This window comes from Peromyscus eremicus, chromosome 7, assembly GCF_949786415.1.
Source record: "Peromyscus eremicus chromosome 7, PerEre_H2_v1, whole genome shotgun sequence".
Classification (NCBI taxonomy): domain Eukaryota; kingdom Metazoa; phylum Chordata; class Mammalia; order Rodentia; family Cricetidae; genus Peromyscus; species Peromyscus eremicus.
In genome coordinates, this window is record NC_081422.1 from 35450499 (window position 1) to 35522587 (window position 72089).

At 43.3% G+C, this 72089-nt stretch overlaps 1 long non-coding RNA gene and 1 pseudogene across 2 annotated transcripts; both read left to right on the plus strand.

The window, feature by feature from the left end:
* Positions 1 to 10615: 10615 nt before the first annotated feature.
* On the plus strand, positions 10616 to 47721 carry LOC131914893 (uncharacterized). 2 transcript variants are annotated; one of them, XR_009380212.1, is made up of 5 exons: positions 10616 to 11053; positions 37997 to 38355; positions 42187 to 42264; positions 46335 to 46457; positions 46704 to 47721. It is a non-coding gene; the product is annotated as an uncharacterized LOC131914893 (long non-coding RNA). The 2 variants fall into 2 exon arrangements; XR_009380213.1 differs by lacking the exon at positions 37997 to 38355.
* Positions 12593 to 13774, plus strand: LOC131914892 (TGF-beta receptor type-1-like; annotated as a pseudogene).
* Positions 47722 to 72089: the final 24368 nt, after the last annotated feature.

The window sequence follows — 72089 nt, forward strand, 5'->3', positions numbered from 1 at the left end:
CGAATCTAAACTTTGCCAGAAGCCTCTCTCTTGGGCCTGGATCTGAAGAGGATCCTCTTTTGCCTTTCTTTAACTTTGAAAACAATTTTGTTGAGAGAGAGAGAGAGAGAGAGAGAGAGAGACAGAGAGAGAGAGAGAGACAGAGAGAGAGACAGAGACAGAGACAGAGAGACAGAGACAGACAGAGAGACAGAGACAGAGACAGACAGAGGTAGGGACCAGAGAACAAATTGAGAAGGAAGAGAAACACAGGGAGGTGAGAGAGAAATTGCTTCTCACCTTAATATTTAAGTTCAGGAAAGTGAGGAAGCCCGGGGAATCTCAGGATCCTGCCTGCAGAGTGAGAACAGGCGACTTACCAAGTGGTTTCATGCAGCTCCCAGGATGCACCGTGGCTGTTACTGTGGCTTTTTCTGACGTGTGCATTGGGTGTCTAGGAGGCTGAGGATGGGCTTGTCCTACCTCCCCCACTTGCATGAACTTCTCATCCACGAGTATGAACAGGTAGTTGAACCCTCGAGGGTGAAGGGGAGTTTGGAGAGGTGCTTCTCAAGCTTGGCTTTGCGTGGACACCACCCACGAGGTTAAGACGTGCTACTCAGTACATCTGGAGGAGACCTTGCATTTGAATCAGCTCCCACATGATCTGTGCTGCTGGACCACACAGTTATAGACAGAATATGGCTGGGCTAGGGAGTTGGCTCAGATGGTCAAGTGCTTGCCCCACAAATATGGAGAACTGAGTTTGGTCCCCAAGAACACGTGTAAAAAAGGCAGGTGTGGAGAGGTATGGGCGTGTATGTAGTCCCCGTGCCAAAGAGGAGGAAGAGGGAAACAGAAGGATCCCTGGGCTTCCTGGCCAGCCAGTCTAGCCATACTGGGGGAAAAAATGAAGACTGATTGAGAAAGACACTCAATGTCAGCCTCTAGCACCCACACCCACATGCGGTCACCAGCAAACACACAGACACACAGACACAGGCAGACAGACAGACAGACAGACACACACACACATACACACACACACACACACACACACACACACACACACACGCATGCAAACCATTCCTACTTTGAGTCAGTCTGAAGGACGACTGCTTCTTACATGCTGCCAGGCTTTTCTTACCCATAGCTATGTTGAATAATAAAGTGTTAGAGCTGTCCATGGACCCAGGGCTCACTGGTGCCCTGAGCCTGCTCCCTGTGTCCAAGTGAGACTCTGAACTTTTCGCTGTTACCTGTAAGCACTGATCCCAGCTATGAGCCAGTATTTGATCATTATCTCATCCTAGTGAGCGTATTTCATACCTGCCCCATTACTCAGAGACCCGAAATCAAATGGCAGCTTATTTTCCTCGGGACAGAACCTGACCTTGTTCTGAACTAAAAATGAACAAGAAATTAAGCTGGAAGACTAGAATTGAATCAGTCAGGGGATGATTTATTTATTTATGTATTAAATATATATTAATAAAATATTTAACCTGGATGAGCCTCAATTTTACCATTTGTCCATATTATCTCTTTTGAAGGAATAAGAAAACACTCCCCACTCCAGTCTAAACATGAAGATAACATATATGATAGGGCTTTACGAAGCTATAGTATTTTGAGACAAGAGGCATGTACTTTCACTCCAGCAGAATCTGACCAAAGGAGACGTGTGCACCCTGCTCCACAGAAGTCAAAGATGAGTGGGGGAGTCGGGTTGGCCTGGACAGCTTTGAAGATGTTTGGTGGTAGTCTGCTTTTTCTTGTCTGATTATTAGAGTTTACAGTTAACAAGTATTTCTGAAGTCGATGAAACTGGATGGTTGAAAACAGAAGTGTCTTGGAAAGTCTGAACATTTGTTTTCTCTGTAATTGCGCTACCTCTCTGCTTCCACTTCAGGAAGCTGATTGGGTTAAGGTTATGGAACTCCAGGGAGTTGTACATTTCTGAGTTGGCCTGGCTCTGTAGCCAGCTGCGCAGCTGTTCTCTGAGTCAGACCATGATATCCATGAATCTGAAAGCCAGAGGGTCCTCTGAGATGATCCAGTCCAAGAGGTCTCTCTTTCTTTTTAATAGATGAGATGCTGGTGTGGCTAGCCAAGACCACACTGCCTGTCAGTGGAGAGCCAGGGCTGGGTGTTCCTGCCTCTGGCCTATGACCCAGCATCTTCCTTTACATCAGGCTTTGGGAACATAGGGGCAACTCCTAGGGAGGATTCTTCCTTCTAGGCAGTTGATTGGTGCTTGAAAACAAAAGATTATGACTTCAGTGGCCATTCTTAGGACCACCTAGTCATCAAGCTACTGCACCACTTCCCAGAAAAAAGCTGGAGGTATCATCATCAGGAAATCCAGTCACATACTCCAGGAGTGTAGTAGAGATAAGGACAGTGAAGCAGAGGAGTAGGGTCCACAATTCAGCACTATTTTTTTTTGTTTGTTTGTGGGCAGCAACATAAATCATTGTTAAAAGTACTGCTGGCAATAATTAGTACTCATAGAGTAGTAATAATTATGTTAGATCCCTGTCAGGAATGACTTAGCAAGCTTAAGGGGTGTTTGTGTGTGTGTGTGTGTGTGTGTGTGTGTGTGTGTGTACATATCAAGCATTTAGCAGATCAGGACTGCTATAAAAAATTTGACTAAAGAAAGTATGCATCAAAGACAAAAATGTGGTCGGCGAATTCTTAGAGGACTCCCCACTTTCCAGGAATGGTAGCTCTTTTTATAACAGTCAAAAGAAGTTACTTGATCTTGTCTCATGAGCCCTTTATGTGTGGTTCATATCTAGATAGATAGACAGGCATCCCCCCCCATCTTGTTAAATAGAAATTTTATAGTATCAGTGGGTTTTTTTTCCACCCCCATCCCCCAAGACAGGGTTTCTCTGTGTAGCCCTGTACCAGGGACTGGGATATTGTTGTGATAGGCCTGATCATTTTTCTTTTTAGAGGACTATGGGCCTTGGAACTATAGATTAGAAAAGCAGCTGAATGCATTAAGTGCTGCATGGGCCATACTAGTAGGAGCATGGAAGACAGTGGTGCTGAGAGTGATTTGAATGGTATGTGTGGGGGGCTGGCTCAAGAGATTTCAGAGAAGAATTTTAGCAGGTGGTCTAGAGATCATTCTTGTGATGTTTTGGTGAAGAATGTGGCTGCTTTTTGCCCTTGTCTGAAGAACCTGCCTGAGGCTAAAGTGAAGAGATTTGGATTAATTCCATTTGTGGAGAAAATTTCAAGACAGTCTAGTATAGACTCTGTCATGTGGCTATTAGTGTTAACTCTAATGAAGATTTATAATGAAAAGGAGCATGCTGAGTAAGGTAAAATACAAAGTGTACAATTTGAGGAGAAAAGGAGCAACAGGAAGTGGAATGGAGCTAAGTTCTGTGTTCAAGGAGATAAACAGATTAAGAAATGGAATAAAGGATGTGGTGAACCCAGGGTAAGATCCCATCCAGCTAAGTTTCCAACTTGTGAAAAGGAATTAAAGAAAAGCTTAGAGTCAGGTGTGTGGTTGTTACATGCCTTTAATCTTAGCACTCCAGAGGCAGAGGGAAGCATATCTCTTAGTTTGAGACCAACCTGGTCTATAGATTCAGTTTCAGGACAGCCAGGCTTAGGCAGTAAAGGAAACCATGGAAAACAGAACGCTAGTGAAGATGTAATTGAACTAGGGGGCCATGTTCTAGTCTCAGCAAGCAGCAGAACTTGGCAGCTTCAGCCACGTGGTTCTAGCTTTAAGGATAGAAGAAAGGGATTATGGAATCTTCCTCTGAGACTAAGGAAAGCTGCTGAGGCCATGAATGTGTCAAGAGTGTCCTTGAATGGAGGCCTAGAGAGACAATTGTATGAAGCTGTGAAGGTGAGGCCTGGATTGCCTTGGAGAACCCAAGATGTTAAGAGATGCCAGAGCCATGGGATACCTGCTGAGGAAAACTGCTAAGAGGGAGTAGAACCAGCCCAAGACAAAGAAGTGTGTTGCAGTCAACAAAGCTGAGAGGAGTTGGAGATCTGAAGAGTGTTTTGACATCAGACATGGAGATGCAGAGTTTGGAGTTTGCCCAGCTGGTTTTTGGTCTTGCTTTGGCTCATTATTTCCTCCCTATCCTCCCTTTATTCCATTTTATGTTGGAAGTATATGATCTGCATTTTGATTTTGATTTTTTTTAGGGATTACAGTTAAGAGATTGCATGAATCTCAGAAAAGACGTTGAACTTTAGACTTTTAAATAAATTTGAGACTGTTAGAGACTATGGGGCCTTTTAAAGTTGGACTGAATGCATTTTTTTTGCATTATGATATGGCTACAAGTCTATGGGGGCCAGGGAATGGAACGTAGTGATTTGAAAGAAAATGGCCCCTAAAGGGAGTGGCACTATTAGGAGGTGTGGCCTTGTTGGAATAGATGTGGTCTTGTTAGAGGAAGTGTATCACCGTGGGGGTGGGCTTTGAGGTCTCATATGCTCAAGCTATGCCCAGTGACATAGTTGCTTCTGCTTTCTGTAGATCAAGATGTAGAAGTCTCAGCTCCTTCTCTAGTACCATGTCTGCCTGCATGCCGCCACGTTTCCCACCAAGACAATAATGGACTAAACCTTTGAAAATGTAAGCCAGCCCCAATTAAATGTTTTCCTTTATAAGAGTTGCCTTGGTCATGGTGTCACAGCAATAGAAACCCTAATTAAGACATCTTGGCTGGCCTGGAATTCACTCTGTAGATCAGGCTGGCCTCACTCTTCCTGCCTCTGCCTCCAGAGTGAGTGCTGGAATTAAAGGTATATGTCACCACTGCCTAGTACCGGTGGCCTTTTTAAAGTCTGGCTGTTTGAATAAAGCCTGTGGATTATTAGGAATTAGGTATAGGGCTGGGGAGATAGCTCAGTGCGTAAAGTGTTTGCCTTGTGAACAGAAATACCTGAGTTCAGTTCTGAGAGCCCAAGTCAAAAAGCCAGGCATGATGGTACTTTTAATCCCAGGACTGGAGAGATGGAGACAGTGGATCCCTAGAACTCACTGGTCAGCAAATCTAACTCAACTGGTGGGTTCTAGGTGGATCTGTGACCATGTCTCAAAAAGCAATGTGAATAGCACTGGATTGAGTGGTTATTATAACAGGGAGAAATTCAGACTGTGATGTCACTTGGAGGTTGAATTGGCTACTTTTCTGTTGCTGTGATAAAATACTGTGACAAAAAGCACTTACAGGAGAGTTTGTTTCAGTTTATAGTTCCAGAAGAATGGAGTGGGGTGGATGGTGTGGCAGAGAGATGGAGTGGAGTAGATGGTGTGGCAGCAGGAGCTTGAGGCCAGCCTGCCAGAAAGCAGTGATCACATTTCATTCACAACAGGAAACACACACACACACACACACACACACACACACACACACACACACACGGGGGCGGGGGGGGGGAGAGAGAGAGAGAGAGAGAGAGAGAGAGAGAGAGAGAGAGAGAGAGAACAGGAAGTGGAATGAGGCTATTAACCCTCAAAGCCTGTCCTTAGCGACATACTCCCTCAAACAAGGCTCTGCCTCCATAGTCTTCCCAAACAGCACCGCCATCTGGGGATCAAGTGTTCAAACACATGAACTTGTGGAAACATTTCTCCTTCAAACAACTACAGAGGTCAAGAGGTCTTGGGTGCTGGTGCTGATGCTGATGGCATTTGTCGGTAGCCTGAGACAGTGCCACTTGGAATTAAATGGTCTGCAATCTGGAAGATGCCAGTTATACCAGAAGGTTAAGTAAGGACTAAAATGGAGAAGAATTATGCTGGTGAATGGACTCAGGAGCGTTAGCAACCAGGAAAACCAGCCCACATGCCTAAGCTACCCCTCCGAGGTACTTAACCAGGTATGTGGCTTTCTTAGTCTTTCAGTTGTATTTCACAGTGTCTTTGCATGGATACAGCATTCTTCCAGGGGCAGGCAGGTACCCCTTGGGTTGGTTGCAAGCATGATGTGGGCGTGGTAGTTTGGGAGTGTTACTGAAGCAAGAGAATCAACTGGTCTTGTAGGGCCTTGAGGGCCACTGAACTGTTACCTCGTCTCAGCTAGTTTGGCTGACAAGTTATAAGCATAAGAAGCCAATTTTACTCTGGTACCCACCCATGCTGTGGTTTCTTGTCCTGTTAGCAGGAGTATCAGCCAAAAGGCTCTCTTAGGTAGAAATAGCCCCAAAGGGCTACTGAGTGCAGTTGGTTGTTAGGGGCAGTTCGGATATGGGCAGTAACAAAGGCAATGGTGCAGGTGTCAGCCCAGTTTTCTGGAAGACACGGAGACCTTTAGTGCAGTGATTCTCAACCTTCCTTATGCTTCGCCCCTTCATACAGCTCCTCACAGTGACCCGCAGCCATAAAATTATTTCATTGCTACTTCCTAATGGCAATTTTGCTACTGTTATGAATTGTAATGTAAATATCTGACATACAGGATGTCTGATATATGACTCCTGTGAAAGGGCCATTCAACCCCCAAAGGGGTTGTGGCCCACAAGTTGAGAAACACTGCTTTAGCCCCACACAGAAGGAGGGGCCCTGAGGACTTAAGGCATGTGGTAATATCTAAGCAGAAAAGCAGGTAGTTATTTAATTTTTTTTCAATTTTATTTTATGTACATGGTGTTTTGCTTGAATGTCTGTGCACCACATGCATGCCTGGTGCCCACAGAGGCCAGAAGAGGGCCCTGGGGAATTAACAGATGGTTGTGAGCTGCCATGTGAATGCTGGGAATTGAACCCAGTTCCTCTGGAAAAACAATCAATGCTCTTAACCACTGATCCATCTTTCCAGTCTTGGTAGTTGGTCATTTTAGAGAAAGATGTTATTGAAACATGAGGGGAATAAGAAGCCAAGACCATTCAAAGGAAAGGGTGAAGCTGGAGAACTTGATTTGGGGTGGAGAGGGGCTTTTATTTTCCTAGTCCAGGCAGAGCATTTAGGTGTCATTAGGATCCTCTGTCACCATTATAGAGAGGGGATTTTAAGAAATTCAAAGAAGAGGTACAGTTTCACCAAGGAGACAAGTCAGGACTTGTAAAGTCTGGTTTATTGAATTGAATTTTTATTTAGATGTTCATCCGACATTCTAAGTGCACCTCTGGTGAAGCTCATATGTTGCCTTGCAATTGGTGTCTTTTGAGACAGCATTTTTATCTAACAGGTGGCTGAAATCGTAAGATGAAAGGGTGCCTACAGTAGTAGCCTCTTCTCAGTGGCCAGTGGCCCGACTAAGAGGATGCCAAGGAGATGTGAATAAGAGAAACTCGTGTTTATATTTGGCCATGAGAGTGTTGGAAGTGGTCCTGAATCCAGCAAGACAAGGGTCCCAATGGGAATGGGAATGGGTGGAGATTGTGAATTGAGTCCGTTTGAACAGTGTGGCTGGGTAAGTGCCACCAGACCAGTTAAGAGTTCAGGGTAAGCAGAGCCAGTGGTCTTCTGCAGGGGCTGACTGTGTTTTTGAGATTGTGAGTGTTAGTTCCCACCCAGGCAGCAGCCTGCCTGGGTCACCGCAGCAGTTACATCATCACCTGTCGCCATGTACACCCCTTAAAAGTGTCAGCCAGGCGCACTTCTCTGTCTTGCCTTTCTTCTCTCTTGCTCTTCTTGCTTCCTTGTCTGTCTCTCCATCTGTCTGTCTGCCTCTCTCATGTCCCCACTCCAAGACGGCCCCTCTCGCTCCCCCAATAAACCTCTTGCACTAATTCTGTGCCGTCACTGGATGCTTTTAGGAGGATGGGTAAGAGGCATGGACTGTGTAAGAAGGATAGTTGAAGCTGAGCCTGGAGTCCAGCCGGGGCAGCATTCCTTCCCTGGTTTCTGCTTCCATTCTACCTGTAGCTTCTCTCCTGGCTTTGCTTGATGATGGACAGTAACCCGTAAGTTAAAATAAACCCTTTCCTCCCTAAGTTGTTTGTGGTCTTGGTGTTTGCCACAGCAGTAGAAAGCAGAGCAGAGCACTGGCCTGGGCTTTCAGAGGAGAAACCCTCTCATGTTTCTACATGAGGCCAGCTTTTGAAGAGCTTGGACAGTGTTTTGATCGAAAGCGAGCTTAGGTTAGAGGTTAAAAAATCATTTTATGTATAGAGGGAAGAAGCTGACAGGATGATAGACCTTTGGCTAATGCCTGTCTCTAGAGGTGGGGCTATCCCAAGAGTCCTGTGGGAAAATGATAGAGGAGCTATGTTCCAGCTTTGACCTCATCCTTTTTGGTTTGTTTGTTTTTATTTTAACCCCCTTTAGCTCTGCTGTTCTCTTTCTGAGACAGTGAATCTCAGTTTTAGCCCACACTGGCCTCATACTGGATCTTCCAGTTCCAGCCTCCCAAGTGCTGGAGTCAGAGTCAAGTTCCGGTCACACCGGGCATCCTGGTGATTTCAATGTAGAGCAGATTCATGAGTCATTGAAATGGGAGAAAAACCCATGTAGAAAAAGGTGTAGTAGAGTGGTAGTTGCTGGCCTTTCCTTTTTGCTTCTGTTTAATTACTGAGGATAAAGAGTGAGAAAGCTATGCAAGGTACACATTGGAGAAAGCAGAAAGAAGAAAATGGCTAGTAGTTGGCAATGTACAACGCAGGAGGGCGTGAGGCAGATAGGGGAAGGCGGAAAAGAGGCGGGAGAACTCTAAAGGTGTATTTCGTTCACTAGGGAATACTTCCCCTTCTGAGCAGAAGTTGGGATACCCTAGAAGACGGTGGAGCTAGAATGAGATCAGCACTCTTGGACATTTTGCTGAGGGTGGGGAGAGGCAAAAATAGCTGCCACATTGCAGGGATCTCCTGGGGGATATTTCTGTACTGGAAGCCCATTCTTTGTAAATAGCTAAGAGAGGAGAACCCTTTCTGCTGGTCTGCCAGATGGGATTCATACGCTAGGGACAATTTATCCTTTTACTGTCACATACACCCAGTTTTAAGCATCCAGTCTGCTTGACTGCGACTGCGTCCTCCCCTAGAAACTTGTGCCGCCCTTGCCTAGGGAGACCACGGGAGCTTTCTTCTCCAAAGCTTTCCAACTTGAACTCTTCCTGCCAGAGGACGGCTGACTGGTAAGCGCTCTAGTGAGAACACCCGAGGCTGCCCGGGATTGCTTCAGGAAAGCTTCATTGTCAGGGAGGAGAGGAGGCCTGCATCTGGGGGTCGGGGGAATGGACTCCCTGTGGCACAAAGGACACTCTGTGTCAGTGCTGGTGGCACACAGGGACTGGGGAGCGCAGAGAGGATGCCTGGACCAGTTTCACACACAGGAGATGAAGAGCAGGCGCCACTGGGTGGCAGTGCGGAGCCTATAGTTATATCTCTTAAGGAGTCTCGTCACTCCTGTGTGTCTCCTCCACACAGTCTGAGCCATGTGTGCGCATGCCTGTGTCTCGGTCTGGCAGTGATGACGACTTACAAAGAAGGCAAGATGTCTTCTTTCTTCTTTCTGTCCCTCTCAATAGCTGGGCTAGGGCTTTGGGCTATTAAGGTATATATTCATTTAAAAAGCCATCCTAACAGCTACTGTAGAAAGTCGTTTCTAAGATGAAATGTAAAATGTTTTGGCTCAAAATATTCTTGGGGAGAATCAAAGGAGATTTTTTTGTTTTTGTTTTTTGGGCGTATTACGTAAGGCAAATGCAGAGACAGCCAAGGTGGAAGTTACGGTAGCGCTGCTCTGCCATCTGGTGGGCAAAGTGGTACCTGCAGTTTATAACAGCTTTCCGTGTTATGAGTTAGAAAATAAGAGGGTAAGCAGGCAGACAAACAAGAAAACTCCACAACTATCCCAAATAAATACAGGAAGTCAATGTGTGGCCGCCAACTTCATTTTTGTTGCGATTTTTTTCGTGTTATATATTCTGATCACGGTTTCCCTTCCCGATGCTCTCAGATCCTGACACCGTCCCGCCTACCCAACCATGTGAACTTTCTTTCTCTCACTTAAAAACAAATGATAACAACAAGAACAACAACAACAACAACAACAACAACAACAACAACAGCAAAAACCATAATTTAAAAAAAGAGAATGCAAGAAACACATAGCTACTCCCAAAATCCGTAAAAAACACATCAGAAACCATAACATACAAAAGGCCAGTTAAGACAAAAAAAAAGAAAAAAAAAAAAAGCTCAAACAAAGCAATATGAGAAAAAAATGTTCACAAAAATACTTTTGAGTCTGCATTGTCTTGGCCATCTACTTCTGGGTAGGGGCTTGTCCTTAAGTGTGGTTAATACACCCAATGAGATTCCATTGGAGAGAACTAATTTTTCCTTTGCAAGCAGATGTCAATCGAAGACAGTTTCTTAGTTAGGGATGGGAGCCTGTGTCCACTTCCCTGTCTCAGGGCTGGGACCCCCATCTGCAGGACCCCATCTGAACCTGTGCAGGCTCCGTGGAGAGCAACCAATAGCCTGAAAGGTTTGGGAGTTTCCATGGGGCTCCTTTGGCTAATGACTCATCTAGATACAACCCATTCTTGCTTGGTAGTGGAGGTTTCACTTGGGGGCAACAGATATCTAGTTGGGGCACTGTCTCTCCCATTATTTGGTAATTCTATTTAGACTTTAGATTGGTGACTCCGTGTATATATTTTAAGAAGCTTATACTGTGGTAGATTTCCATATGACCCCTTAAATGGCCCTTTGCCTCTCTTCCATCCTCCTCTTTCTATAATCCTCCAGCTCTAGCTCCCCTCCCCACGGTATCTCCTTAACTGTATATTCTAGTTCCCCTTCCTTGGGAGGTCCCCACTCCCAGTCCCTTACTCTATACCTAACCTTTGTGGTTATAAGAACTATAGCATGCCTACCAAGTGCTTAAAAGCTGACACCCACAAATAAGAGAAAGCACACAATATTTGTCCTTTGGGGTCTGGGTTACCTCACTCAGGATTATTTTTTTCTAGCTCCATCCACTTAGCAGCCACTCCATCATTTTTTCAATAGCTGCATAATATTCCATTGTGTGAGTGTACCACACTTCACTATCCATTCATATGCTGCTGAACAGTTAGGCTGTTTCCGACTTCTGGCTGTTATGAATAGAGCTGCAGTGAACATGGCTGAGTAAGTATCTCTGTGCACCTAGGTTCTCAGGTAAAGAGTGCCTCCAGGTATTGGTGGCTGACACAAAGGGATGGGGTAAGGGAAGAAGGCTGGGTCTGCAGAGTCTCCAGGGAACAGAGGCAGAGAGGGAAGACAATTCCCTTCAGGTAGTCTGCTACAGGGCTGGGGATGAAGAGGATAGTAACTCTTAATGAGAAAATGTTTTCTTGTGAAAAAAAGACAGATGGCCATTTAAAATGGAGTATTGAGCTTTGTGGAGCAATCACTAAATTCTTTCTTATTTTTGTAGTTTTGCTACAAAGGGGTGAACAATTTGCCAAGGTTTGGTATGGCTCTTGGGATTGATATTTGAGATACATTGGTCTAAAATTCTTCATATTTCATATATATCGGGGACTTTTAAATGGTTCATCATGGAGTCTGGGATCTAAAATATCATTTAGAGTTGTTTTTCATATCCACTTCCTACCAAATACGTTTTATTTATTTGTTTGCCTGTTTTTATGTGTATGAGTGTTTTGCCAGCATGTACGTTTATGCTTCATGTATGGCATGATGCCCACTGAGGCCAGAAGGCAAGATTATAACCTTCAGGACTGGAATTATAGTTAGTTGTGAGCTACTATGTGTGTGCTAGGAATCAAACACATGTCCTCTGGAAGAGCAGCCAGTTGAGCCATCTCTCCAGATCCCAAATACATTCTTTTTTTTTTTTTTTTTAAAAAAGATTTATTTATTGTGTATTATGTATACAGTGTTCTACCTGCGTGCCAGATCTCATTACAGATGGTTGTGAGCCACCATGTGGTTGCTGGGAATTGAACTCAGGACCACTGGAAGAGCAGCCAGTGCTCTTAACCGCTGAGCCATCTCTCCAGCCCCCAAATACATTCTTAAAAATTGTCATAGTTCCATTTCTTTCTGAGTCTTGAGGGGTACTATGGGCTTGTTCCCTTTGTTCCCTTTTACTCCATGTAGGAATGAATTGTCTCATATGGGTATAGTCACAGCATTTTCCTGGGGTGCTTGTTTTTTTTTTTTTTTGGAAGTTATCTCTAGATGTTGATTGTGCAAACCCAGCTTGAGTGCCTGTTACGTGTTTGCAGCCAAGCTGGCCTTGACCACATAGAGACCCACCTGCCTCTGCCTTCTGAGTGTTGGGATTACAGGTGTGCACCACCACACCCAGCTTGGTTACACGTTTTTTTGAGGCATGGTTATGATATACAGCTGAGGATGTTCTTGAGTTTATGACTGTTTTGTCTTACCTTTCTGTAATTGAAAGTTTTCCTGTGTCCTGCCTGGTCGGTGATCAGGACAAATCTCTCTCACCCACCGGTCCCACAGCTACTTGGAGCCAAACAAACAACACAGAGGCTTACATTTGCCGTCCAACTTGTGGACATGAGTTTATGAAAAAACCACTTGCCTGTAGCCTTGCAGACCCTGGATCAGGCCCAGGCTGCATGCAGCCAATTGTGGTGGTGCATGCTGGTAGGATTTGCTAAAGGAGGTGGAGGCAGGAGGATCACAAGTTCAAGGCCAGCCTGGGAGGCATGCTGAGGAGAAGCTGCAGCCAGGGCTGGGCCAGGCCACAAGCGGTGTCAGCAGGACCATGGAGGCAGCAGCTGCTGCTCCGTGTTGCCAGCTGCTTCTCATTGTGTTGGTGGCAATGGTGACACTGCTACCAGGGACGAAGGGTTTACTGCTGCTTGTTCAGAGAACAATCACCAGGACCATCATGTTACAAGAAAGCATTGGCAAAGGTCAGTTTGGAGAAGTTTGGCCAGGCAAGTGGCAGGGAGGAGAAGTTGCTGTGAAGATATTCTCTTCTAGGGAAGAACGTTCGTGGTTCCGAGAGGCAGAGATTTATCACACTGTGATGTTACGCCATAATAACATCCTAGGATTTATAGCAGCAGACAACAAAGACAATGGCAGATGGACTCAGCTGTGGCTGGTGCCGGATTACCATGAGCATGGATCCCTTTTCGATTACTTAAATAGATACACTGTTACAGTGGAAGGGATGATCAAACTCGCTCTGTCCACAGCAAGTGGTCTTGCCCATCTTCACATGGAGATTGTTAGTACCCAAGGAAAGATTGGTACCCAAATCTCACAGAGATTTGAAATCAAAGAATATCTTGATGAAGAAGAATGGAACCTGTTGTATTGCAAACTTGGGACTGACTGTGAGACACGATTCTGCAACAGTTACAGTTAAGATTGCTCCAAACCACAGAGGAGGCACAAAAATAAATAAATAAATAAATAAATAAATAAATAAATAAATAAATAAATAAATAAATATCTGCAGGGAACCATGACCACGCCTAACAGCGACTTTGAAATCTTCAAAAAGGTGACAGGATCCCACAATGACAATTCCACATGGACTATGATAAAGCTATTAAGCTGATTAATACCACCCAAAGATTGGCTTTGGATTACAGAATGATCTGATAAAATTTCTTTCTTTAAAGCCCATCCCAACCATTTGCTAACTACATGATCTTGGAAAAGTCAATGGCTATTTCTATGCTCATTGTTAAACTAAAGATCTGTGGCAAACACAGAGACTCATGGCTGGTCCAAGTACTGAGAGTATGTGATGGTTAAGTGTTCAGCCCTAAACAGGATGTTTATACCGCCTTCACTAAGGTACTAATTGGACATTAAGCAAGACAGAGTGGAAAGAATTTAAGAGTCAGAGACAGGAAGAAGGACTTAGAAATGCTGTCTTTAAGGCAAGATGCAGCCTTAGCAAGCATGATTTGTCTTACAGTAGCTTTGGTTGCAGGTACTGAGCCTGTGTAAGACAGGGCACGTAAACATCCAACCGTGGATGGGGAAGGGTTCATTGCACACTCCCTCTGCATTCTGATGGGCATTGCATTGACTCTAAACCACTTTCAGTAATTTAACCATTTCACCACGTTAGTTTTGCCCATCCGTGAGTGTGTAAAGACTGTCTGTTAGCATCTTCTGCAGTGTTTTAAAGTTTTCACGCAGGAGTTCTCAGTTTCTTACTCTGTTCATCTCCTTGCTTGTGTCTTCTCTGAGGTCATTTCGGCAAGTGGTATTTTGAGTTCTTTCTCTGGGACTTTGCTCATTTCAGCATCTTTGGATTATGATGTTCTGGAGGAGTCATGCTGCCAGCCTGGGCTATATAGCAAGTTTCAGGTGGCTTGGCCTTCCTATGAGACTGTCTTAAAAATAAAATAAAATAAAAAGAATAGCTCTAGTACTGTGTGTGTGTGTGTGTGTGTGGGGGGATAGACTATGTGCTGAGCATGTATGAGGCCCTGCATTGAATCTCAAAAATACACACCCTCCAAACAAAAGCAATAAGAAAAAAAAAAAGCAAAAGAAAAAAGCTAGCATGATTCTTTTTAAAATTCAAGTTTTAGACTCTCTGCTCTAAGTGAAACTTCCCTGAGTGGTAGTACTACGTTCTCTATGGATGGAAGGCAGTCTTGTCTGACAAGCTTGGGGACACTTGCATTATGACAAGTGGGTTTAGGCCAAGTCAGACAGGTGTCCTGTCCTGCACTGCGAGGGTATGAGAGAAGGCTACTGGAGGAGGAGTGTGTCTCAAGTTAAGGTCGGTTTCAAGTCTAAGCCTTGTCACTTTCCTCAGAAACACGCTCATGCTTCCGAATTCTCCTGCAACCTCTGTCTTCCCCTACAGTGTCTTTACCATGTAGTTACCCCACTGAGAAACCAGATAAAAGCGCGAACAGTGAGGATCTCACTTGTCTTTGAAAAAGCTAACCCACCCTGTTTCAGGTAGTTTTTTTGGGGGGCACAGGGAGGTGAATTAACTAGATCAAGGCCACAGAGGTTATTACCACTATGTACCGAGGTCTAAAGTCATATGGGTGTATTTCCAGCCTCTACGCGGTGAGCTTGTTCAGATCTCTGTGCCTCCGTGACCTGTGACATGTGAAAAACATATGAACAACCACAAACACGTTTTAAAAGGTTTGATGGAACTGTTAAACCACACCCAACTAATAAGCACAATTAATACCTATTAATACAATTTTAAATATTTCAAAGCATTTTTTTTTTCTTTTTTAAGAGTGGTATTTGATTTTTCTTCCTCCTCCTCTTCTTTTTCCTTTTGCTGATGGGGATTGAACCCAGACTGACACATGGTGAATACACACTCTGACATTGGGCTACACCTCAGCCCCAGTAGTTAGGAGATGGAGGAACTGCTCGTTACTCTAACTAAGAGGTTCCTTTTAGCCCCAGTATTTAAATTTTACATAATTAATGCAGCCATTCATGTCAAGAATCAAAACAAAGTAATGAACATTTGGTGCAAAGTCTTTCTCCACTTCTGTTCCCTAGCTCCTGTGTTTGGAAGCAAATAACACTGTCACTATGCCAATCTCTTAATGCTCTGTAGACACTGTATGAAGTGCCTGCCTGGAGGTTTTGATATGCTCCTTCCTCCAAGATTTTTTCAGACAAATAGTGTAAGAGTAGAACTTTTCTTGCGTGAGTGTTTGATTAATAACTTGTCTGGAGCCCCATTCCATACTCACATGGATCGGGCTTCTTCGTTCTGCAATGATGGATGCTGCATGTTACCTTGGCTACATAAGCATTAATTAAACCAGTATCCTGTTTGCTAAACGTGCTGTGTGCAACATTTTGCTACCTCAAACACAGCTTTGTAGTTTTTGTCATTTTGTATGGTCACACATAAGGAATAAGTGATGGTCTTCAGGAGTGTTTTGAAGTTTTCTGCAGAGATTGTACAAAATTTGCTCTTTGGGTGTTAAAATTATGTTCTGAAGTATATTTTTTTTATCCTCCTCTTTCATTATATTCATTGTTTTTTCAATACTGAGGAATACGTCCAATGTCTTGGACATGCCAGGCAAATGCCCCATCACTAAGCTACAGCCCCTGAATGCTAGCATATATGTGTGTGTGTGTGTTTGTGTGTGTTGTTAAGTCCTGTATTCTAAAAGATATCACACATCTTTCTGAGGTTTATAATGTTGGTTACACTTCTTAGATGATTCTTTTGACCTTTATAGATGCATATCATATTATCTACAGAAAGCAAAGTCATCACCTCCTTCCCCATATTTCTATTTCTTATTTTCTCTATCCTAATTAGTATTAACCAGACACTCTGAATTAGAGGTAAATAAACCGAAGACATGAGGTACACCTAGCTTACCATCTATATGTATGGAGTGCCAGGAGATCAAACCCACAGCCATTTGTGGTTTTGGGTTATTTGTGATTGTGCAATACAGAGGCATCGAAGCTTATAAAGCCTTAACTATATTAGGATGTTGTCAAATATTCCATTTTCTGTGCCAAAATAAGATCATATACATTTTGTATGCAAGAACAAAATCATAACTAACAGTGGCCATCCTTGCTTTGTTTCTGACTTTAATGTATATTCATATTCCTGTGAGTTCCTGCTCACTAAGTATATGATGTCATGGGGTTATTTAAGACATATTTGGCCAGGTGGTGGTGGTGCACACCTTTAATCCCAGCACTCGGGAGGCAGAGGCAGGTGGATCTCTGTGAGTTTGAGGCCAGCCTGGTCTACAGAGCGAGATCCAGGAAAGGCACAAAGCTACACAGAGAAACCCTGTCTCGGGGGGGAAAAAAAAAGACATATTTGCAAAGTGACATTGTCCCTGTAAGAGGCACAGTCTATGCAGCATCCTTTTGTATTTCAATAGACCTTTAATAGCCACCTCAAGAAAGATACTGTGAGAAAGTAAATTCTCTTGTTTTTCTTAGCCAGCTTAGTAAATGGCATACCTGTTACTCTCTACTGGGACACTCACTTTAGATGCCTTTGCCTGACTTTAGAGAACAGAATTCTGAGGTCTTTCCATGGAGACTTCACATCGGAAGAGATGCCTGGGGGGGTCCCAGTTGTTGCAGTCACAGGTGTTTCCATAGCCACAGTATTGGTAGCTATACACTGTGATGAAAAAGTCTTGGCAAATGTCCCCAGTCCCAGCCACTGCTGACTGACAGAGGCCTATCTACTGAGGCTCAGGTACGTTCTAGATTGGGGGCCAAGTGAATAATTGTTATTGTTTTAAAGTCACTGCTTCTTAATGGTTTGTTATGCAGCCACAGAGAAACAAAATGTTGAATTTTCTGGAGAGTCACGTGTGACATAAAGTTGAGAAGGACTCCTGTTAGTCACGAAGTTTTGGACAGAACTCAGGTAATCAGATGTAGCAGTCATCACCTTTACCTGCCAAGCCACTTCACCAACCCTAGGAAGGAAATTTATAAGTTCTGTTATACTCAGTAGGGTTCTGTTTGAAAACACTTTACTTAGGATTATGAACACTGGTGTTCATAATCCTGCTGTAGTTTTTAATTGTTTTGCTCTTTAACATTTTAGTGATATTTGTCTGTCTGTCTATCTATCTATCTATCTATCTATCTATCTATCTATCTATCTATCTATCTATCTATCTAGTGTGTGTGCATGTGTAAAGATTAGATGACAACTTGCAGGAGTCAGTTTTCTACTTCCGCTTGTGGATTCTGGGAATTAAATTCAGATTGTCAGGCTTGGCATCTGAACTTTGATTCACAAGGAATAGAGTTAGGTTTCAAGCAGCCTGGCATTTGCATCATTTGAGAAGTACTCTAAGGAAAAGAAAATAAAACTACAAACATAGTTTTTTAAACCAAGGCTTTGGAAAGAGTCGTTGGCCAGTGAGGAACTCAGAGATACAAGCTTCTTTGGCTTTATTAAAAAACAAAATCTGTTGAAGTTCTTGTCTGTGCAAAGGCTCTTCAAAAAACGTTTTCATGCACTCCTGAATGTCAATCATGTCAGAGACATGGTACCAGGAACTGTGGCTCAGTAGCAAAAGACAGAGAATGTATTTCATGAGATAGTCAGTGACAAACCCATACACCTTTATAACACAGTGGAATGGATACTGTCACAGATGAAAGAGTGTGATCCCATCAAGGTACGTAGGGGTGGCTTTTTTTCTGAATGGGTAGAACAGGTGGGAGAGGGGGGAATGAAAGGCTTCCTGGAGGGGTCAGCGTACTCTTAAGTCAAATCTACTTAGCTAAAAGTCGCAATGTAGACCAAGGGCACCTTGGTGCTCTTTCGTCCTGTCATAAGACTTAGTTGGGAAGTCGGCAGAGACCTGGGAGGTGTCTAGCACAGCACAGCCAGGCTCGGTGTTTGGAAATCAGACAGCAGCTCTATGTAATGTCACGGGAAATTGAGGATTAAGCTGGAAGGCACAGCCAGAGCTGTGGGGAAGTGTGGGGAAAGGACAGGGCGTGGTGGCCCAACCCTGCATACCAAACACTTCTCCTGCAAGTCGGCTTCCTCCTCCACAGTCCTTTTCTTGTTTTAAGGAGAAATTTAAGTAGAGACTAAAATGAGAGAAGTTTCACCAAGCCAGACCTGAGAATTTGCTCTGATCCTGCGTAGATCTGTTTCCCAGAGCTGCCCCAGGGATTCTGAGGGTCTAGTGATGTTTCCTGGATTTCCCAGAGCTGCCTCAGAGATTCTTAGGGTCTAGTGATGTTTCCTGGATTTCCTAGAGCTGCCCCAGGAATTCTGAGGTCTAGTGAGGATTCCTGTGATTCCCAGAGCATCAACTCAGTTGGTAGCCGTGGTATGATGCGGAGGCTTTGAACTAGGGAGGCCCGGGTCCTTTACAGCCCTTATGTTGGGACCCAGTTTCCTCGTCTGAAGCTTTAGACATAGTCAGTGTGAATGCACACAGGTACAAGTGTCTTGTGACTGTGTAGAAAGTGCATGCTTTCTAGTCTTCAATCTTGGGCATCAGAGGAGTGAGACCTGACGACCCAGTAGTATTCTGGAGGTGCACTCTGATTCACTAACTACCTAAGGCCAAGCAGCTTCAGGCTCACTTTATCTAATCTCACTTTTAGGGACTGGACTAAAATAGAGCCACACGGAGGCAGAGACAATCCTTACTGTGCCCTGGATATCTCCCCCGCCCCCCATATGCTTTGTGCTTCCGCAGGAAGGTTTCTTGACATGCCAGCCACCTGGCTTCTAGCTGTTCAGAGAATCTGAGGAGCCAGGGATTGTGTGGAATTCAGTGTCTCGGAAAGGTCCAGGAGCAGAGCGAGATGTGGCTGCAGTGGGCAGCTAAGGAACTTTTCATCACCAATGCAGTAAAATACATGTCCAGTAATCTAGAAATTTCTCATGTCCAGCCTCCCCAAACCCAGTTGGTTTTAGGAATACTAAAAACAATTGCCTCTGGCATGCTACTTTATATTATTTCTGTAATAATGTTCTCAACCACAGTCACTCCTACCTGCAAAGCACTCAACATCAGCCTTACTGTAATCACTAAGGTATGCGTGAGACAGGCAAGGTAGAACTTACTTTTTTTGAGACAAGGTTTTACTACATACACCAGTCTAGCCTAGAACTCACAATCCTGCTTCAGCTTTCTGAATATTCAGATTATGGGCATGTAGCACTAGATCTGGCAAGACAGGCCCTTTTATGCCCATTGGCTAAAATGTGGCTCAGTGGTTTGTCTGAGGGAAGCAGAGACTGTATACCAGGTTCTGCACCAGGTCCTTAGGAGATAGTGCTATTAATACTCCCAGTAACCCCACAGGAGGGCAGTTCAATCAAGGCTTTCCAGTTGAGAAACTAAAATTGTAGAGATACTGAGGAAGTCAAATGAAGTCACACAGTTGTCTCAGACAAGTGGCAGATCCATGGTTGGAGTACAGGTCTAAATCCTGTGTTATTTCCACCTTTTTCCTTTTTTTTTTTTTTTTTTAAAAAAAAAGCGGCCTGTCTTAGCTCCAATTGTGTCCAAATAGAAGCATGTGTTGCGGCTGGTTGTTGAGTCTGAGATAAATAGCTCCTTTTAGACTTTTGAGACAGCCAAATGCTTTCAATATGCTCCCAAGGTTGGTGACTGGGTCTGAATAGAAGCCAGATGTTCTGGATCCCAGAATTATTTCCTTACATATTTGTTCTCGCTCTCCCAACCCCCAGTCCTCTGTTCAGCGGAGGAGGAAGGGGAGGTGAGACCAGACCCATTTTGCTTCTTGTGTCTTTCTTTATAGAGAGTAGTCGAGACTGAATCTGGGCTGGAGTGGGCTGTGACCTGGGGTGGGATGGAGACTAGAAGAAAAAAAAAAAAAAAGAATAGAAAGGGGCCCTGTGCTGCCTGACCCTTCTGTATTCCTTCACAGTTGACAGCCCAGACCCAGCTTCCCGCTAGGAGGAAGTGCCCTGCCGTTAGCCTGTTGATTACTAAAACAGAACCAAGGCAGCTCTTGTCAGCTCTGCTTCCTCCATGCGTGTTGGCAGGTTAAAAAAAAAAAAAAAAAAAGATTCTTGTTTTATTACTGTTTGTCAGACTAGGGAGCCTTTGAAGTTCTTTACAGATCTGACTTTTATTAGAGAACGGAGGAGTTGGGGGTTGGCAAGTGGGATGGATGCAGCCCATCAAAATATTCTGCTGAGCATCCAGCCAGCTCACTCCCTGGCATCCTGTCTTTGTCTGAAAAGGCTTTTGACATGGTGTTTCTGTACGTGGCCTGCCTTCCAGATGAGAGAGTGACATCTATTGTCGTAATATAGGGAGGAAATTATGATTACTTAATGATAGCGTGTCGCCGCTTGTCGTGTCTTTATTTCCCTTTTAAAGAGTTGCTGTCACAGCACCGCACAATTGGCCTTCAATCCTGGGACTGAGCTGGGACCTCATGTGGGGTACAGGGTGGTGCAGGGGTGTCTGTGGAGAGCAAGAGGGAAATAACAAAAATGTTGCTGTCTGGCTTGGCTCCCTGCTCCTCTCCACCCGGTGGAAGCAGAGACCTCACTGACATGTGGCCTGGGCTGTGTATACGGGACTTCAAAGTTCGAGTTTCAGTTCCACAAAGATGTCCGAAGGCTCCCAGATCCTAACGATCATCACTCCTTGCCTGAATCCAGAAAGCATTGCTCACGGAAACAGGGGGCCGAAGGTGAGAGCAGAGTCAAGTCTCACTTGGCTGGTGCAACGCTTCATTTTCTGCCCTCATCCAACATAGCTTTCTGAGCCCTGGAACTGAGCATCAACTGTGCATTCCTCTGCTCAAATAAGAAAATACAGACTACTTATTGCAGCATGTAACACCTTTCATTCCCAAGCTGGCCCTTATCTACCAAGGTCTACCTCTCAGCCACCTTGAATGCTTTGTCCCAGTCAGGCACCCTTCACTTCCTTAAAAAAGGAGTATCTATCTATCTATCTATCTATCTATCTATCTATCTATCTATCTACCTACCTACCTATTTATCTGTGTTTGTGTGATGAGTGTGCACAGTGTGTGTGTGTGTGTGTGTGTATGTGTGTTTGTGTGTGTGTGCCTGGGACAAGTGTGGTTCTTGGAGGCCAGAGGAAGACATTGGGTGTCCAGCTCTATCACCCTCCACTAAGTTCCCTTGAGACAGTGTCTTACACTCAGTCCACAGCTAGTCTGACAGCCAGCAAGCCCCAGACATCCTTCTGTCTCTGGCACTTGCAGTCTGTGGTTACTGGTACATATGGGACCATGCTTGCTTCTGGGGATTTGAACTCATGTCCCCACAGTTGTACAGGAAGCACTTTTACCCTATCAACCATCTCCCCAGTCCCAACCCTCTTCCCCTTTTCTTGAGACAGGGTCTCATACAGCCCAGGCTAGCCTTGAACTGGCTAAGTAGTAGAGACTGACTTTGAACTCCTGATCCTCCTGCCCCCTACCTTTAGTGCTGGGATTGCAAACATGCTACACCATGACGGGCTTAATGCTGTGGAACAGTCTTTTTGTACACTGTAAAGATGTGTCTGTGAAAGACGCCTTCTGATTGGTTTAATACAGAGCTGAATGGCCAATAGCTAGTCAGTAGGAGGTTAGGCAGGACTTTGGGGCAGAGAGAGAGGAAGAGAATATGACTCTAGGCACTGGAGAGATGCTAGGGGACACGAAGAGAAAACAGGAGGTGCGAGATGGAAGACAGGTTAAAAAGCCACCAGGCAAAATGTAGATTAATATAAATGGGTTAAAGCCTAAGCTATAGGCCGGGCTTTCATAGTTAATAATAAGTCTCCGTGTTGTTTTCTTGTGAGCTGGTGGTATAGAGAAAGACTCTCTACAGCTTAACAACTAATTTAAGTCATGGAATATTTGCAATATTGGGAAGAGCTAGATACTTGTGATCCTATAACTTGTGACCCTATTCTCATGACTCTCTATCAGTCTGGTTAGTCTAGGAAATATAATCAGTATGAAAAGAAAGCTGAAAAATAAGTATCGTGAGATATGACTCACCTAACTTAAAACACCCACAGCCCGTTTTGTCTCCATCACACAGGTGTCTATTACACATTGTAGCCCGTTCAATTACATCCCCACCCCAATCCCTGACGCCTGAGCACAGTAATGGCTCTTCTCGGCGACTTCTGGTCACTCTCTGACGCTGCTGCTTCCAGGGTGACAATTTCTGGTTTTAGTCTGCTTCCCTCACTAAGTCCTGAGCCCTTAAGGACAGCAACTGAGTTACATTTAGCTTTGTGCAGTAGGGAAAAGAAGTCACAAGAGTTTCATGAATGCTTAGAGTATAATGTCACTAAAAGACACTAACTTGGTCTAACTACAATAGTGAATACGGTAGCAACTGGCTCTTAACTTTTTGGGAAGTTAAACTTTTTGTCTTCTAATATATCAATTCAATATTTTGCTTCATTATCATTACTACACCATCCCCTGTCAGGGCTGGAGATCTGGAGACTGAATACAGGGACCTGCACATGCTGAGCAAATGCTCTTCTTCTGAGCCAGACCACCATCCCCTGCTTCCTTATAATAATTTTGTTGGTGTTTGCTTTTTAGATAGAGTCTCTTTATAGAGCCCTGACTGTCCTGGATTAAAGGCGTGAATCACCACCCCTAAGAATCGCCATCCTTACAGTAGTTTGAAATATGTTATGTAGAGAGCAGACATTAAATGGAAGAACACATGATTTGGAGAGATTAAATGACTTGTTTATGATCTCATAGGTCACAGGGTTGACTTCCAAGACAGTACTTCATGTGTGCATGCATGTGTGTATGTGCATGTGTGTGCACATGTGTGCTACATGTACATGTGTATGTGTATCTTTGTATGTGCATATGCCAGGTCACATGAACATATATACACAAGTGCATGCAGAGGTCAGAGGTCAACACTGAGTTTTTTCCTTAGGTATTTTCCACTTAATTTTTTGGGAACATGGCTTTTTTTTTTTTTTTTTTTTAATTGAACCTGGAGCTCATTAATTTGGCTAGACTGGCTGGCCAATGATTTTCGAGAATCCTCCTAATTCCTTTCATCCCTCTACTCCTATCCAGTGTTAGGGTTACAGATGCTCACCACCAAGCCTGAGTTTTTACATGCATGCTAGGGATTTGAACTCAGATCTTCATGCTTGAGCCGCAAGCACTTTACCAACTAACCGAGACGTCTCCAAGCCCCCAAGATAGTACTTTTCTATTGGGGCTTTTTGAATGAGAATAAATTCACAAGTCAGTTCATCCTTTCCTTCCTCCTTCCTTTCTGCCTCTCTCCTCCCCTCTCTCCTCATTTACTCATTCATGTAGCAAGGAATAATTAAACACCATCTATATGCATTCTATTATCCACAAAGGATAAAATAATAAGTAAAACTTCCTGGCTGTGGCATCTGTGTAGGTAACAGTCCTTTGGAGAACTTGAAATCCTTCTAAATAATGCACAGCATGTGGGCTGGTAAATGTTTGGTAACTTCTTGCAAGGATGTGTCATGCTAGAATAGTGATAGTAAGATGAAATGTTTCCTGGGACGTTGACAGAGTTCTCCTCACTTGGAGATTTTTCTGAAGCTAATTGGGAAGGGGGTGGGGTATTAATTCACTTTGTTGAGTTCTTAAGAGCTCTTCCCTGTGCAGTGAATTGCTTAATGGTGGAGGCTTTGATGCAGGCAGGTACTTTTAGTAGACTCCGACTGCCATTGCCCTCTTTGGCAACCTGCACTGATGTGTGGGCAGAAACCAATTAGACCTAAATTAATTAGCAAGAAAATGATGGGCCCACTTGCTGAGCCATTCACAACAGCCTGTGAGGAACAGCCTTTGTAGGATGCTTCTAGCTTCTGCTGAACCCTAATGATTGAAGTACTTCCAAGCATGGGAGTAAATTCAAGCAGTTGCTGGGGTAAGTGGTTTACTTCTTTTAACCCATGAAAGTCCTTAATTCAGAGGCAAAGCATGGTACTTGGAACTTCTTGGTTCTTTGACAAGCGTTGAGATAGACGGGCTTAGAATCGAGTCATTTCATCTGTTAAGGCCATCAAGAGTTGAAGACATTGATGGCTGAAAATCACACAAGGGTCAGTATTCAGACAGAGAAAAGTCAACATTGAAACAAGGATAGTATCCCACTAGTCCGCTGCAGGACAAGCTCACTCTGGCAAGTTTCTGCAGACTCCTTGCTGATACCTCTTCCTCTGCCTTTTTCTTTACCAGGGTTCCTATTCCCGGGGCTCTGATCTCATCTAATGGCTCCTCCGTGGCCTCTCATCTTCTCTGACATCGTGTCCAACCTTGATCACTTCCCTGTCAAGACCACACAAATTCCACCTTGAGTCCCAGCTGTTCACAGTTCTTGTCCTGGATACCACACTTGCATTTTACACGTACTGACATGGCATGATTGGATGGGTAGGCACCTAGGAGATTACTGACGTGCACCAGGTCTGTGGCTGTGAGGATGCCTCTAGAGAGGACTCACTGAGAGGGAGGACTCACTGAGAGGGAAGACCCACTCTGACTTGAGGACCAGGTGAAACAAAAGAGAAAGAAGAAGCCAGAACAGGCTCGTGCTGTCTGCTTCCTGGCTGCTGTGAGCAAGCTCTTTTCTTCCTTGACTCCCTTCTGCCATGATGCCCAGCCTCCTTGCAGTCCCAGAATCAGAGACATTTGACCATTGACTGAAACCTTTGAGACAACCGTGAGCCACAGTAAACCATTCCTCCAATGAAAAAGTATCTATCAGGTGTCCTGTCATAGCATGCCCAGCTTCTAAGCCAGAGATCCAAGCACTTCGGACTCTCATTGACTTCCCCACGCTTTCTGTTATTCTTATTCTCCAATGTAGAAACTCCATCAAAACCTACTTCCCTCTATCCTCATTATTACTGTCTTAAGAGAGGGGACTAGCAACTTTTCTGAATTATTTCAAAAACCACTTTTTTTTTGTGGTGATCTTGTATACCGTTTTGTAATTACTATTTGGGAGGGGGTTGATGGGAATGGAGCCCATGACAGGTGTCTACTAAGCTATACCATCCCCAAACCCTGTTTGTGAGTTTTCTAATTCATGTATTACATGGACAGATTGATCTTTCAAGGGGGGACTTTTAGAGTGGTCATTGACACTCTAAATCTTACGATAGTCATGGCTCTGCAAAGCTGAGGGATAATATCTAACTTCCAACTTCAGCCTTGGGCTTTGCAATAATATGATCCAGCTCTAGCTACTTCCCCGTTGGAATGCTATGCTCTGGCTTTTTGGAGTTCATTTTTCTTGTGTATTGTTTCTACTCGAAGCTGAGGGCAGATACATCCAAAACAGACTCATCTTTCAAACCTTAAACGTAGACTATATCTTGTGCTACGTTAGGAAGCCTTATTATGCAGTGTAAGTACCTGTTACTTGTCTATCTTTCACATGGATGGGATAGTGTCTTGCTCATTACTGTGTTTCCAGAGAAGGCAGAGGGGGGTTGGTGAGTTTAAATTTGAATCGACTCATCTTGTAGATTTTCCTCCCCTAAGACTCAGCCTACTTTAACTTGTCTTCCATACTGCTCCAGGGTGATCTTTCTGAAATGCAAATGAATCTATGCTGCTCCCAATAAATCTTTTAGCAGCTCCCCGCTATTTGAGAGAATGTGGGCTATGCTCTTTGTCACGGCCCTCTGTTGCTTTTTCCACACAGTATCCACTTATTCAACTTATTGTCAAACTGTGTTTTCATTCCCTCTTAGTCTTTGACTCTGAGATGCAGACACAGTTCCAGCCTTCAGGGTCCATGTTATCCAGGCTAAGCCAAATAATATCATCACTGTTTCAGCCACAGTGACAGGTTTAGAAACATACAGGTTAACCAAAAAGGCCCGTGAAAGTTTCATAGGGATATTTTGGAAAATGACTCTTAACTAGATCTTGTACCAAGGTAAGCCCAGAACTTAGGTCAAAACGAAGTAAGGCGGAGCCTGGATCTGGGTTAGTCCTGGTTGCTTCATTTGACCTTTGACCCAGTAATGCTTGAAAGAGGCCTTCCCTTGTGATTTCATCCAATACCCTTTTCTGCTTGCTTGAACCGGATGTCAGTTCATCGACTTATGCATTCATTGTACACAGATCCACTGTACTTCTGCACTGTTCTAATGACAGTGACAGACAGGTAGACTAAGTCTTTCTTCAGTGATTGACAAGAGACCTCATTGATCCATAGTCCACAAACACACTACATGGCTACACACAAGCTTGGTCCCATTGTGACTGTGCAGAATCGAAAGCCCCCCGCATCCCAATCATGCCTCTGCACCCAGCCATCACTGAATTTGTGCCCTCTAGCATCTCTTCTTTATGCCACCCCCTCTCAACACGTTTGTCTTCTGCCAAGAATCATTTCCTCCTTTACCCATTGCATGCCACATCCAGGGCCATCCTGGCCCAATGTTTCCCCTGGACCCTCACGGAGGCCTCCAGGGCATCTCTTTGGTCACTTGTCTGGTTACTCCATCATCTCTGCTGCATTGGCTTTGTTTGATATCGGCCCTGAAAAATTCCACAATGCTGATTTAGTGTGAGCATCTGCTGTCTAAGAACTCAATCCCGGTCTTCAGTATACAGTTTGGGGGGGAAAATAAAGAACATTGGGATGAGTGCCATAGTGAATGAGTACCTCTAATTTCTGTGGGTCTACAGTGCTGCTCATAACCTTTCTGTGTGTCTCTGGTCAACAACTCCCTTTTGTCCTTTCAGCTGTTATTTCAGACCTTGGTTTTTCCATCTAATGCCTGTCCTCTAACTCTCCCCTTAATCACTTAGTAACAGATCGGTGCACATTGAGAGCTTGCTATGTAGTAAGTCTGTACTGGGCGTTCTCAAACAAGGTGGTGTCAAAGGAAGAGAGACAGTGGACTGGGATGGAGTAGAAACTGGGAACATAGACTGTTTGGAAGGGGGTTTGAGCGGGCTTCATATGGTATTTCCTGGTAAAGGAAATATTCCAGGTGATGGTGAGAGAGTGTGAGAACACAGTGGGGAGAATTCTGAAAACAGAACCCAGAGCTCAAAGGGCCAGGGGAGTAGACTGTGGCCCTTCCCTCTGACACTCTCTCCCCACCTTCTTCAAGCTCTTCCTCCCTCCCTTCCTTTGGAGTCAACAGCGCTTTAGAATATTCCCTGAGGAGCCCCCAAAGAAGATATCAGTGACTGTGGAAGTGGGGGACACAGCTCCAAGCTGCTGCCTGTAGCATCCCAAGGAGTTCTTCACAGGGATTTCTGCTCAAGTGAAGCCAGGGCTCTTAACTTAGAAGCAGAAAAGAATGAATCAGTGTGAAACAGAGTGGTATTTTGTTAAGAAAAGGTTTTTAGGTCGAGTGTGGTGGTGCATGCCTTTAATTGCAGTACTTGGCAGGCAGAGACAACGGGGAGTCTTTGTGAGTTACAGTCTAGCCTGGTTAAGTCCGAGACAGCCAGGTCTACAAGGAGGCCCTGTCTCAACAAAAAAAAAACTAAAACCAAAACCAAACAAAAACAAACAAAGATTTTAATGGTCATGCCATCAAATTGCCTTCTGAATGTATGTTTCTATCCATAGGCCTGGGCTGTTCTCAACCTTGGTCAGAAACACTTTTTTTTTTTTTTTTTTTTTTTTTGTGGGCAACCATCAGTGTGGAGATTCTTGACTGGTCAGAGTCCTGAAAATGAGTGAGTGAGTGCTCAGGCTTACATGGGACGCCTGTATTAACCCCCCACAACCAAGGCAGAGGGAACATGGCAGAAAGGGAGGGGGAACGACTAGAAGAGTTGGAGGATGAGGAGGGGTTCTGGGAAATGCTGTCTTCAGGATGTGACATGGTTACCACACCCAGGAACCCACGGCAGCTGTGGTTACCTGCATGAGACCTTCACATGATCAAGCCAGCCCCAACCCCAGCCTAGATGGAGCAGGTGGTCTTCAGGCCCCTTTTACTGAAGAACTTCTGCATTGAGGTGTTTTCTGGGCAAGGAGGGACCATCGTGGAAGGTTTCCCATGTTCCAGTGGATGGTCTCACACCTATGCATCTGTGGCTTTAATAACTGGACTTAATGACTCATTAAAAACAAAAAGAGTAAAAAAAAGGGAAAAAAGAAATGAAGTTGGGAGGGAGGCGTATTAGGAGGGAGTGGAGAGTTCAAAGTTGGGAAAGAGAAATAAATATGATCGTATTTCACTGTAAACATGTACGAGATTCTAAAAAAGAACCCAAACAGCTATGGGAAAAAAAATCCCGAGCCACCAATTTCTGAATAAAACTTCTGAGGAGGAAAAAAAAAGTGTTTTTAAAATTTATGGATCTGTGGGCATGTGTCTGTGTTAGTGAATGCCACATGTGTACAGGTGCCTGCAGAGGCCTCAGTCTCCTGGAGCTGGAGTTATAGGTGTTTATGAGCTGCCTGATGTGGGTGTTGGGAAAGAAACTTGGGTCCTGTGGATAATTAGTGAGTATTCTAAGCTGCTGAGCCATTTCTCCAGCCCCAAGTAAAGAAAGAGTTTTTAACACAGATTAATCACTAAGGGAGGAAAGGAAGAAGATATGGAGGGAAGGAAGGAGAGAGAGAGAGAGAGAGAGAGAGAGAGAGAGAGAGAGAGAGAGAGAGAGAGAAAGGGTAGTATGTAGCCTAGTGAAGGTCTGTGGAGTCTCAAGACTCCTCCACACCCACTTTTCTCCTTTTCTTACAACTTGGACCACATCTTAAATCCCTGATGTCACAGTGTGGCATCTCCCCGATCAAGTTAGTCATTAACATGTTACGCTCCTTCCTCATTCTGTCCCCTCATCTACACTATGATTGCTGATCGGTGTTTAGAGCCTATGGATCCCTCCCCCGGATTAGTACAAAGGTCTTTGATCATCTTCTAGTGCTTTTGTGAAGCCTCCTGTACATGACCATTCAAATAATAACGCAAACATTCAAATTTGCCTGGGTTGATGGATGTTGAAGATAATTCATGAACTCCTATTAGGTTCAAGTGAAGTTCAAACTCTTGACATCCCATTCTAGTCACTTTTCATGAGGTAAACAACTTACAGGAAGAAAGGCATTTCAGAAATTTAAGTTCACGCCAGCTGGTTGTGTTGTCGTGGGCCTGAGACAGCAGGAAGCATGCAGTGGGAGAGCTGGGGAGCAGAGAAAGGCAGAGAAGACACACCCCTAGCAACTCCCACCCTCTAATCAGGCTTCACCTTCATGGTTCACACTCCCAGTAGCCCAACAGTGGAGGAAGGCATGGTAGTTAGCGCTCTCATGGTCCCCGGCCAATCACCTCTCAGCAGTGCCGACAGCTTCTAATCAAGATGCCTGGAGGTCCTGCTCTGGCCTCTCTCTCTAGGCTCGGTCTCCATCCTTGCTTTGTTCCTTCTGCCTCTGTGTACATGTGTTTTCTTCCTAGTTTTCTGTTCCGGGCTTGCTCTTGAACATTCCTCGAGACTCAGCTCAAGCTTTATCTTTTTAAATGAAGATTTCTTGATCAACCCTACAGAAGGAGACCCTCCACACCCCCCCTCCCCCCCCAGCCAACTCCTCCAGCTTCCTGTGCTTGGGACTCTCTGTAGGTCCACAGTGATTTGCTTGGCCCGAGCTCCTTACAAATCAGCCCATGGGCTTCTAATGTCTATGTCATGCCCAAGGCAGGGAGATGTGCAGGCTGCCTTTGTCAAATGAATTAATAGTGTAGCTTACTCCATGTGCCGGTCTGGGATGACATATGACCCAGTCTTGAATACTTCCTTTAAATCACACTATAAACATTTCACTTGACATAGAATTGCAAATATAAAATCACTCATCCAGTACTTCAAACCACCTAGACCTTTGTCTGTTTCCCGTGACAGAGGGCTCCGCTGGCAAAGCAGCCTTCTCACGATTCTCCCCGGTCTCCGTGCTTATAGTTTATAACAGGAGAGACCTCCTCTAGTCTTTGATTTCCATTGCTTTTGTTCTGTTTACGTGCTCACCGTTTTAGATAACGGAACAGAGAAGATGCGTTATCGAATCGTTCTTGGCTGAGTTGTTTCTGAAGCATGCTTTTGTTCTCCCCACCTCTCCTTAAGTCAGTCTTTAGAGCAGGGCATGAAAAACAAATTAGAATAAAAGGAAGCAGATTTGACAAATTTCTGTGAAGCTTCCTGTTTCTTTCAGATCGATGGTGGTGAGGTCTCGAGCATGCTATTCACAGCTGTTCATGCTGCCCTTCTCTGTAGACCATCTTTTATTAAACACACACTCAAAGTATGATACTATGATTTTGCATCTTAATGTACACAACAAATCTGTGAAAAATTATTAAGGCATGAAAGCATTTGGAAACCAGAGAGGGCTGGACTTAATGTGGGAGCATGGGAGAGAGTCGGGAGAAGAGTGAAGGGGGGAGAGTCCAGCAGACGCTGTGTCTTAACGGTCCTGTATACCAACTCCACATGTCTGGGCATTCCCCCAACAGTGATGGAATGTCATAGGCTTGTGACCTGTCAGATGTGGGCTTTGTAGATAACTCAGGCTGCGCAGTGGAGAATGAGGGAGTGAGGCCAGCTAGGATATTTCAATAATTGAAGTCAATCACAAGGGTGACTGAAACCAAGAGGTGGGATTTAAGAGGTGTCAGGCAGAAGCAGGAATACAAAAGAATACGACAGTGGACCCCTGAGATGAGTGTCCCTGGCCACTTCTCAGAGTGTGATCCCCTAGGCATCTAAAGCAGGTTGCTAACAGTATCCTCATCTACAAAATGGAGCTAATAGCAGTAACCATCTCCCAGAAGTCTGGCACGAATGAGGAGATAATGTGTGCTGTGGGAGTCAGATTCCTGGCCTGCCCAAGTATATCCACACCCTACTCTTCAGAACATCTGAATAGATGCTATCTTAGGGACAAAAGAGGCTTTGCTGTTGTGAATAAGGTGAATCAAAGATCAGAGAGATTGTCTCTGATTATTCAGGTGGACCAATCTAACTATTCAAGTTCCTAGTAGGACGTAATCCTTTGAGAACCTCTCCTGGCTATAGCCAGACAAAGATGTGGCATTGGAACACATGCAATACTCACACTGTGGAATAAATGACAGGTATTATATTGATAGCTTTGGAAGTGAAAGAGGAGACCATGAGCCAAGGGATGTGAGTTTCTTTTAGGAAAAAGCATGGAAACAGATTTGCCCCACCTGCACCCCTGGAGCTTCTGGAATAGGTGGTAGTCCTGATAGGATCCTAATTTTAGTCAGCAAGGCTTGGGGTATTAGCTTAAAGAACTCCAAGATATTATATCTAGCCTAAAATTTTGTAATTATTTGCTGCAGAAATATTGGAAAGCTAGTGGGTGTGTAGAGGGCTCAGCCTAGTGGTGACACATTGAAGAGCCACCAAGTCAGGTGAGTCAGTGAGACATCCTTGATTAGATGTCAGGGGAAGGAGGGAGGGAAATCCATCACCCACACTGTGGCCAGGGCTTAATTTGGGATATTTGGGCATCTTGTTCAGTATGTTGTTGGATATAGGATCTGAAACACAGGCGGAGATCTGGTGTCCACCAGCATTAAAGAATTATCATCATAGAGTAAATGAGATTGCTTCACTCCATCACAGCTAAGAGATATTTAGGAAAAGTATTCTTCTCCAGGTCCCTGGTTTCTCAAACTGATTTCCATATCCTTGAGGCCACACAAATGTAACTATACTGATCACTTGGGTTTAAAATTAATGTCTTGAATGTTGTCATCTAACCCAGGAGGAGCCATGATTAGATGTCACTGTCCATCTTTGAAGCCACAAAATCAAAATAGGACTTTTCACATGTGGCAAGCTACGCAGGTCTTGGATCCTGGTGTCACTAACAGGTGGCTGATTCTAGGTGGGTGCTCAGACTGACTTTTAAGGCATTGAATATCTCACTCAACTGCAAGCAACCTTGACGAAGAGTTAGTGTTTGCCTTAAATTTTTTTTATGTGATCCTGACAGTCCTGGGGGCTAGGTCTTTGCAGATCTAATGCTTTATCTTGGTCATCATAATGTTGTATAATCTCCACATGGGTTTCTTTGTCCCTGATTCCAGCAACAACACATTGTTGAATGGGGACAGCCCATTCTTCTCCATGGATGTCATTTCATACCCAGAAAGGCCCTGTACTGCTGAACCAGGTCTAAGCCTTCATCTGTGCAGTCTCACCACAGCATACAAGCTCTCCAGCCAGGCCGCAGGTCGCCCAGTTCTGATTCTTGAATTTGTTGGACAAGACCATCTACTGCACTGGTGAGCAGCTCTGTGGGTAAAGATCATCAGCTGCAACTGTTGGGGTAAGAGGTAGTTCAAAGCCCACCGAAAGAAGGTATATGCTTGTGGCTGTCATTGCAACAGCTGATGCTTGGTGGAGGCTGTTTTTTTTGTCTTTGTTTTTGTTAACTTGACACAAGGTAGAGTCATCTGGAAAGATATAACCTCAACTGAGGAAATGCAATTGATCAAATTGATCTGTATGCAAGTCTATGAGGGCATTTTCTTGATTAATGATTGATGTAGGAGGGCCCAGCCCACTGTGGGTGGTACCACCCCAAGGCAGGTGGTCCCAGGTTGTATAAAAAAACAAGTTGAGCAAGTCCTGGGGAGAAAACCAGCAAGCAACGTTCCCCCATAGCCTCTGCTTCAGTTCCTGCTTCTAGGTTCCTGCCTTGAATTTCTGTTTTGACTTCTCTACAAGAAGGACTGTGATCAGGCTATATAAGATAAATAAACCCCTTTCTCTTCAAGTTACATTTAGTCATGGTATTTATCACAGCAGCAGAGAGAAAATTAACATAGAGGCTCACTATACTATAGCAATCAGCAAGGGTCCCCTTTATACACAGAGCTTCTAGATACCTTCTGGAGCTAAAAAACATCTTAGACAACTCAAGTAAGTTGTTCAAGCTAATGTAGCAGCACAGCCAGGATTCAAAATCACTTTTATCTGTTTTCCAAATCCACATTCTTTCTAATACTCATGTTAACAATATTAATACAAAGATAAAAGGGCATGTCTGAGAAACATGGAATGTTCTGGTACTCCTATCCAACCTTCAGCACCTCCAGGGACTTCTTAGTTCCTCGTCCCTGAGGAGCTTACTGTTCTCTGATTTAGCCAGGGCTTATTGAGTGCTGAGTCCAGGCACGGTGCTGGGTGAGGCTCCTCAGAGAGATCACTTTCTAATGGGGTGACTGTATCAGTAAGCGGACAGGTCCCCCGTGCTGTGTTTAACTGTCACAGTGCAGACCAGCAGCTCTCGCTGGGGGCCTGCATGGAGATCCTTGTACCCTCTACAGCAGGTTGCCTGCTCTCCACACACTATGCATGACCTGTTGTAGAGGAATTCCCTGCACTCCTGGGAGGCAGGAAAAACATGTATTGAGGCAGAGCCTCATGGCTTAAGCTGCTGTCCATCTCAGCCATCAGTGAGTCCCCTCAAAAGGCATACATCTCTTCATTCATAGTAAGTTATCCAGAGGGCCAGATTCCAGCAAATTCAGTCAGTATTTATTATCTGAGGCTGAAGAACAAACAGGTTGTCATCTCCCAGCTGCCCAGGACATGTGTTTGAGTGGAGAGTGGGGCCTCACTGGCCACTCTGAGGCTTCCTGGATCTCAGAGCTGGATCATCTGAACATCTTCACTGGATCTCATCTTAACAATGAGGACATTAAAAATTCAGTCATGAGTCAGCAAGATGCAGTTCACAAAGATGCGGTTTGACATCTCCTCTCTCCTGTCAGGCCATCTCATTTCCTGTAACGCTGACATTGGTCTCTATTCACAATGGGGACGACCCCTCCTATGTTTCTGTCTTCTACTTCGAGGTTCTGTACCTGACCTGCTTATTCACTGGCTCAGCGACTTAGCTTTACCCCAGTGGGTGAGATTTGACTAACCCATACCCCTGTGCATCTGAGGAGGATCACTAATGGGCAAAAACCTGATTTTGATTTTTAGCTTGTGCTATATGCCACTCTAGTTTATGCATGAGCTTATTCTCCCTAAATATGGCTTCAGTTCAGCAATCATTGAAGACTCTGATTTCCATAGCCAACAATTTGGAAGATCCCCTTTCCTGGTCTCAGTTGTGTTCTGGCCTTATATCTCTATCATCCAACAATAAATAATCTGGCCAGTGTGGGCCAGTGTGGACGGCTTCTTGTCTCAACACACTCACTTCTAGGTAGTTATTTCACGCCCCAAATGTGCATCATCCCTTCTTTCCCATCTTAAATCATTCTACCTACCTCATTAACTCCTACTCAACCCCCAAATCCCCAACCAAAGCCCCTCCATTTATTCAGACAGAGTCTTTCTGATCAAGTTTTTTTTGAAGACCAGAGTGATGACTCCCACTTGAGACAAATATAGAATTCCTCACTACACTTGGTGGCATTTGTTTCCCTGTGAACACCCCACTAGTCTGCAGCATTCAGAGCTCAGTAATTGGTATCATTTGCATGTGAAGTGCACCCCTCATCAAGGATTATGTATTAAGGCCTCCGTCCTCAACACAACATGCAACAGTCGAGCTTTGGGGAAATGATTGGCCCGTGACCTAATTTGTAGGTCAGTCCGTCCATGAACTCATAATTTGGTGGTATTTTCCGAAATTGGTAGAAATTAAGAAGTAGGGCCTCACTGGAGGAAGGAGGTCACTGAAGACATTCATTAGGAGGATGTATCTTGTACCTATTGGGGTCTGCCATGAGGAGGACCACTTTGCTCTTTGCTCCAATATTCTGCCTCACCATACATCAGCTCAGAAGCAACAGATACCAATGACAGTGGACTGAAAGATCTAAATCTGTGGTCTTAGATTTGAATGGATCTTAAAAAAAAAAAATCCTTCCTTTCTTAGGTTGTTTCCCTCAGGCATTTTGTCACAGTGCTGGAAATGTGACCCACATTCCGCACCTCTTTCATCCTTTACCTAGAACTCAGAGCGTAGTAAGTCCCTTATAACACTGCCACATCATGTTGCTTCTAAAGCCAAACACATGCAGCAGTACTGATGCCCTTGATACTATATGTTTTGAAGACAAAATTAATTCTGCTAAGAGGGATGATTTTGAACGTGTTCCCCAACGGCACGTGCTCATCTGACATCCTCACAAGGATTTTATCAGGCAGAGAAATGAAGAGGTCATTTCTAACAGAGGAATTAATACAAGCCACTTGGGGACTAGAGGGAATCTGGAGCAGATTAAGAGGTGAGGAATTTGTACCAAAGGATAGGCAGTGGTGCTCAGTTCCTTAGAGCCCATGTGCACTGTGGACTGGAGACTTTCCACTGGCCACATCCGCTGGCTTGTTAAGATTCAGCAACTCTGGGGTCCACCATCTCTGTCGTTGTTGATTCTTTAGATGCTGTATACAGGATTTCTCAGAAATCCTGTCACACTGTCTTCATAGGAGGACTGGATTGTTCTGAGACGTTGCAGATTTTTTTTTGTCTTCGGGCTCAGCCACTGGAGGTTTTTTTTTGTCTTCGGGCTCAGCCACTGGAGGTCACTGTTGTACCATCGATATGAGTGCAAAGCCCCGCCTGATGCCCGTTTGAAGTTGGCTTCTGCCAGTGGTGAATACAATGCCCCCTGGGTAGCTAGGAAGTCCCGAGACGCAGGCCTCTCCTTAGTGGCCTGGTGACCTGCAAAAAAAGTGACTTCGGAAGAGCGATGTCCGTCTGGAGAGGGGCCGCGGGTGGGAGAGCGGTGCGGGAAGGGAGACGTCTGTATCGCATTAGCCTGCGTCTGGCGGGGAGGGGCTGGAGGCCCCGGTGGGTCAAGGCAACGGCTCCCCCGCTGCTTTTTGGCGCGAATCTGGTAGTGATTAGAGAAGGTTATTGTCTTGGAAGTCCACAGAGATCCAGGGCAACGCTGCTTTGAGCGTTTCAGACCCCATTTTAGAGGGATGTGTGGAGACTGGAAGAGGCCTCTTCCACGCCTCTCCTGCTGGGCTTTGACCATAGAGCTGCTAGGCAGAGAAGGACAAGGGAAACTGAGGCCCGCTCCTTAAGCACACCTACTCCCGGGGTGTTGCGGAGGCTCCAGAAGGAGCACAGAAAAGAGCTCATACATCCCCAAAGAGGAAACTCTACCCGTGGTTGTCACCCACTCTTCCTGATTACATAAATGTGGAGTGAATGTCATTTGGTTCATTTGTTATGCAAAGAAACCGAGGCTTGGAACTGACATTCGAACCCAAGTCTCTTGAAAGATAAAGAGAATGGATGGTAAAATGACCACTTGTGGTTACTGGCTAAGAATTCTGCCCTTGAAAGCTTGGGGGAAAGAGCCCTTCCTGGGCAGCCTCACAAGACATTCCAAAGCTGGCTAGGATGAGAGGAGCTTCTGGAAGAGCGGAGTAACTTTTTTCCCTTTTCTTTTCCTTCTCTTTCTCCACATCTCTTCCCCGGGGTTTCACTGTGTAACTCAGGCTGACCTCAAACACTCAATCCTCCTACCTCCCCCGCCCCCCCCCCCCCCCCAAAGTGCTGGGATCTCAGGGTTGGGCTACTCCTAGATCAGAGTGGCTTTCTAATAAGTCATAATCTGTTTATAGCCATTCATAAAAGCAAAGTGCTTCTGCACACATTAGCTAATTTGGCTCTTACAGTAACTGTTTTATCCCCATAGCTGTAGACAAAGAATCTGAGATGCTGGGGAATTAATTTGCCTAAGGTGGTGCAGTCAATGAGAAAATTCAACCTCAGATCTTGCTCTAAATACAGCACCCATTGCTTGATACCAGTTAGTCTCTGGGTAAATCTTGGATGATGGAGTAATGCTAAAGCATAAAGTAGTTTGCAGTAAACTGTACTTACTGTTTTGGTAGTGTAGCATTTTGCCTCTGGAGACGAGCCTTCAACCCAGGATTACACTGGAGACCCTGCCTCGGGGAAAGTTGTCCTCTGACTTCCACATGAGTGCGCACATGCATGTGCACGCACACACACATACCCACACCCACCCACCCACCTACACACACACACCCACCCACCCACCCACACACATTTATTGTGCATGTATGTGTATGAGTGCTTACATGTCACAGATGGGATGTGGAGGTCAGAGAGATAGCTTGCAAGAGGCTGTTCTCTCCTTCTACCCTGTGGGTCCCAGGTCATCAGACTTGGCAGCAGGCACCTTTACCTCTTGAGCCGTGTAACTGGACTCATAAATGAACTTTTAAGAATTTTCAAAGAGACAAAGATTACAATTTAATTTAATTAATTTATTTTTACTGAAGTTCATACAGCTCTGGGGAGTCCATCATCTTCCTATAGCAGAGTGGCCAGATTTAGCAGATAAGAACTCAGAACTCCTAGAATTAGATTTCTTAGGATTTATTGATACACTGATACTTAAAAAAAGGTCAGCTATTTATCTGAAATGCAAATTTAACTGACCATCGTGTGTTTTATCTGTCAGCTGTATTCTACATCCAAAAAGAGAAAGCTAGGTTTGCTGTTTTTTTGAGCACACTTGAATTTTGGACATGGCAATATTTTTTAAAAGGACAATTTGGAAACATCCTCCCACCGTACAGGAAATTTTCACATTCTTTTTGCAGCCTTGCCAGCAACCCGCGGACCTGTGCTTCCTGCCCGGCGCCCCCCTGATGGAATCATTTTTAAGTGTGTCCTGAGGAACAAAACAATGGCAAAGCAGTTTGAAAACACAAAGGGCTGCAGGACGATTGTGAAAGAAAGCAGAACAGTTCACTGGAGCAACTACCCCAGGGAAACTACACCATGGGAAGAAATCCCGGAGGAGGGCCGAGTGGAATATCCTTCCTAGGCACACCTTTAATCAAACTTCAAAAGGAAGGCAGCTCATTCCCTTTGGAAGCCATTATGTAATGAAGTCAATCCTGCTTTCTACTCCCAAACTAATTACTGGATTTATTCTTCCTACTCAATCTATTTCCAGGTATTTGGACTAAAAAAAAAAAAATGCCATTCTTTATTACTTCTCTAATACAAACAGCAACCACAAATAATGTTAATTTGTCCTGACTAGGTGTACACATGCTAATTTTAGAACTAGCATTCAGAATTTGCATATCAAGGAATTGTCACATTTCTTAAATAGAATCCATTATTGCATATAGAGAGGGTTTCTTAATCTAGCATACATCAAAGTAGATTCAAGTCTCATAAAGAAAGATAAGTGTATTTTGAAAAAACAAGACCCACGGCTCTTTTGAGACAAGGTCTTACTTTGTACCTTAGGCTAGCCTGGGACTCACTGTATAGCCTTGACTAGTCTTGATTGTGCAGTGATCCACCTGCCTCAGCTTCCTAAGTGCTATGATTACAGGTCTGACTTACTACATCCAGCTTGGATGATTGGGTCTTGAAGTCTTAAAGCCAAACACTGAAAAAGCGGTTAATACATGTGTACACATTAATGAACCATCACCTAGCCCCTGTTAGGATGGATATAACTAAGCATGTATCATAGAAGTGTTGGTGAGGATGTGGGGAGCAGACTCTATGCATGGCTAATGGGAATGTCCATCACCATTGTTATTATGAGGAACAGCATGTAGGTTCCTAAAAAATAGAACTTTTATGTGCTCCAACAATCCCTCATCTGACTAATCAGCCAAAGGAAATGAAATGAGTATTTTAAAGAGGTGTTTGCACCCCAGTGTTTGTGGTAGCAGCATTTATAGAAGCTCCAATAGAGAATCAAAAGGTGAATAAACAAATAAAATGTGATATATACATATGTGCATACACATATTCATATAAAGATGGACTATTATTCAGCTTTCAAAGAATGGGGGATTCTTATCACCATGAGACGTCACACCATGAATGAGCCTGGAGAACTTTATGTGAAATGTCAGACAGAAAGTCAAATCCTGCATGATCCCATTTACACACAGAGTTGAAAAATCTTGAACTTGCAGAGAAGTACTGAGTATAACAATGGCTTCCAGGGGCTGGGACTGGAAGAAAGGGGAGGATGTTGGTCGAAGAACAGTTATGCAAGATTAATCAATCTGTAAATCTCATACACAGCATGGTGACAACATTAATAGTAATATAATGCACACTTGGAGTTTGTTAAGAGAATTAACCACAGGAATTTTCATCGGATATATAAAGAGTTAACTGAAGCAATAAACACACTAATTAAATCTATTTTGGAAAGAATTTCACAATGTATACATACCTCAAACTTCATAGTATACATATTAAATGCATACAATTTCCATCTGTCAAACATACTTCAATAGGGCTGGGGTTCTATTTCAGATGGTAGACTGTTGCTTAGCATGCACAAGACCTTGGCTCTGCTCTTCAGCATAGCACAAACCAGATGTGATGGTGAATACCTGGAATCCCAGCAAGTCTGAGATGAAGGTAGGAGGATTGGAAGTTCAGTGTTGTCCTCAGCTACATAGTAAGTTTGAGGCGAGGCTGGCGTAAACGAGATCTTGTCTAAAAAAAAAAAAAATCTCGAAAAGAGTATACACACTTCAGTAAAGAGGAAAATAAGGAGTTTCTGTATTCCTTGCCACTGTGTAGAGACTGTCACACAGACAACTGGACAGATAACTCTGTCAGTAAATACAAGTAATAGTACTTGCCATGCAAATGTGAGGAACTGAGTTTGATCTCTAGAAACTGTGTAGAGAGAGTCTGGAGTCTACCAGATGTCTCAGTTGCAGTTGGCAATGGTGTTTGCTGCCAGGCTTGCCATGGGTTTGATCCCCAGAACCTATCTGGTGGAGGGAGAACTGACTCCCACTAATTGTCCTCTGACCTCTCCATGTGTGATGTGGTATGGTGCATGTCCACAGACATACATACCCATACACACACACACACACACACACACACACACACACACACACAATTATTCAATGAATTAAAGACTAAAATGTTAAAAAAAGAGCCCAGTATGGTGGTGTGCATTTATAATCCCAGCACTGGGCAGAAGGAGACAGGTAGGTCCCTGGGCTCTCGGGGCCAGTAAGCCTAGCCTACTTGGCCTCCAGGCCAATGAAGGGACCTTGTCCTCTCAAACAAGGTGGATGCCACCTGAGGAACAATAACAGGTGACTGACCTCTGTTCTGTACAGTCACACATGTGCAAAGGTGAAAGCCACAGCCCTGTCCTCAAGCATGCTCACAGCTGGAGTGGGGGGAGGCACACACATAAACAGGGAAGCGGGAGCAGTGTAAGTGTAAAAGCACAGACAAGAAAGTGATCGATTCTGCCTGGAGGAGATGAGGGATGCTAGATCAGGCAGAAGAAACAATGTTTGCCCAGCAGGGGCCTGTGACACATTGGTGAAGGGCAGAAGCCCATGCTGCTGGTGGAGGAAATGCAACAGGGTAAGTAGCCAGCCAGAGTCCATCTGAAAGTGGTCTCTGTATGGCAGGTGAAGGAATTTGGATTTAATGAGAAGTCACTGGAAATCTTTGGCAGCCAATAGGATTTGGAGAGGAAGATGTCTGAAGAGAGCATGGCAGGTCAAGGGGACAGACTAGAGGCATTGATGGCAGTTAGCATGTTAGTACATTCTGGGGGAAAGTTTGGGCTGAGGGAAGGAAGGCTGGAAGGCATGTCTTCTTTGTTCACATTCCACCTTTATTCTTGCCTCTTTGCATCCTTAAGTCCCGCAGAACTCAAAGCTGAAGTTGAATCAAGTCATGCAAGTATGCTTCAATTAGTAGAAGTATTTATTACAATGGCTGGGACAGCTCCATAGAGAGCTTATACAGAGTGCAATCGGGGATGATGTCTGGTAATGGTAGTCGAAGCCCAGTCTTTAGCTTACATGTAATAATCATTCAAGGATAGAACCCTTGTTCAAATTTGTAGATGCCAGAGAATTGAAAGGAGTAGATACCACACTGAATGACAAAACTAAATTCCAAACAGATATTGAAAATATTACAATATCATATACATCTACAGATAAAATGTAGTAAGCATAAAATAAAGTTCTACAGTTTGATAAAAATGCGTAATTGGAGAATGAGGGAAATCAGTGTATAGCTGGTATAAAAATGTAGAACTCTATATTTCAGTAGCCTGGCATAATTGGGTTTTATTTCTGACTCTCGTATCTAGTGAGGTGTTCGTTGTCTTGTGTGAAGACTCAGGTCCAAGTTTTCTTCTGCCTAGTGGGTCAGCATTGGCCTCACCATTGTAGATGGAGTAAAGAAGGGACCAGTGTTCAAGAAAACTGTGGCCCAGAAATCTTATGTATCATTTCCTATCACCTTCATAGGAAGGGAGACTAGATCGGCAGCGAGTGACAGATCTGTCTCATGAAGCTGGGATACCTCTACCGATGACTTGTTGCCGTCTCTGCCTCTGTGACAATCAAAATGGAGACGATAGTCTCAGTACTGCTTAGCACATGAGACTTGGGCTCATAGCGATAAAAAGCAAAGTGAACTGGGAAGAAGATACAAAGGAAAGATTTGCCAGTGACTAGAAGAGAGGAGCACACTAGCTGTGCTGGACTCTTGGAAAACACCTTCCGTGTGTTTGGTTTCCGGGAGTGCTAGTTTACAGGTTGTAGTTAACACATCTGTAATTACTTCTTTACATGTTGGGTTGATCACCCCAACCCAAAATTTCTTACAAGCCACAGACTCTATTGATGAGCCATTCATTTTTATGATGTCTTTTAAAGTCACAGCAAACTTAACAAGTCCAGCCTCAATTCACACTAGAATTTCTAACTTGTATAAATAGTTATCAATATCAACATTTACCTGTTTACTCAAGATATGATCCAAGGAGCCATCTTTGAGCTGATACCTGTTATGTGACTTCCACATCTGCCCAGACTCTCAATTTCAACTGGTAAGTATTTCTCAATCCATTCCTATCACCACCACTGATTTTGTTTTTTGTTATGTTCTCCTGGTTTAGCAAAAGAATTTCTTAAGTGGTCTTATCTATTCTGCCTTTGTGTGTCTGTACTGCCATCCAATCAACAAAAAAGTCAATCTAATTTATTATTTCCTTTTAAAAACCATTTCAGTGATTTTAAGTATAATACATAAATCTCTTTATCTGATTATTGCTTACGTTTCTAATGCAACTGTTCAACACTCACAGTGTACACTGTTCTTTCTGTAGTTTCTTAAATAAGCTGTCTTATTTATCCAATATGTACCATTGCTCAAAATTTTTCCCCTTAGGCAATTACTTCTTTGGCTAACTTCTATTTGCCCTTAAAAATCCACTTAAGGCCTTGCCTCAGTTACAGCTCATTCAGTAAAATGTCTTGCAAAGATGAGGCTCTGAGTTTTATCCCTAGAATCCTTGTAAAAAACCAGGTGTGGTAGTGTGCACTTGTAATCTCCCTGCTGGGGAGGAAGAGACAGGTGAGTCCCTAGGACTAGCTGGTCAGCCAGCCTAGCTTGTATGGTGAACTTGAGGCCAGTGAGAGACCTGTTTGAAAACAAAAACAAAAACAAGGTGGGTGACAACTGAGGACTGATGCCTGAGATTGTCTTCTGGCCTCTACCCTACATGCACTCTTTCCACACAAGTGCACTGTACATACACAGACACACAGACAGACACAGACACAGACATACACACACACAGAAAGAGAGAGGGGGAGGGAGAAGGAGAGGGAGATTAGTTTACTACTTTTCTTAATTACTCAAACTTTGAGTGTTGGGTACAACTAAACACTTTGTGTATGTCATACAAGTATTTCCCGTAATATGTCTCTAAAACAATGACCTTCCTTCCTTCCTTCCTTCCTTCCTTCCTTCCTTCCTTCCTTCCTTCCTTCCTTCCATCTCCAGTATCTAGCCCAGTCAGTGTGTGGTATACAATCAATAAATATCTGTGATGTGAATTGCCATGTGGAAGAGGAGCATACTCTTGTCTTCTTTCTTGAGATGAAAACCCATAAAATACAGAATATCAGTAGTTTTTGACATTAGGTGGCAATGCATATTAGTGGATGGATGATCAGACATCAGGAGCTTTCTGTTCCTTTGGGGCATCCGAGTTCTGCTGGAATAGCCACCTGATCAGGCTCCATAGTAGGAATTTAAGCAGCTCTTCACAGGGTGGTTTAATTCTGTAGCATCTTGATAAGCCATTGCTGTCCATAATGGTAGGACTCACATTCACCGTATTTATAAAGCAAGTGCATATTAATCACTTGAAACATGTTGTGAGGGATATTAATAGTCTGAGAAGACCTCCGAACACTTGGTCTGAATAAACCAATACATATTCTAATGGATTTTGGAAAAACAGTAGCTTTTTGAGTCAGATTTGGCCCCTTTCCCCTTTCTTATGTACACGCGATATTCCCATAGATGATCCAGGAAAAGGCATTAAGATCCAGTGGTTGGGATACTTCAATGAGTACCTACAATTCTGTTGTGTTACCATCATCTGTTCCTCAAATATTGATGTATGTAAATTCTTATAAAGAATATAAGAGGTGAGGACATGCCTAACCATTGGGTTCTCATGAACACGTCTTTAAAGGCCCACGCTATTGTATTGATATTTACACCTATTTCAAATAATTAGAACCTTCTTATTGTGAGCCCAAATTATGAATAATTTGGTCTGGTTTCTTTCGAGGCAACATTAGATATATAAAGTAAAAGTGTTTTGTCTACAGGAAAGAGATCTTTCCTACATTTTTTTCCCCAGGACAAACTTTGTATATAAAGATGAAACTAAAGAAGAGTGGTCTTCCATGATGTGACCTTTAAGCTTCCAGAAAACTGCCCTCAGGATGTACACGAGGCACATTTTCCCATCAATCATTAAGAAGGCATCCCATTTTTCTCACAGTGTTGTTGTTGTTGGTTTTTGTTCTTTTGGGGGGCCCGCCACCCAACTCTCAAATAAATCACACACAGAGGCTTATTCTTAATTATAAATGCATGGCCTTAGCTTGGCTTATTGCTAGCCAGCTTTCTTTAACTTAAATTATCCTGTCTACCTTTTGCCTCTGGGCTTTTCTGGTTCTTTTACTTCAGTAAATCTTACTCTTACTCCATGGCTTGCTGTGTAGCTGGGTGGCTGGCCCCTGGAGTCCTCCTCCTTTTCTCTCTCCTAGACTTCTCCTTTCAGATTTCTCCTTCTATTTATTCTCTCTGCCTGTCAGGCCTGCCTATCCTTCCTCCTGCTTTGCTATTGGCCATTCAGTTCTTCATTAGACCATCAGGTATTTTAGACAGGCACAATCACACAGCTTAACAGAGTTAAACAAATGCAACATAAACAAAGTAACACACCTTAAAATAACCTACAACACAGTAGTCTGTGTGTCTTTTACACTTCCCTTGCAGCTTAGTCATCTCTGTGTGTGAGCTCTTTGAGGAAAAGCATGTTGCCTGTTATTCGATGAAGAGTCCAATGTAGTAGGAGTGTCTCATTTGATTAGTAGGTGCCTCCATTTGAACTGTGGGCTCTGGGCTGCTATCACTAGGGGGCTTTGTCTAGATCAGCAGTTCTCAACCTGTGGGTCTCGACCCCTTGTGGGTCAAAAGACTCTTTCTCAGAGGTCTCCCAAGACCATCGGAAAACACAGATATTTGCATATGATCCATAACGGTAGCAAAATTACAGTTACAAATTAGCAATGAAAATTTCATGGTTGTGGGTCACCACAACATGAGGAACTGTATTAAAGGGTCACAGCATTAGGAAGGTTGAGAACGTCTGGTCTAGATCCAGGAATGAGGTCACTAGACAAAACTACCCTTACACTCCATGTTACGGAATATTCTCTTTGTTCTGAGAGTCTAGGCATTCGCTTGTCAGAAGCTAGTCCTTCCCCATTGGACTTGATGATCTTGAAGAAAATGACTTAGACCTAATCGAAGCTCAAATCTGGGGTTGTCACCTACACTTTGCACCAAGGAGTACTTCCTAAGTAATAAGGCTGTGCCCCTCACACACCTTTTATACGTACCTCCATCAAGTCTTCCAATACAAGAGCGGCCTGCTAACGACTGCTGAGTGCAGACACAGGCTTCTCTCTATTGCAGTTCCTTCCACATCCCATCCTTTCGCCAGCACTTTTCTGCTCCAAGTTATCCTACAAAGTATCACAAATTCAATTTTCCTCCTGGCTTCCTTCCATTCATGTGCTCAGAAAGGCATGTGAGCTCCCCATCAGTTGTGGAATAAAACTCACAGTCCTGTATATGTTATTCAGGGCTACACATGAGGGCCTCTATATCTCATTTAGGTTTCCCCCTGAAAATTCTTTATTCACAAAGTCTCAGTTGCAAATGCACCTGGACCTCTGTTGTTGCACTAGAATGGGGATGGGGGATGGAGCACTTGGGGGATGGAGCACTTGGGACATGGAGCATCCTGTTGCATGCTTTTATTTATGCTGGCTTGAGGCTCAGATTTCCTTTTTCTCCGTATTTTATTTTTTTTCAGGATGTGAATTTATTTATTTATTTTTGAAACAAGGTTTCTCTGTGTAGCCCCAGCTGTCCTAGAGCTCATTCTAGACCAGGCTGGCCACAAGCTCACAGAGATCAGCCTGCTTCTGCCTCCCAAGGGCTGGGATTAAAGGTGTGTGCCACCACTGCATGGCATACATTTTTTTTCAGTCAGTTCAAATCTATTTCTTTACTTATGTACCTATATTTACTATTGCTGTGACAAAATACTTGATGTCATAACTTAAGGAAGGAAGGAAGAGTTTATTTGAGCTCACTTTGAGGAGACAGTCCATCATGGCAGAGGAGGCATGGTGGCCAATTTGCTTTTTCTGGGGAGCTAGGAGCATGTAATCAGGAAGCAGAGAAATGAATCTGGGAGACTCAGCTGCTTTTTCTTTTTTCTTCCACACAAGATCCCTGTTCATGGGACAGTGCCACCTACATTCAGGCTAGAGCTTCTCTAACCTTCTCTCTTCCTTCTAGAAATACACTTCGCCACACTATCCTTGTTCCCACAGTCCACCACAGTAAGTTCTTAAGCACCACCAACACTGAGTCCTGGCTGTTTCAGCTAATTATACCTTTGGCCCTTACCAAAGATGTCCTGTAAGTATTCAGATACATTTCTTGTTTCCCCATCTAAATTAAAACTCCGTTGAGAGAAAGGACAGCGTTTTAGTGATATTTGAATCCCCATTGCTTACTAGTCTATATTTCCATATTATTTTGAACAAGCCACTAAGAGGGTCCTGATTTTTTTTTTTGATTTAGTAGCTATTTATATTTCTGTCTTCATAGGTAAGCTATGAGTTTTTGATTAAAACAAACTACCTCTGCTTCTTCCTGGGCCAGCCTCAGTGCCTAGGGTAGAGTAGACACTTCATAAGTGCTTGCTAAAGAATGAGAGAAGAGTTGACGTTGCCAGAGAGTGCTGACTGTGAACGGATTGATAAATCGAACTGCGCTGTGATCAGTCTGAGATGGAGAAGGTGACTGCCCCCCCGAAATGCTCGCCGTGATCAGTCTGAAATGGATAAGATGACTGCCCCTGAAATGCTCCCTCTCTTTGTTACCATTTTCCCTCTTCGGAATGAAACTTGAGCAAATTAAACAGGACTCCAGCTTGAATCCACAAATGACACCGAGCCCGAGATGATGCTGAGGTTGGAAGCGATTTAGTTCACTTGCGTTTTATTTGGAGGATAATGTTTTCCTTCTGGGAAGAGAAATGTTCAGGGGGAAAAAAAAATTGCCTTCTGACTGTAATACACAAGTAATAGGAATTTGGCCAGAAATCCGATCTTATGAAAACTCTCCAAGCAAAGCTTCTCATACCCCTGTCTATGCCTTTGGATTGACATTCTCGTGTTTGCCTTTCTCTGGTTTCCAGAGATCAGGCTAGAGAAAGGCGCCAGGGTAACAAGCCAAATAGGCCTATTATGGGATGTCATGCTCACTGGGCATGAGTGCTGTCTCCTAGGACGTTTATAGCACTTATTACTCAGCCCAACTTTAATAACACATGGACAAGCCTGGGGCAATCTGTAAAGGATCTAAAAGATTTTTTTTTTGTTATAACTGTCTGTATTATAAAATTAGTGAGTCTTGGGATTGGACTGGATTGGAAAGATGATCTCATCAGAGGGGCCTCAACTTTACTGGAGAAGAGCTGTTTTCAATATCCCTCTCATTCTAACTGGGCATGGCACTGGGGGTGCATTTATAAGCGTAAGTTGGCAGATGGTAACTGTTAAGTGGTAAGACAGAATATGGAAATGCCAATCCCCTGTAAGCCATGGAGATGAGGCAGGGCAGGAGTGAGCAGCCCATCCCAAACATTTTGCTGAGAATCATAGAGACAGGAATGTGGTGGGAGACAGTGTTATAAATTATAAGAAAAAAAATCTTGTATATGGGTGCTTTTTGAAACTTAATACTCATCAAATCACCTGGAAACCAAGTTGATGCTCGTGTCCAGGGTGGAACCTGATGCTCTGCATCTCCAAGACCCTAGGTGATACTGTGGCTACCAACATATGAACTAGACCTCAAGTAGCAAGACTGTAGAGTGTGCCCCATTTACCACAGCTGGGAATAAAGTCAGATGTTAACCATCTCCAACACAGAGAAGTAGACTCTTAGCCAATAATGCTGGAAAACTCACTCATTATAGACACTCAGAGCTGAAACGGGTCTCAAGTTATCTAGTTCATTCATTTCCAGACTCCCGCCTTTGTTGGTTAAGGAAAATTCCTTAAAATTTGTTTTAAAATTTTGTGTGTGTGTGTGTGTGTGTGTGTGTGTGTGTGTGTGTGTGTGTGTGTGTATTCACTCATGTGCTCATGGGCACAGCTTGTGTGTAGAGGTCAGAGGACAATTTATAGGAGCCTACTTTTCATTTTACCATGTGAGCCCTAGAGGTCAAACTCAGGTTATCTTGGCAGCAAGTGTTTTTACCTACTGAACCATCTCACCAGCCTGGAAAATTCTGCTTTAAAAGTAAAATTTTATGTATACCCTAAATATAGGAAACAAATAAAACCTTCAATGAAATCTGAACAGATTGCATGGAGCCAAACCCTCCTCTTTCCATGACCCTCGAAGATTCTGAAGTCGTTTTCCTAGGACACTAGGATTCTTGGTAACATTTAGGAAGCCAGTAACTTTCTTTAGTGCATTAGGAAATAAGAAAAAGAGGCCTAGCAGCCTGGAGAGCAAGACAAGAGGACGGTGAGTTTGAAGATGGTCTGGGCTGCATAACTAGACCCGATTTTGTTTTTTAATTTGTATTTTTTTCTTTTTGGTTTTTCAAGACAGGTTTTCACTATGTCGTCCTGGCTGTCCTAGAACTCCCTCTGTAGACCATGCTGGCCTCAAACTCACAGAGATCCCCTTGCCTCTGCCTCCCAAGTGCTGGGATTAAAGGAGTGTGCCACCACCGCCCAGCAACTAGACCCCGTTTTAAGAGGTTAAATAAGATAAATACAATGGAAATAGAGCTGAAATCTAAACATTCTGATTGCTAGTCTTCCGTTTCTCCCAGAGTGTGATTTATTCAGAGCATTGGGATTTATTCATTATCTTGGTTTGGAAGCTGATTGTCATCGGTGTGAGCAACCTCTGGTGCTTGGGCTTAGACCGGTTTCTGCTACGATACACCGTTTGTACCTAGTGCTGACTACATGGGCTCGGGGAAATCACCTCATCTTTTTGGGCCTCAGATTCCTGATTTGCACAAGAAAGAAATTTACGACATTTCACAAATGTGCTGCAAGCAATGTGTCCAGCGTATCATCATAGAAACTCAGTGAACATTCACCGAGCATTGACTAAACCAAGGCAGAGGCTGTATCTTTCCTATCTACCATTGCCATGCCCACAAATGCCTTGCATGCTGCCTACCACGAACAAGTGCTCATTAGGTGTTTGTAAAACAAGCAAAATTGGATGATGATGGCATTGGAGGCAGGAGAGCATTTTGAACTGGCAGGTGTTGCTAACGGGTAAGGAATCATTAGGATTGTCCTTATAACCCAGCACACTCTGAGGCTCTAAGCTATCTGTGGGTTTCTGCTGAGGGCTGCCAAAAAAGAGTCCCTGTTGTCTCTGTCTCTGGCATCTTGTTTACAACTTATGACAAACAGCAAGGAAACATGGACAGGGCCTAGTAAAGAACAGAGCACAACTATACAGAAGGGGCTCACAAGGGAAGAACTTCACATAATGTGCAGACATGGGAAATGCATTTTAGACTGAAGATCAAAGGCAAGTATATTTTGGGTGGAAAGTGAAGACAGTTGTCACACTTGTTTTATTTTTCTTTCAAATGAGGCAAGGCAAAGGGATTTCATTAGCTTTCCTTTGAGAAAATGGAAAAGGCATCACAGAAGAAGAGGAATTTTCAGAATTTTGCTGTTTTCTCCTCTCTAGGTAACAGGCTAAAATGTCTACTCAAATGGAAGCCAAACTACATCAGCCTCACTTCCGGTCAACAGTCAGGGACAGAAAGCAATCATACTTCATCTGGAGAAATGCACGCCAGCCTGGCAGAATTCTCCTTCTCCCCGCCGCGTCTGTTCGCTTTGGTGGCGAGCAGGAGAGCTGGGTCACAATGCACAGATGTGATAGTTTGTAGTAGACGGTGAGGTTAGGGCTCTACAACAAGCATGCAGGTCTTGAGCAAGAGCACCAGGATCCATTTATCTTCATTTCTTATTTGCAAAGCCTCGCTGAGCACATCCGCCCGGTCTGTTGGAGAAAAGAGACTTCCTGAGACATGACGTCATTCTTGCAAAGGGGAAACACATGCTGAGCCCTGCAGGACAAAACAATATAGAGGTGCTGATAGCTGAGCTGTCAGTCACATGACAGGATACAGGCCAGACCCAGGCAGCACCCAGGAGTCCTTGGAGCGTGGTATTGGGGGGAGGAAGCCAAAGTCTTTTCAAACACACAGACTCCATTAAGTGTCTAAGGACCTGGAAAAGAAGCTTTTCTGTTTTAACTGTTGTGATCTTCCTCATAATGCATGTCACACCTGCTCCCTTGCTACTCAGAATCAGAAGGGACTTGTCAGATCAGTGGGAAAAAAAGTTTCACAAATCTACCTTGTAAAATTCAGCAAAATAAGTGACAATTTTATGAGCAGTATCGTTTCCTTTTTCTGAATGTAGAATAATATTATCTAAGTTTCAGAGGCTGGAGAGACGGCTCAGTGGTTAAGAGAACTTGCTGCTCTGGCCGAGGGTGACTTCAGTCTCCAGCACTCACATAGGACAACTCATAACCACCTGGAACTCCAGCTCTAAGGAGTCTGATGACCTCTTTTGGCCTCTGCAGGCACCCATACTCCTATACATATAGCAGCACACAGACACACATGCACACATAATTAAAAAGATAAATAAATCTAAAAAAAATATGGACTTTTCAGAGCAATGGACTTGCTATATTAGCATAAGAGCCTCAAAGAGACACTAGGTTTTATTTCCCTTAAAACAGTTAAAAATCAGATGCGTATCCACAAGCGTCAAGAGCTGAAAAGTCAAGGTTTGACTAAGAGTCAGTTAGCAGTATAGCCCTGTGTCAGATGCCATGAAAGTTACAAAGGTAGATTCTGATAAATGAGATGATGTGAATTTCACCATAGACGTAGCTACTGTGCTAGGGCTCTTGTTGAAAAACTCAGTTTCCAGATGATTCATAATTGTAGCTAAAGTTTTCCTGCCTGGCCCACGGTCAGGGCAAATCTCTCTCACCTGCCAGTCCCACAGCCGTCAGACCCAACCAAGTAAACACAGAGACTTACATTGATTACAAACTGTATGGCCGTGGCAGGCTTCTTGCTAACTGTTCTTACAGCTTAAATTAATCCATTTCTATAAATCGATACCTTGCCACATGGCTTGTGGCTTACCGGCATCTTCACATGCTGCTTGTCATCATGGAGGCTGGCAGTGTCTCTCTGACTCAGCCTTCCACTTCCCAGCTTTATTCTCCTCCTTGTCCCGCCTATACTTCCTGCCTAGCCAATGGCCAATCAGTGTTTTATTTATTGACCAATCAGCAACACATTTGCCACACAGAACATCCCACAGCACATAATCACATTCAAGTTTGAGAAATATTGGTATGAATGGTATTACGGGAACCTAAAAGGAGAAGAAATTGTTTCTGGAAGCCGACAATGGGAGACTTCAAGAGAAGTGAGCTGTGAGATGGGCCTTCAGAACGGGCAGCTGGAGGTGTGTGCAAGGACTTGGGAGGGATACAGTGGTGGACCAGAAAAAAGGGAATAATGCAAAGGCAAAGTGCATTTTGGGGGGAAAGGGATGAGTTTTAAAGGTCCTTTTGAAAAGATTACCATATTAGAAGATTAGAATTTTGTATTTAGTCATATAAACACACAATCTCTTCATGTTTAAATGATAATAACTGAGTAACAAGAACAGAAAATAAAAAATAAAATTTCTTAAGATACAATGTTTTATTAAATTCTATGAATACATGTATAATAAGGTTTTCTTTTCTCTTTTTCCTTTTTGAGATGAGGTCTCTGCAGAGTCCTGACTGTCCTGGAATTCACTATACATGCCACACACAGGCCTCAGATTCATAGAGATCTGCCTGCCTCTGCCTTCTGAGTGCTGGGAATCAAGGCGTGTGCCACCACACCCAAATTAACAGGGTCTATTTTTATACTCTTTGGGAGACCATTAATGAAGAAGTAAAGAAAGGTTTTATTTCAGTTCCACAGGCTGCTTTTCATTGTCTTTTTCCTTGATTTACTTTTGGTGAAATGTCTATAAAATTATGTGTCTTCTCATTTTAGGATATATACAATCCTTTTTCTCCTCTGTGTGCTTTATTGTTTCTTGTCTAAGATAAGGTTTCATGTAGCCCAGGCTGTCTTTGAACTTGCTGTGTAGCTGAGGATGACCTTGAACTCCTGATCATCTTGCCTCTCTTTCCCAAGCGATGAGATTACAGATATTCAGTCTTTGATTTTTACATCTTTGAGTTCTTTCTCCATTTGTTTGTTTTCTTTTAAGTCAAGGGCTAGTAAACTATGACTTAAGAGCCAAGACAAGCCAACTGCTTGCTTCTTTGTGCAACTGGTGAGTTAAAAACAGTTTTTAAATTATAAAGAAGGAAGACAGACAGACAGAAAAACATGCAAAGAGACTGTTTATGAACCAGAAAGCTTAAAATATTTACTATTCAGATATTTATAAAAAGTTTTTGTAATCTCTGTTTTGCCTCTGATTTTAATGAGTATTTTTGAACGTGTGTTTCTCCAGGGATTGGTATGTATATATGTGTGTGTGTGTATGTGTGTGTGTGTATGTGTGTGTGTGTGTGTGTATGTGTGTGTGTGTATGTGTGTGTATCCTTATCTGGTTTTGATATCTGTGTTAATTGTGGGTTTGTAAAGTGAATTTGTCACATTCTTTCCATTTCTACTTTATGGAATAGTTTGAGGAACATTGGCATTGCTTTCTTTCTTTCTTCCTTCCTTCCTCCCTCCCTCCCTTCCTTCCTCCCTCCCTCCCTCCCTCCCTCCCTCCCTCCCTCCCTCCCCCCCCTCTCCTTTCTTCCCAATGATCTGGTAGAATTTAGTGGTAAATCCATCTGGGCTTGGGATTTGTTTTTTTCTTGGAAATTTTTTTTTAATAATTATTGCTCCATCTCATTGCTTGTTATTGTTCTAAATTGTTTATATCCTTTTGGTTTAATATTGGTATGTAATATTTTAACAAGGCCCCAGACCTTAGCACAACTGACTCCATGATGTAAGTGCCCTTCATGCTGTGAAAATCAGCACATAGACAGCACCACTTGCCAAAAATTAAAACAAAGACCTAATCCATCAAAGTCCATAGTTGTGGGAAAGATTCTAAATGTACTAACCTTGCCTTTTGGTTTCTATAGTTCTGCTTCTGGATAATTGTTCTTGTTAACTGAAGTACATCAACCCAGAACATGGTTTATGTGCTTAAAAGCACACCCTGAGAAAGGCTCGGGGCTACACTGCAATCCTGAACACCCAGTGTAGTCGCTAGCTGGCTAATAAAGACTTTCTGTTGATTTAAACCCATGTCTAAGCAGTCTGCTCTGGTGACTACCCCACAACAGTACATGTCTAGAAATTTAACTATTTTCTTCCGTAAGTTTCAAATTTTTCAAATATAGGTTTTCATGCAATGATCTGAGGAATTTCATTGATGTCTGTTGTAATATCTATCCTGTTACTCTAATTCTGTTAATTTGGGCCTTCTCCTCCGTTTTGGCTAAGAATTTGCCAATCGTGTTTTTATTTTGAAAGAACTGGCTCTATTTTGTTGATTCTTTGTATTCTTTTCATTTCCATTTCATTGTTTTCTACCCTGATTTTTGTTATTTTTTTTCTATTTACTGAGTTTAGATTTGGCTTGTTCTCATTTTTACTAAGACAACAATAAGCTGAATCATTAAGGTATTTACTTAAGATATTTAAGATTTTTAACTGTAGGCATTAATAGCTGTGAACTTTCCTGTAGGAACTGCTTTCCTTGTATCCCACAGATCCGTTATGTTGCATTATCATTTTCATTTGATTCTGGGAATTGAAAAGATTTGCCTTCTGATTTCTTTAATAGCCCCTTAGTCATCCAACAGCGTGTTGTTCAATCTCTATGAAGCTTACACACTATGTACTTTCTCTTGCTGCTGTTCCTGCTTCAATTCCATTGTGATCAGATTAGATAGAATAAATTACTTTAATTTTCTTGTATGTATGAAGACTGACTTGGTGTCATAAAATGTGCAAGTTCCATGGGCTACAGAGAAGAATCCCTATTTTACTGTGTTTGGGTAGAGCATTCTGTAGATGTTTGTTAAATCCGTTTGAGTCTGTAATGCCATTTATTTATTTCAGTGGTTCTCAACCTGTGGGCCAAACAACCCTTTCACAGGGGTCACTTAAGACTGCTAGAAAACACAGATATTCACATTACAGTTCATAACAGTAGCAAAATGACAGTTATGAAGTAGCAATGGAAATAACGTTATGGTTGGGGGGTCAGCACAACATGAGGAACTAACTGTGTTAAAGGGATGCAGCACTAGGAAGGTGGAGAACCACTGATATATTTGTTTATGTGTATGTCTGTGAGTGTGTGTTATATGTTCATATGTGCTTGTGTGTGTGCTGCATGTGAAGACCAGAGGTTGACAGTGTCTTTTTAAAAGTTAACTTTTTAAAACTTTAAAAAGTTAAAGTCCACCTTAACTTTTTGAAAGAGGGTCTCACTCATTCTACTGATTTGGCTAGTGTGGCTGGCCAGTGAGCTGTAGAGAGCTTCCAGTTTCTGTCTTTCCAGTGCTGGAATTACAGGTGTATGCTGCTACTATTTATTTATTTATTTATTTATTTATTTATTTATTTATTTATTTATTTACTTATTTATTTATTTATTTATTTATTTATTCTTTTATCTATTTATCTATCTATCCATTTATTTATGCAGGTTTTTTGAGACAGAGTTTCTCTGTATAACGGCCTTGGCTGTCCTGGAAGTCACTTGGTAGACCAGGCTGGCCTCAAACTCACAGAGATCCTCCTGCCTCTGCCTCCTGAGTGCTGGGATTAAAGGTGTGCACCACCACTGCCTCTACCACCCCTCTGTCTGTTTGCTGCTGCTTTTTATGCGGAGTCTGATGATCTAAGTTCAGGCCCTTGTGCTCATGAGGCAGGGATGTTACTGACTCAGCCATCTTCCCAGCTGGTGTTTGCTTCTTTCTTAACCGTCTTTCACGTATTTGTTATTTTAGCGCAGTTTCTCCGTTCCTGAGGCCTCGTGGACATGTTCATCTTCTCTGTAAACAAGAGTCCACCAAGTGTCTTTTGTAGTGTTTGTTGGCTTAGTGATTATGAATTCCTCTGGCCTCTGTTTATCATAGATGGTCTTTCTTCTTCAGTCAGGAAGGTTAGTTTTGGTGAGTCTGATAATCTGGATTGGCAATGATTGTCGTTCAGAGTTTGAATACATCGTTCTGTGCCCTTCTCAGGTCTAAGTCATTAAAGCTGAGAAATTTACTGTTCTTCTGGTGAGTTCGTCTTTGTAGTAACTATGTGCTTTTTCTCTTGCAGCCTTTAATAGTTTTTCTTTATTCAGTATGCTTAATATCTTAACTCTAGTATGACAGGGGTGTCCTTTTCATGGTCTCGCCTTCCCAGTGTTCTGAATGCATTCTGCATCCGTCCATCTCTTTCTCTAGAGTGGGAAATTTTCTGCTATGGTTTTAATAACTATATCTTCCACCCTTCTAGCTTGAATGCCTCCCTTCTTCTACGCCCATGGCACACAGAGTTGGTCTTTTAATGACATCCTATATATCTCAAACATTCTGTTCATGTGCTCTCATTACTTTTATCTCTGTCATCAACTGAACGTCTTAATTTGGGTACCTTGTCTTCAAGTCCTGATATGCTGTCTCCCACTTCCATTTCACTGCTGAAGATTTCCAGTGAGTTTTAAAACTTAAGCTCTTTATTTCCAAATTGGATTTTCTGAGTGTTTCTGCCTTCAGATTGAGTTTTCCTTTCAAATCCTATGTCAACTTTCTTATTTCCTTTATGCTCTTAGATTTATTCAGGAGTTTGTGTTTTCCTTTTTGATTTTGTTGACCATTTTCATAATCACCTTTTTGGAATTCTTTATTGGAGTTTTTTTTTTTTCTAATTCACTGTCATTGCAGTCAGTGGATTAGTCATTTTTAGAGAAATCATGTCACTTTCATGTTCATGTTTCTTGGTTTGCTTCCTTGGGACTTATGTATCAAGGCTGAGGGCACTGGTTTTCTGTTTCCATCTGTATTTTCCAGTGGCTATTTTTGCAGTCTTCAAGTGGGACTATATTGTCATATAGGTGAGGTGTTGTCTCTTCTCACTGTACCAGAGATTTAGCTCAGCAGCTGAAACGCTCAGCACACATGCTTAGGACAGTGGAATCAATCTCCAGCAGCGTTCTGACAGTCTGTGGTCACTGAAGTGACCACAAGTGATGGTGAGACCCTCTAAAACAATGTTGTAAGAGCCGATTTAAAAACAGTCGCCTCTTCGTCTCTAATAACTGTGGAGAAGTGAGGGAGAAAGAATAGTACAGCTTGTATGAAGATATTAATTAGTAAGGAGCTGAGCAGAATAAGATGAATGATCATTATTAAAGCAGGAGAGGGAAAAATACAACAGGAAAAGATAAACAGAAGGAGCAGAGGCAGCTTCAGATAAAAGAAGAGAGGAAGAATGAAAGAAGAACAACCATCCCCCTCCCCCGCCCCCCCCCCCCCACAATCCCATCATGCAGTGGTCTAAGCGGAAGAACCCTCAACTCCAGTTCCAGGCTAGCCTGCGTTTCTTAGGAAGTAAAACAAACCACAAACAAGCAAACAAGGGGGAAAGAGAAGAAGCAGGACAGCCCTGGGCCTCTGAGCTGAACTTGGTGTCAAGTAAGAGAAATATAAAAATGAAGGAAGAGAGCTGGGTGGGAGTACATACTCTTCATGCAGCCCCTCACCTGGGCATGGTAGCCAGGTAGTCCTCAGAATGACCTTGATCCTTCATGCCTCTGTATTGTCCTTGTGTGTGCATGCTGGTGAGAGGGTCTGTTTGTGTGGGGCTTAGATCACATTTCCACTCCAAAGTGTAATGCTGACTTGAGTCTCCCCATCTATCTAGAGGTGTTCTGCAGCCCAGGCCTTAGAATATAGTCCTGGGACATTTATTCTGTGCTGTAGGTCCTTATGGTAAGGAGGGACCTTGATCTCCAGAGTTGCCTCTCTGGTGACTCAGTAGACATCTTTTAAAATGTCTCCTTTTCATTGTTAATGTCCAGTGCCAAGAGGAGGGTTTGCCCAGCAAGGCCCCTTCCCCCATAAGTGCAGCTGCTACGTGTATGAGCCTCCCCCTTCTCTCTCCATCTTTAGATGACTTGTTACTAAATGTGCAGTGAACAATTTTTGAGGCTCTCTGTTTGCCTCAAGCCATGGTTCGCTCCCTCTGCAGTTACTCTCCTGCCGGGAAGAGGGTTGGGGCCTGAGTCCTGGATGATGGACTCTGGACTTTCTCCAGTTCTGTTTTCCAGATTCCTTTCTTCCGTTGCAAGTGTAGCATTTTCTCACGGTCACCCCTCGTAGGAAAATTGCTTACTAACTATCTCTGGTTTATTCTGCAGAGATGCTAGCAGGGGTGCCTGGATGTTACCAATCATCTTCTGGAGCTCTGAAAAAAAGTTGAAATAAAAAAATAAGAATATCTTGTCACTGGAGTCGTTAGCAATACTGACAAGAGTAGTTTTTTCATACTTTATGTTCACTAAAGCTCCTTTCACTGGGCCTCAGGTTCTGTCCCCGTTGGGGAGGGAAAAGGCCAGGGAGTTATTCACGCCTTTCTTACTTTTATGTTGCTTGCCTGGGAGCATTTGTGACCAGAGATAGTTGGAAAACTTCTTAGCTACCGCCTTGGCAATAGGAGCAAATGTGTCACACAAAGCTCCCAGGCAGAAATCTACTCCCAAGATGGTTGCTTTGCACACGCAGGGCTGGGGCTGATACTCAGGGCTGTGGTGTGTTTGGGTCCCTGGCATTTTTGTGAAGCCCAGCTGGAGGGTGGGGAGGGGTTATGAAGCTGCACTTCGTGGGAACGTGTGGCATGATGGTGGGCAGCGATGGTCTGTGTAACTCATCTCCCGTGGTTTCCATGTTGGAAACTTAGCTCTCACACATGTGCCTACTTATTCTTTGAACCTCTGAAGCTGTTGTGACAGTTAACTTTTTTTATTATTTTAAATTATGTTGTGTGTCTGTGTGGGGTTTCTGCATGTGTCTGCAGAGGCCACTGGACTCCCTGGAACTTGAGCTATGGGTGGTAGTACCTGATGTGGATGCTGGGAACTGAACCTGGGTCCTCTGGAGGAGGAGCACGTGCTCTGAACCACTGAGCCATCTCTCCAGCTCTGCTGTTGTGATCTTAAAGCCTCCCACTACACAGTCCTCAGTGGATTAGTTTTGGAGGCACTCTGTGTACCAAACGGAGACCTATTTCATATCAGCTCTGCTTTGTATCAGCACAGGCATGGCTAGCACACACAGAGAAGCTCACATCCTAAAGATCAGAAGCATCAAACAAACAAACAGACAGACAGACACCTTTGTGCTGAATTGCTACAGAAAAGGAAAGATGGTCAGTCAGGATTGGCTTGGGGCAAACACCACATAGCAGTGAAGCATATGTTCCCATTTAGGATAAGCGGGTTGCTTCCTTACCGGGAATTAGGTTAGGTTACTCTGTATTCTGCCAATAATTGCTTCCACCGGCGTGGCTCTAATTGCTGTTACTTCCCACTTTGCCACTTTGTCCCCATCACAGAGGTGCTTCAATCAGACCAACTCCACCCTTTCCATCTGTCTGTGACTCCCAGAGGGTCCTGGGAAACATCATGTCCATGCAGGACACACCTGCATGTCCTAGATGAGGACACCCGAATAAACTCCCAGTCAGCATGTTGAGGACGTAGCAGTGTAAGACATGTATACCAAAGGGACGTCAGACACTGGACTACAACATCAGCAGAGAATGTTCTACTCTTGCTGGTGCCTCAGGAACTCAGGGCGGACACCCTCCAGTGCGGAGGAGACTCAGACATTTGAGAAAGTCCTGGCTAACGGGTCCCACGGCGTTCTGTGGGGCTGTTAAAAACCCAGATTTTGGAGCAGTTGTAATTGGAGTTAACGGCTTCTGCTGCTGAGATGAAAAAGTGCTTAGAGAAATGGCAAATAATTGGGAAGAAGACAGTCCCCTGCAGGAACTGTATAGCCAATTGGGATATCCCCCTTCCCCCAATGATGAAACACAATTGCGTGAATCTTCAACCCAGCGTCACACTCAAAGTGTTGTAGGGCATGTCTGAAGCCAAGATTCAATAGCTTAAAACTCAGCATATCAGGCTTTGTGCATAGTGTACGAGACCAGATGACCTCTTCCTCGTCTCCTTGGCTCTGGATTCTGAGGTTCTTTCCTGTTTACAAGTCCCCCTCCACACTAGAATGGTCCTTTGGTGCCATGTATACAGCTGTGGTCTTCAGGATTTTCCCTTTGATGGGGACTGGCGTTCCTTCCGATGTTTTTAGATGCACATAAGAGAAGGGCAGCTTGATACAGTGTATCAGCACAAGAAGGGGCCTGTGTTGACTGACATACCATAAAGGGAGACTGTAGCTAGAGTTTTCCTGCCTTGCCCACAGTCAGGACAAATCTTTGTCACCCACCAGCCCCACAGCCGCTCAGACCCAACCAAGTAAACACAGAGACTTATATTGCTTATAAACTGTATGGCTGTGGCAGGCTTCTAGCTATCTAGTTCTTACATCTTAAATTAATCCATTTCCATAAATCTATACCTTGCCATGTGGTTCATGGCTTACCGGCATCTTCACATGCTGCTTGTCCTGGCGGAGGCTGGCAGTGACTCTTTCCGCCTTCCTGTTCTTTCTTTTCTCCTCTCTGTTAGTCCTGCCTATACTTCCTGCCTAGCCACTGACCAATCAGTGTTTTATTTATTGACCAATCAGAATATTTGACATACAGACCATCCCACAGCAGGAGACAAGAGCACTTGAGGGCTTCTTCCCGAATCTGCTCTAACTTTCTTGTGTTTTCTGGTTCTTGCCTATTGTAGCATCTTTCTTATGTGTATGTTACATGGGACTCTGATCTGAGTTTTATCACTGTGTAGAAACAAAGGCCAATGTTTTCCCTCTCGAAGCCTTATAGCTGCAAGGGATTCTGATTGGCCAGCTTTGGTCCTGAGTCCTGTCACTCTGCTGAAAGACTAGGAATTATGCTATAGTTAGCTCAAGTCTGAAGTCTACCCCTAGGAATTGGTGTGACCAGAAACAAACAAACAAGCAACAACAAGAAAACATGAATGACTATTGGGAAAAAAAAACCATCAACACTTATGTATGGTGCTGTTTACCCACTGTGGTGGTTTGAATAAGAACAGCCCCCATAGGCTCATAGATTTGAATACTTGGTCATTAGGGAGGGGTACTACTTGCCAGGGATTAGAAGGTGTGGCTTTGTTAGAGCAGGTGTGGCCTTGTTGGAGAAAGTGTGTCACTGCGGGGTGGGCTTTGGGGTTTCAAATGCTCAAGCCAGGCCTAGTGTTTCTCTCTTCCTGCTGCCTGTCAACTGGATATAGAACTCTCAGCTCCTTCTCCAACACCTTGTCTGCCTACATGCCACCATGCTTCCTGCCATGACAATCATGGACTAGACCTATGAACTGTAAGCCAACACCAACTAAACATTTTCCTTTATAAGAGTTGCCATGGTCATTGTATCTCTTCATAGTAATAGAACATTGACTAAGACACCCACTTAATCATAGGCAAAAGTTCCTAGATGGTGTATATAAAGCTGGATAGATGGAGTTTATGCATAGACAAGGCTGTGTAGGCAGTGTCTTGTCTCCATTGTCACAGTGGTAGATACCATAAAATCAAAAGTGAAGGTGGCATTTTGGCAGAGTGCCTAGGAACCCTAATGCTGCATATTTGAAAGATAACATTCTCTCTCTCTCTCTCTCTCTCTCTCTCTCTCTCTCTCTCTCTCTCTCTCTCTCTCTGTGTTTGTGTGTGTGTGTGTGTGTGTGTGTGTGTGTATTCTAAACTCCCTGGAGATCCTAATTAGTCTTATTAAACCTTAGATATTAAAGGATGGGCCACAGGTAAGGAATATAATCCACAAGTTCTCAAGAGAAGAGCTTGGGACAGTATGCCGGACGTAATACAAGGTTGCCGAAGAGATATGAAATAAGTAGGCTTAATCTCTCATAGGAAAGTGATATAACTGAGAAGACAAATTAACACACTGCTTATTTACTTACTGAGCAACCTCCCAGCGGTGGTTCCAAGTTACCCCATCTCTGAGTTCCCAGTGTTGCCTGCTTCTCTTTCTTCCTTCGTCTCTTCTCTCTCTTCTTTTGCCTTCTGTTTTCAGTAACAACAATGGCTGTTAGGTTCATCCAGAGAAGCAGAGCCAGGAGAAGATGCTAAGAAGTATAAGCAAATGTTCTATAGCAGTGTGAGGATGGGCTGGGCAAGCCTGAAACCCGCAGGGCAGACTGGGGATTGAATAAGTTTGCCTCACAGAACTGATCTCAGGACCACCTTTCTCCGAGGTGTTCTTTCAGACTTCTGTGATTAAACACTGGAAGGGCTTTGGTTCATCCCACTTTCCTGTGTCCTATGTGAGCTAGTGTCCAGAGCAATTATTCTTTCTTCCTAGCAGTTCTTACAATGCCTCATCCCGCCCTGTACTCCCTTCCATGTCTCTAGGGTAAGTCCACATCTCTGATTCCTGAACTGTTGAGGAGGTCTCTGTAATTTTCCCATCAGTCTTCCTTTATAATGCCATGCGGCTAGTCATAAAATGCTATTTTTATGAAGACACTCTCCAAACAAGATTATTCTCTAGCTATGGCTATGCATTGACTCAAGGGGACGTCCATCACGGTTTCAGACTGAAGCAACAGATGGCAGAGTACCATGTTTAATAATGTTCTATGTTTTAGTGAATCGTATCTCTCTATTTGGGGACATCTGTGCATGGCTTCATGAGCACGGGAATTAAGAAAGGCAAGGATATACACTGAATCACCACCACTGCTCTGTTGACCCTCTGGGGCAGTGGTTCTCAATCCTGAGTTCACTCTAGAATCTACAGGAGAGCGTTTAGATCGGTTATAACAAGACTAGGATGATCTTTGACTGTACAAAAGACCTTTGTATCAGTGTTGAGAAGTTCTAACCTGACATTGCTCTGTAAGAAGTGATTCAGAAGTGTGCTTTATGTTTAAGAAGCCATGCACCCAAACTCACTCAAAACCACATAGTCTAAATTTGCTTCTGGCATTCCTTAATTGTGTAAGTAGAGAGAAATGGTAGCTTAGCTGAGAAATGAGTTTCAGATGATCTGTATTAGTGAATAGATGGAAGTTACATATGTATGCACTATGTATAATCTATATGTATTACATAGTGATACACATATAAGTGTATATATTTGATATATGGGTGTAGTATTTCTATAAAGATAGTATATGGTTATTTTTGGAGGCAAGTGAGTTTATATTACTAAAGCCTTTGCCTGTATTTTGTATATTTCCTTTGCTTTTTCTAAACAAAAGGTATTGGTCAGGAGTAGATAGCCAGGGAGTGCTTCTCTGGTACAGACCAGAAGGAGGAGGTCTTAGAATTTACCTCTGGCTAAGACATAAGCTTCATGATGCTTTGGTGAGGAAGATGTGGGTAAATGCCATCTAGACATAGCTAAGTCAGATTCCAGGTTCCTGGGATTCCTTTCCTCAAAGCCAAAAACATAAACACGGACCTCTAAAGAGGCAAACTTGAACTATAGTCAACAAGGAGAGAATTGAAGTAAACCAGCCAAGAGGCCATTGGCCTTGTTCTGGAAACCCTAGCAACAAGGACTTAGGGCTATGATTGCTCAAAGTTACAGAAAATAGCTAAGGCTGAGAAGCCAACGGCATACTCCTTCCTCATTCCAAGTTTATCTGTATTTATCTGCTTTGGTCTGGTCACTGCTTCTGACAGATTATCCTAATAGTGTGTGAAATGTGAAGGCTTAAAGGTAATACCTATGTAAAGTCAACTGCCTGAGAGTCAAGTGATGGGAGGCATTTGGTGAGCACGAGTGATCTGGTTTTTATTTTTATTTTTTTGAGATAGAGCTTCATTATGTAGACTTGGCCAGTTTGGAGCTCTCTCTGTAGACTAGGCTGACATAGAACTCACAGAGATCTGCTTGCCACAGCCTCCAGAGTACTGGGATCAAAGGCATGTGCCCAGCTAGCACTAGTTGTCTGTGTGAAGGGGTAGGCTGGCTCCTTCAGTTTCTAGACTCTCTTCCCCACTTCACTTCCAGAACTTATTATTGCTGTTATCATTATCATTATTAAGAATCAGATTGCTTGGATGTATTCAGTGATGTGCTGGGGTTGACTTATAATGGCTCTTAAGAGTTTTCTGTTAAATTTTAGGAATTTTGTCCATTATTTGGTCAAATATGGCCGTTCTTAAAAATTAGATTGTGTATACTCACAATGTTACAAATTTTATTAAAACCAAAATGATAGGGCTGGTGAGATGGTTCAGAAGGTAAAGGAACCTGCTACCAAGCCTGATGAACTGAGTTTGATCCCCAGAACTCAAATGATGAAAAGAGAGAACTGAGTTCCATAGGTTGTCCTCTGACTTCCACACATGTGCACACATACAAACACATACATGCATGCAAATAACTGACCCCAAGTATCATTTCCTGTTTATTTTTTTGCATTTCACTATTCCCTGTGTGCTTGAAGTTGCTTCTACAGAACACTTCAATGTAGATATCACTCAAGTCCTCCCAAATCCGTGTTTAGAAATAATCACATTGGTGGCTAGAAACTAGCCATTCTGGGCCACAAGGAGGCTGGCATGCACAGAGTTTTGCTGTGGCCAAGCAGCTCAGACCTGCAGCGGTATTACTGTTTGTGATAAGCTGTAGGCAGGTCATTTCCCCTCTCATTTTTATACTGTGTGTAGAGGCTTAGCAGCATATAACGTTAGTCACAAATGTGGCACAGGGTCATGCAGGCTCATATACCAGAAAGGAAGTGCAGGAGTGGATGCCTGGAGCACAAATTGGCCTGACTCTCCTTACAGACACGAGGACAAGAGTTTGGCAAAATTTGTGAATAAACTCCTGCTGAAAACCAGGGGCTAAGAAATCATTATGATAAAGAGTATTATTTATACTATGTACAAGAACAGATTTACACAGTATTAGTAGTATTTTATTATTATTTGTAAATAGTTCACCATACTATAGCCTTTGTATCAGTAACATTTTGATAGACACATCTCCTATCATCTACCCTATCATCCATCCATCCATCTATCCATCTATCTATCCATCCATCTATCCACCCATCCATCCATCCATCCATCCATCCATCCATCCATCTATCCATCTACCTATCTATCCGTCCATCTACCTATCCATCCATCTGTCCATCTCTCCCTCCTCCTCCTCTTCCTCCTCCTCCTTCTTCTTCACCATCATCTATCTCTACCTACCCATCTAAATACTTCTATTAAAATATCTGTTAAACATTTATCAGAATGCTACTGGATGCCTTCCATTATAGAGTTCATTGCTCACAAAGTAACCTGGGGTTTGTCCTGAGAATGAAGAAAAGAAAGCAAAGACAGACCGTCTCAGTGGGTTCTACATTGTGAATGTTCCAGATGTCAAAGGAAAAAATGAACTTCGGATGTGATTCAGAGACTCAGTGTAGGACAATATAAGCCCATTAGCATGTTGGGAGGCAATCTGAGGTATACACATTTCCTACCTTTAATTTCCCTATATAGATAGGGAATCTCTGAGAGTTAACCCAGGCGCTATCCCAGAAGCACGAGTTGCCGGTAGCAGCAGCTACGGGGAGGAGCGAGGATTGGAAATGAAAGCAGAGTCCCCCTTGGTTTTCCCCCTCGCTTTCCTGCAAAGTATCTAATTTACTTGTTAGAGCCAACCACACATTGTTCGTCCACACTGTCTATTTTTTAGTCTTAATTGATACTAATTAAAATCAAAATAAAATTACGGCTGTAACACTTGGCTGGGGATTTGATCTGCTGCCAGCGTGCCTGAAACCAATGTGGGTTACTATATAAGCAGACCCGTTTGGGAACTCCAGGTATTTTAACAGTGATTGCATAGCCAAAAAAAAAAAAAAAAAAAAAAAGAAAAGAAAAGAAAGAAAAGAAAAAAGATGACTTGCCTGCTCTCTAATTCTTTCCAAGCTTGTATTCTGGAACATAACAAAAATAAAGTTTAGTTTTTTTATTGAGATGTAATCAAAAGGTAAACTTAGTACATGTGAATGAGCATGAATAGGGACCTAGGATGAAATAAATTGCTCATCATGTGGCGCTAATGAGGCCAGGCTCCTGGGTACTGCACCCCTATAAGCTGATTATCTGGAGAGAAACTCTGATCCATAATTATAGAGGGGAGACAATGGGTGGGGGTGCCTTGCAGCTACGATAATTACTCATTTGAGGATAGGGAAAGAGTGTCTGAATGATTCAATGCAAACTGGTCCTTGTCATTCCTGGAAGATAACTCAAAGATCTTTTTTTTTTGAGGCTAGTTCTTAACTATCTATCTCCTTTGGTATACTATAACACAACTTAAGATAGCTCTGAATTTGATAAAACTGTGGCTTAAATCTTACCCAAAGGAGATAGGTTGAGGTACCAAGAGGTCATGAGCTAACAAAGAGGTGACATTCTGAGTTAGATGTAGAGGTTCAACCGTTGTGTAAGAATTAATACTTCCTAACGCAAATGTTAGATAAAACGCTAAATGTAAAAAAGCCTGTGAGGTAGGAGATGCTGAGTGCCACCAGTTGTCTCTGTAGTCTGTCTGTGGCAGAGATTTCCCACTTTGCTGCAACCTACCCACCTAATGTTTCCAATGTATTTTAAAAGTGGCCTGATTCATGATTTTCTTTATCCTGTCACTATATCAAATTGTTGAAATGGCTACCACATCGGAACATGAAATTTGAAGTAACCTAAATCTGTATTCCTGAGTCATGGTCACTCATGCTTGGCCTGGAATAGAATATCTCTTATCCATTTGTGCTGTCACCTGAAGGTTATAATATGATGTACTGATAAAGGAGCCTAGGGGTTGAATAGTATTTCCAGGTGCTGTTTAAAAGCATTATTAGTATTATTGAGAATTTCATACATGAGTATATTTATGTCATTTCTACCCCACACTCTCCTTCCTCCAACTCCTCCCCTATTACCCCCCACCATTTCATCTCAACTTCATGACTTTTTCTTCTTTAATTACTGTATATATATATGTATGTATGTATATATATATTTACATATGTGTATGTAAACCCAGCCTGCTGTGTCCATTTAGTGTTGTTGAAATGTGTATGTGTTTAGCACTGACCACTTGAGATTTGATGACCTATCACCGGTTCACTGCTGGAAAACACTAATTTCTTCCTCTCAGCAGCTTTGCTTGTAACTGTCATCCAAGGGTGGAGCCTTGGGAGAGTTCCCCTGTTCACACTGGCATGTCAGCGGGTATTGTCACCATGCAGGTCTTGTTTAGTGGACTATATCGTTAATATTTCAGCTTCCCGGTCAGATGTAGAAGACCCTTATTGCAGATAACTGGATCCTCCGGCTTTTACAGTCTTTCTGCCCCCTCTTCCATGATGTTCTCTGAGCCTTGGTTGTAGGAGTTGTGCTGTAGATGCTTTCAACTGGTGACAGGCACCCTGCAGCAGGCATTCTCTGCACGGTGAGGAGCTGTGGATCTCTGTGGTAGTCTCCATTTGCTACAAAAAGAAGCTTCTCCAGTGAGGGGTAAGAGCTACACTCATCTGTGGCTATAAAGACAGGTACTTAGAAAGCAGTTGGGAATGATACTGATTGAGGGAAGCGACAGTAGTAGGTTCTCTCCTGGGGTCTATGACCTCACCAGTCACAAGTAATTGTCTAGGTTCACAGTGCCAGGTACGAATTCCCACCTATGAGGAGGTACTTATGTCCAGTTAGATGGCTGTTCATTACTCCCAAGATTAAAGCGCCACTCACATATCCTTGGGTATGGCTGCCAAAACAATACAAGCTATTGCCATTGTCTTTGGTTGGCTCCCAGAACTTGCAGAAGACATCACAGTTTAGACACAGGACTTAGAGGAATTAGCTAGAACTGACCTGTAAGCCTCCTCCCTAGGGACTAGCTTTTGTAGCATCTGAAAGGACTGAGTAAGTTTTGAGAGAGAAAAGCAATTAGTCCTCCTCAGCTGGAAAGCCTAGGAACCACAATGACCAGCAAGCACAGCAAGATAGGCCCATTTACTGCTTTAAAGCCCATCCTGCTGTTGTTGCTGCTCTTACCAGTCTGCCTCTAAAAAATAAGACATTGGAGGATAAAAGTATCAGAAAAAAGTAAGGTAAATACTTCAAATGGAAAACAGGTAGACTGGTATTTGACTGCATAATTGAAAATCCAGCCTCTCCACCAGTATTCCAGGAGATCTGATGCCTTAGTACTTCAAGTAAAATGATTCAACTTCTCTAGGACTTGGTTACTTCTCTTACATGTTGGCCGTAATGATGATCTGATCACTTAAAAGCTGTGAGAGTCAGGAGAATCTCTAGGTAGAGTATAAAGGCTTGTATAAATATAAAATATTATAGTGGTGATAGAGATTGTGGGAAGGGTATTATAATTGCTGTGAGTATGTGTGAACATTGGTTCTTGACCAGTGTATCTGATGTAGCTATTTGTTTATAAGTTGATTAAAAAAAAAACATGTTTGCATTGAGCCACTTAAATGCTGTAAATAAAGAGCTGGCTTCAGAGTCAATCCTTTTGGAAATTTGTTGTTGTTATTGTTTTTGCTTTGTTTGAGGCAGGGTCTCTCAAACAGGGTCTCTCTGTAGCCCAGGTTAGCTTCAAACTTACCAACTTCCTTCTTCAACCTCCCAAGCGCAGGAAATACAGGTGTGTACCCCCATGCCTTGCTTCACTTTGAAATTCCGAACATCAAATCTTAACCCCATCAATCAGCAGCTGTGGGAATTTTGACAAATTACTCAAACTCGCAGAGCCTGTACAGCAAGAGCTATTTCTGGAATCATGGCAAAGGTTAATTAAGCTGTAACAGGTGTTCAACAAACACATAAACTTCTTTGCCTGACCTCGACACTTGCTGGGGTAGGGTATTGTGAAATCCATGAAATAAGTGAGAGACAAATACCAATATAATTTTAGAATTAGAAGAGACTTCAGACTCACCCTACCAAGAATTCTCATTTTACAGAATGAAAAGATGAGGCTAAAAGGGATGGATTCAAGATCACTCAGCCAACTGATCACAGAACTGGAAACAGGCCTTCTAGCTCACAGCTTCCGGTTTGGCTGTGGCACCATGTCAGCCAGCTTCCCGTACTGTGACAAAATGCTCAAGACGATTGAGAAGGAGGATAGTGCTGTTTTGGCTCAGGGCTTGAGTCCGCCAGCTCTGTGGACTCCAGGCTAGATGAGGCAGCATATCCCTACAGAGCACATGGCAGAGAAAATCTGTCTACCCCAAGGCACCTGGGAAGTGAAGAGCCAAAGAGAATGGCAGACCAGAATCCCTTCTGAGTTACACCCCCAGTAGCTTATCTACAAGCTCCCTCTAGATGCCACCTCTTTAAAGTTTCCACCACCTGTCCTTCAGGGGACCAAGCCTTCAAAGCGGGCATCTCAGATGGGAACTATACGTCTCTGATAAGGATTAAGTCCGACCTTCATATCCCATCCCCAAAGTACAGACTCAGAAACTTTCAAGGAAGGTGGTTTGGAGATGTAGCGGTGAGCCAAGCTTTTCTGAACCCACACAGGTGACTCCAGAGCCATGTCTAGTTGGACGGGCATATACGAATGAATCACCTTGTCAAATATGCTCATGTTTTATCTCTCAAGTATACAAAGTCTTGACTCTTATCCCCAAAGAACTTCCTCCATTTTTGGAAGAAAAATATGAGCACGTGAAAAAGTTGAAGCATCTTGAATCACCTGCCAGGCCAGGGATGTGGAGACCTGTGAAGGTGTCTCAGAGAGATGGCCATCTCTGCACAGGTATCTCTGGGGGGATGGGGAATGCTTTTTTTGTTTTTGAGAATATGTGTGCTGTTTGTGTGTATGTGTGAGTGCAGGCACAGATAGGACGTGGAGTGTGTGAAGCCAGAAGAACAGCCTTCTACCTTGATTGAGGGAAGAATCTTTGGTTTCCCATTGTGTATGCTAGGTTAACTTGCCCACAAGCTTCTGAGTGGGCACCCACATTGGTCTATGCCTGCAGGAGTTACAGACTCACTGCAGAGCCTGGCTTTTCATGGATCCTGGGGATTTGAACTCGGGTCTCCACGCTTGCATGCCAGGGCTTTATTCACTTTGCCATCTCCCCAGTCCTGGATGTGAAATTCTTAGAAGTAATAAGAAGGACATTCCAGACAGAGAAGGAGATATTAACAGAGGACACAGGAAAGGAGTATGTAGGGTACATTGAATTAACAAATGTAAGAGAGTGTTGGGGACAATGGTGAGGACCACTAGTATTGGGGCATCACAGAAGGCCTTGAGTGTTGTATGGGATTTGTGTCTTGTCCTACAGAGAGTGGTGACCTGAAACATTAGCAGCAGGGGAGCACCAAGGATGCAGAAGGAAGAGGTCTCTGGGGGCGCTTTTGGAGACAGGCTGCAGCTAGGGCAGGGAAGATCTGATTCAAATAAGCCGGTAGGAGGGAGGCCAAAAAGTGAGACACTTGAGGGATGTGAGATGAACGGTGTAGGAGCCCTGGTGAGCTACAGACCAGGAAAACCCAGACGATTTGTCAAGTGGGTGATGATGACAAGTTGTGGTTCTTTGACAAAAACAGAACCAGGTGAAGGGATGTGGTGGGAGGAGATGGTGGGTACTTTGGGAGAGTGACCTTTCTTCTAGACATGATGTTTAGTGTGCTGGCAGACTGGAGAAGTCCAGGAGGGTGACAAATACAGAGATGCCAACGGCAGACCCTTTGGTGCCAGCTTGAAATGTGAAACTCAGAGATTCTGAATAATTTAGACCCCCTAACACTCTAAAGTATAAAATCCAACCTGTCACTAAATTATTCAGATTTGATTTTTCTCTCATAATGAACTGAGCAAAGAATCTGACTTCTCACTTATTTTTACAAGTGAGAAAAATAATGGGTTCAAAAATATCAGCGATTTCTGAACTTGCCTGGTAGATATTTTATAAAGTGAGGAATATCACAAACCACAAAGGATGGAATCTAATGGTAGCATTTTATACTCAGCTACTCACGTGTACACCACCCAGGTCTGGATCTAGAACTTTCCAATATCTCACAAATCCCCTAGAAAGCTTTCCCCCAGACTACACCCCCAAAGATGGCCACTGTGTTGCTCACCATCTATATAGATCATTTTTGTCTACTTTAAATTTTGTATGAATTGGATGAAATAATATATACTTGTTTCTTTTGGCTAAAATTGTTGTAGCTGGGCATAATGTTGCACACTTTTAATCCTAGCACTCAGGAGGCAGAGGCAGGCAGATTTTGAGTTCAAGGCCAGCCTGCTATACTTAGTGACTACCAGGACAGACAGAACTACATTGTGAGACCCTGTCTCAAAAATGTCCCCTCAAAAATAATAAATAAAGCTTGGCAGTGGTGGCACATGCCTTTAATCCTAGCACTTGGGAGGCAGAGGCAGGCAGATCTCTGTGAGTTCAAGGCCAGCCTGGGCTACAGAGTGAGTTCCAGGAAAGGCTCCAAAGCTACACAGAGAAACCTTGTCCCGAAAAACCAAAACAAACCGACAAACAAACAAACAAACAAATAAGTAAATGTTATAACATCTCAATGGAGGAATTTTGCAGGTCAGTGGGAATAACCCATCCATTTATGTCCAAATTCCACCATTAGCATTTTACTACAGGGTATCCTCTTTGGAGTCATTTGACGTTTACTATTTTGAGCATGTCATACATGAGTACTGTATTTACATCTTTTCTACCTCACAGTTTACCCCTCCAACTCCTCCTGTGTCCTCCTTCCTGACTCCTTCTCCAATTCATGGTCTCTCCTTTAATTATTACTCTTTGGAGTTATCAACTCATCTTTACTTTTGATTCATTCATCTCTTCTTTACATTTCTTTCCTCATAATGTCATCTTGATAGACTATGTTATGTCTGTGTTTTATTCCAGCTCTACTACTTATTTGTAAGCGACATGGATTTCTTTTAATAATCTTCTATTTATTAAGTGTACCTTTAAACAATATTAAATTACTTCATGTGTGATGTGGGGCTTTCCCAGCAGCACACACATTGTTCCCTCTCCCCCGGCCCTCTGGGCTCCTAATACCGTGCATTTTTATTTCTGTGCTATAAACATGTTGTTATAACTTTAAGAGCTGGTTGCTTTTTTCAGGCCGTTTAGCATTAGTTTTAACGTGTCACTTATAGTCACACGCACGTGTGGCCATTGTCAGTTGTTTCCACCTTCGTGTAGAGTCACGTTGGTATCTGGTGTTCTCCCTCTTCTCAGGGGACTTTCTGGGACTGTCAGTCTGCTGGCGAGAAAGGAACTAAGTTCTTGTTTGGTTTTGAATTTTTTTTTTATTTTTCTTTCATTTATTGGAATTGAAAGATGAAAGATACGTTTGCTAGGAATAGCATTGCCGGTTGTCCGTTTCATTTGTGTGACTCTGCATTGTCTCTCACCTGCCTGATTTCTCCGGTGTGTTATCCATTTTCACCGTCCTTGTTTGTAATGCTTCCTTTACAATGTGATGCTCTTATAACACTCTTCAAGACGTCACTGGTCTTCAACAATTTGACTAGGTTATGTCTCTGTGTGTATGTTTCATGTTTCTTCAAATTAAAAATTTTAAGTTTCTTTATCTGAAAAGGTTTACAGTTTTCATCAAATTTGGAAAAAATTCCTGTTATTAGTTCTTCAATATGATTATATTTGTTAGCCTTCTCCCACACCTCCCCAGCTTTCCCTGGGACTCCAGTACACACAT